The sequence below is a fragment of the Hypanus sabinus genome, chromosome 9 (genome assembly GCF_030144855.1).
Source record: "Hypanus sabinus isolate sHypSab1 chromosome 9, sHypSab1.hap1, whole genome shotgun sequence".
NCBI classification, from domain to species: domain Eukaryota; kingdom Metazoa; phylum Chordata; class Chondrichthyes; order Myliobatiformes; family Dasyatidae; genus Hypanus; species Hypanus sabinus.
In genome coordinates, this window is record NC_082714.1 from 45,972,338 (window position 1) to 46,044,426 (window position 72,089).

Sequence of the window (72,089 nt, forward strand, 5' to 3'; positions counted from 1 at the left end):
TCATAGGTCAAGCGTCTGGGTGGCAATGAATAGATTATTTTTAGCTTTCACAATGGAGGCTGGGAAGGCCACTCAGTTCTGGGAATATGGAAAACCATATTTCTTGACTCCGGGGGAAATTCTGGCCTTGTGGTAAACTTGTTATAGAATCAATACTAAAGATGTTAACTACTCCACTGCGTTAACATCCAAACAATGAAGATGAAAACAGTTCCACAACACACTGCTTGTATCACCTTTCTTTTCCACTCAAGGTTCATTTAATACTTTTAATGCAACTCTAATTCTTTTTTTGTAACACATTTTTACTTATTTCTGATATACTAATGTACGTCCTGTTTTATGGATTATAGAATGGAGTGTACAATACTGTGGAAAAAGTCTTAGGCACGTACATATATCTAGGTTGTCTAAGACTCTTACACAGTAACTTTATGTATTGCACTGTACTGCTGTCACTAAAACAAATTTCATGACATCTGTGATTGATGATGAACCTGATTCTGATCTGGGTCTCCATTGTGGACTGAGAGTGGGAAGGGGGGCAGGGAGACGGGAATCATGGTTGGGAAAAGGAAGGGAGCGGGAAGAACAAGAGAGACATTCAGTAATGATAAATAAACCAATTGTTTGGAACCAAATGAGCTTGCCTGGTATCTCGGAGTGGGATGGATCTACGCCCTTGCCACCCATTGCCCTGACATTCCTTCTGTCCCACACCCCTTCCGCAGCACTCCACCCTCACTATTCCTACATCCTTTGCTCTTACCAGATTTACAAACTCACTCCCAACTCCATGTTGATAAACACAGCACTGTGCAAAGTTCTTAGGCGCCCTACCTATATATATGCGCCTAAGACTTTTTCATTGTACTGTACATTCTATTCTACTGATATATTAATCTATATTCTAATGTATATGAGAATTCTGTTCTATTTTGATTTCAATTTTCTTCTCAGAATGCTGAGGACTGATGGCAAACTGACATAGAGCAGCTGAAATTTCATTATCCACAGAAATAAAATCATTTACCATTAAATCCAATTTGAAAGTTTTGTTTTAATTATGTTGGATAGTTGGGGGTAGCCACTTGTAAAAGACAAGTGTTTGCTCTGGGAATGTGATGTAGCTTCTCTCTTTGAGTCACTGTAGTCTTTACGTTAGTAGACACCTCCATTGTGGGAGTTCTCAGAATTGGGTCAAAAAGGAATGAAAAAGTGAAGTTGGTAAGTTGTGCAATTGAAATTTGGAGTGATCCCTTGAAGCTGGCATATTTTACCCTAGAAAATTGTTTTAAAACATTTACTTACAGGCCTTCAATATTTCCCTTTAGATATGAGCACTCTAAACAAAGTTCCAATTAGGTTGGCCACTCATGGCATATGCTCCGCTCATTAACAGTCCGAAAGTGTATCAGTGTTTCATGGGCACCAATGAATTCAGATTTGGAATTGCGAGAGTTCCGCCTTCTTTTCAGTGGAAGCTCGAACTACCCATTTAATATATAAAAGTCAAAGCCAGGACTGGAGCGCCATCTGATGGCAACACGGGTTAATGCACACCAGGTCCTTGGTGCTGAAATCATTTACTACATTTTGTCGGTTGTAATAATTCACAGTGAAGATAAAAAAATGTTGATACTTATTAATAGGCTAATAATTCAGAATATGATAATTTTAATATATCAGATGTTTCTTTGAAGCTATTATTTTGATATTCACTTATGATAACACATGACTGTTCAGGTTCTGTTTCCATCCATCACCCTCAACTCCACCTTTCAGTCTCCCAGTACTCCTCTTCACCTGGCTCCATCTGCCCATCATCCTTCACTCTACCTAGATCCATCTATAAATCCCTATCTCACTCTTTCTCCTCTCCCCTTTATTCTCATCATCTCTCGAAGCTCAGTCCTGATGAAAAGTCGCAATTGGAAACGCTGGCCATTTCCTCCCCTCCACAGATGCTGCTCAACCTTCCGAGTTCCTCCCACAGTAAGTCCTTCACTCCAGAAACCAGAAGCTCTCATCTGACCATTCAGTTTCTCACTTCCTACTGTATCTCCTCAGATTTTATTCCACCTGTGTTAACATTTAGCTAATTTTGAGAAAGTAAGTCTTTCCAATCTGAAATTGAAATTTTGCTTAATAAAATTTCTATCTATAGGCTGTATTTGTTCAACTGACCAAAAAAAAAACCTGGATTTATTTATCATATTTAATTTTTTTCTCCAGAGTGGGAAATAAACCTCCCTGGTGAGAAATAACACTTCACCATGAAGTAATATTTGCAGTGGCCTATTGCCTTTCATGATCTCAAGGTATCCTTAAAGCAGGTTGGAATTGGTGACAACCTTTTGAAACAACCAAATTTGCACATTCAGACCCATTAGGCAGTAATTAGACAGACCAGATTATGGGCAGTATGGTTTATGATGTCACAAGCTACTACGCAACTCTGTTTACAAGTACTGCTAAATTGTGGACGCAGAGATTGTATCTCCTGATGTGTTAATACAACACTGTTTATTTGGCTATTGAGGAAATTATTTAAGAATATCTGAAATAAATTGTTCATGTTTTGATTGCAGGTGTCTAGTGGCTTCTCATGTTGCTGTTAGATGATTTATTTATGAAGCAGATCACAATTTTTAATCAGGTGCTATCAACATGCCTTTACTTGAAACCATTGAGAATGTTACCAACAAGCTGGTGTACAGTGCTTAAAAGTTTCATCATAGGATTAATGTAAGGAACCTATTCCACTTCCACAGCTGATAGTTGACTCTACCTGCATGGAGGTCACTAGTCACCAAATCAAACAAACAATAGCTTTTAAAATTCATCCAATGGTACATTCTGACTAGATTGAAACTTGAATTTGTTTCAATCAATGCTACCAGGCATAAGGATTTTTCCTTTCCTTTTTACTCTTTCATTACTGAAATTCATTAAATACTGAAATTACACACTCAGTGGCTACTTTATGAGGTATACCTGTGCATTAATACAAATGTCTAATTCCGCCACTCATCTGTCAGCAATTCAACGCATAAAAGCATACAGACAAGGTCAAGAAGTTCAATTGTTGTTCAGACCAAACATCGGATGAGGAAGAGATGTTATCGAAGTGACTTTGACCGTGGAACAATTGTTGGTGCTGGATGGGGTGGTTTGAGTATGTCAGGAACAGCTGACCTCCAGGAATTTCCACACAACAGTCTCTCGATTTTACAGAGAATGATGCGAAAAGGTGGGATGGGGGTTGCTAAAGATGGTGCCTAAGCTTTTTGAGACCTGGGCAACTTTGAGTGGACTGCGAAACAGTTTAAATCTCCTACTGTTGCGTCTGTTTATTCCGTTTGAAGGTGGCTGGGGTCCTGTCGGAGTCCGTGATCTACAGCTATGCCAACCCGATTCCTCACCGATGTCGTTAACTGAAGCTTCGCAGGAGATTGGAACACCGAGACAGGGCTGTCAGAGCCCCCTGCAATCAAGTGGTTGCTGTCTCTCTCTCTCGATGGTGAGGGAGAGAGTTTGCTGCTGACTCTCGGGTCAGGGGAGTTCAAAGTCAGCGGTGCTGCAGGCTGCAACATTAAAACAGCGAGCTTTGGCAGAAGCGATCTCTCTCACTCTCTCTCTCTCCCCCTCTTTAGTGAAAGCCTGTGGGATATCAAGGTATTAGGATGACAGTATTTTTTGATGGTTTCTAGGGGCTTGGGGGGTGGTGGGGGAGGCCTGATGTCTTTTGCTGGATCAAGTGGGAGGAGGAGGAAGGTTTGCTGCTCATTGTGTGTGCAAGGGGGAGTGGTGCTTTGGGATTCTAAGGTATCTCTGTCATTGATTCCTTGGGTTTTATTTTCCTTCTGTTTTATGGATGTCTGAAGAGTAAGGATTTCAGATTGTATACCGTATACATTCTCAGACATTAAATTGAACCATTGAGCCAGTGAAAACCAAAAACTACCCAGTGAGCAGCAGGAAAAAGGGCCTTGTTAATGAGAGAGGAGAATGGCCAGACTGGTACAAGCTGACAGGAGAGTGACAGTAACTCAAATAACCACAGGTTATCACAGTGGTGTGCAGAAGAGCATCTCTGAAAGTACAACATTTCAAGCTTGAAGTAGATGTGCTACAACAGCAGAAGACTGTGAACATACACTCAATGGTCTCTTTTTTAGATACAGGAGACACTTGTTATTGAGACTCCTGAGTATATATTCACTCAATACATATTATCAATACTGAAATTCAAAGCGTGAAATAATTCAAAATTTTAACCAAGTTAGTGATGACCTATTTCTAGTTTAATACCTTAACGTCTCAACACACCAGATACTGGCTTGAGGTGGGTGCGATGGGCAGGAAACTACTAGCAATCTCTTTCTGGAAAAAGGGTGCAGTGATCTTTGTTGAGGTTTGCACGTTACACCCCAGGGCCCTTGTGTTCTAAGGAATATACAGCAAGATAAGCAATAATTGCTGCTGGAGGATTGGCAATCTGGTGAAGAATGCAACACATATCAGTTGACCAAAATCTTCTGGTGCAAAAGCTGCACGCAGTCCTGTTCCGAGGCCCAGGACTGGGTGCTGACTGTACTGAAACTCAAGTCAGTCACTGCAAAGGCGCTAATGGGAAAGGCCACATTTGCTGACGATACAACCATTGTTGGTAGAATCTCAGGTGGTGACAAAAGGGTGTACAGGACTGAGGTATGCTAACTAGTGGAATGACAGCAACGACCTGGCACTCAACGCCGGTAAGAAGAAAGAGCTGACTGTGGACTTCAGGAAGGGTAAGACAAAGGAACACATACCGATCCTCATAGAGTGATCAGAAGTGGAGAGAGTTCAAGTTCCTGGGTGTCAAGATCTCTGAGGATCTAATCTGGGTCCCAACACATCGATGTAGTCATAAAGAAGGCAAGACAGCAGCTATACTTCATTAGGAGTTGGAAGTGATTTGGCATGTCAACAAATACACTCAAAAACTTCTATAGTTGTATTGTGGAGAGCATTCTGACAGGCTGCATTACTGTCTGGTATGGAGGGGCTACTACACGGGACTGAAAGAAGCTGCAGAAGGTTGTAAATCTAGTCAGCTCCATCTTGGGCACTAGCCTACAAATTACCCAGGACATCTTTAGAAGGCAGTGTCTCAGAAAGACAGCGTCCATTATTAAAGACCCCCAGCACCCAGGGCATGCCCTTTTCTCACTGTTACCATCAGGTAGGAGGTACAGAAGCCTGAAGGCACACACTCAGCAATTCAGGAACAGCTTCTTCCCCTCTGCCATCTGATTCCTAAATGGACATTGTACCTTTGGACACTACCTTACTTTTTAAATATACAGTATTTCCATTTTGTACATTTTTAACAACCTATTCAATATATGTAATTGATTTACTTGTTTATTTATTATTATGTTTTTTTATGATTATTTTTCTCTCTCTCTCTGCTAGATTATGTATTGCATTGAACTGCTGCGGCTAAGCTAACAAATTTCACATCACATGCCGGTGATAATAAACCCGATTCTGATTCTGATGCCACCACTGCACAGTCAGGTGCTGCAACTGAGCAAACACTGCCCAGACTTCTTGATCATGGGCTGAATGTGAAAGTAACATTAATGCCATTCTGTTTTAGTGCTGAAGTGGCATATCAATGTGCTGAGTTTCATGTTTTGTCAATTTTATGAATAACGTATATTTTTGGAAGCAAACAAAAACCTGTCACCCTGGTTCTGTCTCAGGCTATCCAAATAGTTGTTGGATTCCTCCATACTCTGCTGTGCTGTGCTTCATCCATTTATTTTATACACGGATCCTGTCAGTCCAACCCCTGCGCTCCTCCCATTTGTCATCATTATATTTCTACTAATGGGAGAAGAACTGGACGAATTGGATAGATGGGCCAAATGGCCTCCTCATAATTCTTACTGGTAAAATGGGGTAAGCTCCATGGACAAAGTAAATGAACAAAATATTGAACATCTAGTTGAAATAAAAACTAGAACCAAATGTTTGCATATCAGGATTTAAAATATTACCAGAATTCTATTGTCAGAATAAACAAGGTTTCAAGAATGATGCAATTCAGAGAACACACAGCAGATGGCATGGGAAACATAAAATTGTATGAACATGAAATGCTGGCAGCTCACCTCAGGTTCTGCAAGGCAAGCGATTCTGTTGAAATCCTAATATTAAATGATAAACCTATTATTGTTTCATTAACATACATCTCCTTCAAATGACAGTAATTTAGATTTAGATATCAATGTAAATTTACTATAAAAGTACATATGTCACCATAACAACCCTGAGATTCATTTTCTTGCAGGCTTACTCAATAAATCCAATAAGCATAATAGAATCGATGAAAGACCGCACCGACAGAACAGATGGCCAGAGAGCAACTGACAACAAACTGTGCAAATACACAAAGAAAGGAAAAAAATACAAATAATAAATGAGCAATAAGTATTGAGAACTTGAGATGAGGAGTCCTTGAAAGTGATCCCGTAGGTCATGGGAACATTTCAATGATGGGGCAAGTGAAGTGGAGCAATGTTATCCCATCGGGCTGAGGGGTAATAACTGTTCTTGAACTTGGTAGTGAGGCTCCTGTACCTTCTTCCTGATGGCAGCAGCGGGAAAGAAGCTTAGGCTGGGTGATGGGATTCCCTGATGATGGGTGCTGCTTTCCTGCGACAATGCTTTGTGTAGATGATGGGAGGGGATTTCTGGGGCAACTTCTGGGGTGCCAGCGAAAGAGGTGACTCCTGTGAGCAGTCTGATTGATACCATCAAATGCTTCCGTTTCAGCTCCAGCTCAGAACCACATCTGCATCTGAGGACTGTACGGTTAATAACAACGTTTTAATGCGACTAAAAAAATCTATCACCACACACAAGCGGTTGAGCGGATTGATCTGCTCACCGGTATTGGCGCACTTCCCCTTGAAGGTGGCGGAAGAGAGGATGCAGAGCTGGAATAAAGTTTTGTTTAAGAAAACGAGGCTTTTGACCCCCAAAACCAACCATCTGCCTGGCAAACGTACAGACACTGGTAAATAAAATTGAAGATCTCATAGCTAGGGTGCTCTATCAGAGAGACATTGGGACCACTTACACCTTTTCTTTACGGAATCTTGGTTAACCCTTTCCATTCCGGACGCAGTGATTCCGATAGATGGATTCACAATACACTGAGGTAGGACAGCTGACTCTTTCAAAGGCAGGGAGGAGTAAGCTTCATGATCAACTCCTCATGGTGTACAAACCTGGCGGTGCTGTCCCAGTCCTGTTCAGCGGACCTGGAACACCTCGCAATAAAGTGCCGTCCAGTTTACCTGCCACGGGAGACTTCAGCGATTATGTTGGCAGCGGTGTACAGCCCACCACAGACCAATGACAAGCAGGCTCTAGGCGAACCATGCAATCTGATCAACAGGCACAAAACATCACATCCTGAGGCCTTCTTCTTCATTTTTGGGGATTTGAACCAGGCCTGATTGAAAAAGTCTCTAAATAATTATTAACAACAAATCACTTGTAGTATCCTCGGGAGGAACCACCACATTGGATCACTGGTACACCATCATCAAGAGTGCTTACCATGCTATCCCACACCCACTCTTCGGGAAGTCTGATCACCTGGCTGTACTTCTACTCCCTGAGTATAGGCAGAGACTGAAGACTGCAGCACCAGTAGTGAGGACCGAGTGGACAAGCAAGCTAAGGAACAACTCTGAGTGAGGTCAGAGGTGACATTGGATGCTCCTGGACTCTGGCAGGGTTTGTAGGCCATTACTTCCTATAAAGCGAGAACCATCATCATGAATGACAGTGATGCTTCACTCGCAGATGAGCAAGTCGACAGGTCCTGATGGAATACCTGGTAAGGCTCTGCAAACCTGTGCCAACCAACTGGGGAGGGGAGAGAGGTTCAAAGATATTTTCAGTCTCTAATCGCTACAGTGGGAAATACTAACCTGCTTCAAAAGGGCAACAGTTATACCAGTGTGATGCACCATCAATAACTCTCAGAGACGTGAGGCAAGATATAGGCTTTTATTGGCTGGAAGGAAGAACAAGCAGCAATTGACCACCACACTACATCCTGGAGACTGAGGCTGGGGCTGTGCCTCCAATCGCCTTTATACCGGGGTCCGTGGGAGGAGCCACGGTCAGTGGGAGGAGCCACAGGAGCAGTCATCCGGGGGGGGGGCGGGGGGGCATGTCCAGACAGGTATATGTAGTTCACCACACAGTGTCCAAGGGGAGCAGGGTGAGCTGCCTTAACAACTGTCACCCAGTGGTACTCCTCTATGGTGATGAAGTACATTGAGAGGCTGGTTATGAGAATCAACTCCTGCCTCAGCAAGGATCTGGACCCACTGCAACTTGCCTATCGCCACAATAGGTCTACGGCAGATGCAATCTCGCTGGCTCTCCACTTGGCTGTGGATCAGCTGGACAATACAAACACCTATGTCAGAATGATGGTTATTGCCTACAGCTCAGTACTTAGCACCATCACTCCTACAGTCCAGATCGAAAATCTCCAGAACCTGGGCCTCCGTACTACCTTCTGCAACTGAAACCTCCACTTCCTAACCAGAAGAACACAGTCTCTGTCGACTACTACCTCAGTGACAATCAACACTGGCACACCTCGGGGATGTGTGCTTAGCCCACTGCTCAACTCTCTCTACACCATGACTGTGTGGCTAGGCACAACTCAAGTGCCACCTATAAATCTGCAGATGATGCAACCATTGCTGGCAGAATCTCAGGTGGTGACAAGGGCAAGATATACCAGCTCGTTGAGTGGTGTCGCAGTAACAACCTTTCACTCAACATCAGTAAGACCAAACAACTAACTGTGGAGTTCGGAAAGGTTAAGACGAGGGGACACACACCAATCCTCATATAGGGATCAAAAGTGAAGAGACTGAGTTACTGTGTGTTAATATCTCTGACCACCTGGTCCCAAAATATCGATGCAGCTATAAGGAAGGGAAGACAGCGGCTATATTTCATTAGGAGTTTGAAGAGATTTGGTATGTCACCTAAAACACTAGCAAATTTCTACAGATGTACCATGGAGAGCATTCTAACGGCCTGCATCTCCATCTGGTATGGGGGGTGGGGAGCTACTGTGCATGATCAAAGTAAGCTGCAGACCTTTGAAAATTAGTTAGCTCCATCATAGGCACTAGCATCTGTAGTATGCAAGTTATCTTCAAGGAATGGTGCCTCATAAAGGCAGCTTCCACCATTAAGGACCCCCTCCACCTAGTACATTACCTCTTTTCATTGATATCATCAGGAAGGAGGTACAGAAGCCCGAAGGCATACACTTAACTATTCAGGAACAGCTTCTTCCCCTCTGCCATCCGATTTATGAATGGACATCGAACCCATTAACACTACCTCACTACTTTTTATTTCTACTTTTTCACGCACTTAATCATACACACATAGACATATAAAATGGACACCTGTTTACTGTAATTCAGATTTTTCCCTCTGTTATGTATTTTTTGTACTGCTGCCATGTTAACAAGTTTCACGACATATGCCGGTGATATTAAACCTGATTCTGATTGTGATTTTAAAGTTGCTGACCCTCTCCAGCCAATGAAGACTGACTGATGCCCCTCTGGTTTCCTCCTCCTGAAGTCAATAATCAGCTCCTTGGTCTTGCTGATATTGAGTGAGGTTGGTGTTGTGGCACCACTCAGCCAGATTTTCTATCTCCCTCTTATATGCTGATTCATCACTGCCTACGATTCAGCCTGCAACAGTGGTGGTATAATTTTTATGTTTTCAAACGTTGATAATGTTCCCATGAAAGGCCAGTGTATTGCTGCTTAAAAGAGATTCAACAGGTTCAAGAAATTCAAGCTTGCTTAAAAACATTTCCAGTACACAAGTGAAAAGGAGAATTAAATAATTGTTACTCTGGATCTGATGCAGCAAAAAACAAATAAGATCAAAATAATTGATAAAAAATCACCATAAAGATAGTTTATATACATAGATTGATTGTATGTTCGTGAAGAAATGCTAGAAGTACATAAGGTGACTGACAGGAAATGGTAAAGTCGTGGTGCTGGTGGATGTGGAGGTGTTGAGCAGCCTTACTGCTTGGGGAAGGTAACTGTTCCTGAATCTGGTGGACCGGCTGTTAATGCTACATAGCTTCCTCATTGATGCGAGTGGGACAAGCTGTCCATGAGCAGAGTGAGTGGGATCCTTCATGATGTTATTGGCCCTGCTTGGGAACCTTTCCGTGCAAAACACAAGCTGTTATCTTTGATTATATCAAATAAAAATATGTTCATTCTTGTAATTTATGTCATGCAACCTTTATGTTCGCATCAAAAATATATACCAGTCTACTACAAACACAGTTGTAAATTATAGCATGTACATTAAAGATTAAAAATTAATAAATTCAATTTGTGTCAAATCTTGTCTCTTTACTCCAGGCTTTAGCTAAAGGTTGCTAACTTTTAAGTGTGTACATAGAAGTTGTTAAACGTAGGCTGTGTTGAAGTGTGCTTTATAATCACATGAAGGTCCCTCAGGTAAATCTATTGATCAATAAATACAACTTTCACCAGTTACTTTATGAAAGTTAAATAAAGATAGTTTAAAATTCACCATTTTGAAGGTTCTTCAAAATCTATCATCAAATGTTAATAAAGGTTCAAGTCTTTTTGATGCCTGAAATTTACAATTTCTTATTTGTTTAATTTTTAAACATGTTGCTGCTTGTTCTGAGTAAGAGAAAAGTATTTTTCTCCATCATGACTTTTCTCATTACTTCAAGTATTGCTATTTAACCTAACTAAATAAGTTTCATTAGTATTATTTTTCAAACACAAAACAATGTACAGATTTAGCTCAGTACAAATTTGTAGATCACATTTGGAGGTTTAAAAGGTCGGAAGTGAGTAAGCACCTCTGTGCAAGCCCTCAGCAAACTTATAAACTCAATCTGAGATCGATGTGAAGAATAGAACATGTATCCCTAGACCTTCATCTTTTTCCAGCCAATCCATCACTCCTTTCCATGCACCATCACCATCGTTTAAGGATGATCAAGACTATGTATGCAGTGAGGCAAGATTGAACTGTTCACACCTCACCTTAGAAACAGGGATACATTGGCCACATGGTAGGAGATCCCTCAGGATAAACATTCAGTCATACCCGTACAAGTGGCCTCATTCTTGATCTGGCAATCAGGAAACATCTTTTGAATATTACCATGCCATTTAATACAGTCTTCACTCATCTTGCTCTCTCTTTTTTTAGAGATACTTGGATTACGATGTTCCGACAAAGAATCTGTGACGAGCAAGATCGAATGCACTTGAAGGAAATCACATAATTAAAGGAATATCAAAAAACAAATACACTGAAAGATAGAAGTTGTTTCATTAGCTCCTAAAAATCAATAGGCCTGCGCTTTGAATTAAGCCCTTTCCCTGCGTGTCTACATCTGATGCTGTTTTACATAGTGCAGTTAAACTAACAATCACACAATTTAATGAAGAGAATACAATAAGGAAATTTGGCCCTCAGCACACCAGATTAGCCTTGAGTGATAAGTTACAGGCTGCAAACATTTCAACCCATCACTCTAAACCTGTATCAGGTGCCAAACTGAAAAGCATCCCATTACCAGTGATCCCTGAAATAAAGATTCAAAGTGTATTTATTATCAATGAATATATAAATTATATAACCCTGAGATTTGTTTGCTTAACAGGCAGTCTCAAAGCAAGAACCCGAATAAACCCAGTTAAAAAAATAAGAGCAACCCTCAGCACCTACAGAGAAAGAGAAAAAAAAAACAAATCATGCAACAATAGAAGTCAACAGCAACTACAGTGTCCCGAACCAAACTGGGTTCTTAGATCCAAATCCCCAGGGCATCTCAGAGTAGGCCCTAAGCCTCAGTATTCAGTTCATTACATTAGTAGTGCAAATCAAAGCAAAGGTGACAGACACAAAGCTCAGCAGCTGGGGACAGGCTCATAGCCTTAGAGTCATGGGGAGAGGAGCTCCCAGTCTATCTGGGCCATTGGTTAAATTGTCCAAACCTCACACCAGGAACTGGGCCCGCTGCGGCAAATCACTCCCAGCCTAGACTTCCCTGCCGGAGAAGCCAAATCAGTGTGCCTCTGGTCAGAGAGGCAACCCTCTACCATCACCCTTTGGCTTCTCCCACAAAGCCAATGTCTAATCCAGTTTACCACCTGACCAACTTCCCATACAGGACCTGATGAAATGTCTGGCTAAAGTCCATGTAGACAGCATCCACTGCCTTTCCTTCATCCACCTTCCCAGTAACTTCCTCGAAAAACTCCATAAGATTGGTTAGACGTGACTTATCATGCATGAAGCCATGCTGACTATCCTTAATCAGTCCATGTCTATCCAAATACTTCAATACCTTATGCCCCTTAGAATACCTTCCAATAACTTTCCCACAACTGATATTTTTGTATTTGCGCAGTTGTCTTCTTTTGCACATGAGTTGCTTGTCAGTCTTTGGAGCTTGAATGAATGACGTAAGAAAATGAATCTCAGAGTAGTACGTATTTGGTGCAGTATATGTGCCTTGATAATAAATTTATGTAGAAATTAACATTTTTTAACTTTGGTGTGATAGGTGATGAGCATTTTCCTATGAGTGCCATGGTGTTCTAACTAAGAGAGGAGTATTAGAACCATACAACACTACAGCACAGTACAGGCCCTTCAGCCCTCCATGTTGTGCTGACCCATATAATCCTTAAAAATAAGTACTAAACCCACACTACCCCATAAAACCTCCATTTTTCTTTCATCCATGTGCCTGTCCAAGAGGCTCTTAAATACCCCTAATGTTTTAGACTCCACCACCATACCTGGCAAGTCATTCCAGGCACTCACAACCCTCTGTGTAAAAAACTTACCCCTGATGTCTCTCCTGAACTTCCCTCCCTTAATATTGTACATATGCCCTCTGGTGTTTGCTATTGGTGCCCTGAGAAACAGATACTGACCACCCACCCAATCAATGCCTCTCAAAATCTTGCAGGCCTCTATCAAGTCTCCTCTCATTCTTCTACGCTCCAAAGAGAAAAGTCCCAGCTCTGCTAACCTTGCTTCATATGACTTGTTCTCCAAATCAGGCAACATCCTGGTAAATCTCCTCTGCACCCTCTCCATAGCATCCACATCCTTCCTATAATGAGGTGACCAGAACTGAACACAATACTCTAAGTGCGGTCTCACCAGAGATTTGTAGAGTTGCAACATGACCTCTCTACTCTTGAACTCAATTCCCCTTGTTTATGAAGCCTAGCATCCCATAGGCCTTCTTAACTACCCTATTAACATTGATTAATGTACCAGCATCAATTAATGAATTAAACTGTGCTGCATTTTTGTCTTTCTATGAATATGAATGTCATGTGCAGCATCAGGAGAATTGTTAAAAACCACATGATTGGTAGGGGAAAAATTAAAGGAAGATACTGCCAGGTGACAGTTGAGATGTTGCTTAGAGACTTATTCAATTCAAAGAAGAAAGCCAATGAGCAAGAATATTAAATCTAAGTGTAAATACTGGGGAAGTTAGATAAAATATTTAAATGAAAGAAACTAACATTTTGGATCTCACAAGTGAAGACATTGCAAAATGAGTCTTAATGGTAATACATTTACACAAGGCAATGATAAATCACTGTTGGAATTGTGCACAGTTTTGAATGCCAACTGTGGAATGGTTGCTCATTCTGATACCCAGAGTAAGAAATCATAGTTATAACAGACTTGAGACATGGATAAGAGACAAATGAGATTTAAAGGACGTTTTTAGCATGGTAGCTAGGGAAGCAAAAAGTCATCGATTCATTGGTTTCATTAAGAGAAGGAGACCAGAAATTTGGAGTTGAACTTATACCGCAGGGACCTATTAAGCACCTGGAAAATTTTAAACAAAGGAAATATTAAGTCTGTAAACATCCTTTAGAGAAAAATGGTGCACACTTTATGCAGAAGATTTTAATAGAATGTCACAACAACTACTAAAGGTGATTTTGGTCCATCTTTATCTGTTTTACTTTGATAGTTTGGCTCCTTTGGAAGGGCCCTAATGGAACTAATACCAGCTTCTCATATTCACTGGAAGAACCTTAAATATTGCCTCAATTAAGACTCAGTGTTTGAGGCCAGTGCTCTCAGCTCTATACCACCACAATCTCTGCAGAACTTTTGACTTGATCCTACTATCCACTAGAACCTTAGCACAGCCCTTTGACTGCAACATCTAAGAGAAGTTTGGTTAAGTACATAGATGGGAGAGTATGGAGGGCTATGGTCCAGGTGCAGGTCAATAGGACTAGGCAGAATAACAGTTCGGCCCTTCAGCTCACTCTATCCATGTGGACTATTATACCCATCTATTCTAATCCCACATACTCATGCTTGGCCCATAATCTTCTGTGCTTTGGCAAATTAAGTGTGTGCCCAAGATCCTTTGTAATTGTTGTGAGAATCTCCAGTTCCACTGACTTCTCAGGCAGAGCATTCCAAATTTCCCGCACTGAGTGAAAAAAAAAATTCTTCCTTATATCCTAGCTGAACCTCTTTTTGAGGACGGTGCTAGGGATTGGGTGTCTGTGAAAGGTGAGCTTTTCTGAGTGTTGAGTTAGGGACCAGCTATCTGTGGTTAAGGCTGGTGTGACAGAGATTTGAATGGGTGAAGGTTCAGAAAAATGAGTGTGAGATGGAGGGCCCGAGGGAAATCATGTAAATAAATAAACTAAAGAGGAGCTGGGTTCCCTGTGTTAGACTGGGGCCTTTTCAGGGAAGGTGCTTTAAACATCACTCGACTCACTGCCAAGAAAACCTGGTTGGAATGAGAATTCGACAGTGGATATGCTTCAGCAGAACACCTCCTAATTTCTCCATGAGAGAAGACATTATATGCGTTTGCAATACAGAAAGCCATGGACTTGCACAAGGAAGACCTGTTAGTAAACACCTGGACAGCATTTAAAATAATGATACATTGAAAACTGTTGCAATCACATTCAGTTTTGGGAACCATCAGTTTTCATGTGCACAGCACCTGAATTTGTAAACAATGAACTGCAAACTTTCCAATTCTTCCGATACAGATTGTTGAGAGATTTTATCTGGAAAGGCATAAACATGATTTTTCAACATCCTTACCCAGCTTTACAGTTTGCTATTTGTATAGCAATGCGCAGTATGATCTAACAGAGCTTGCAACTTCATCCTAATATGATTTGACAGAATATATGGCTATCCAGGAGACTTACAGAGTTAAGCATATCAAGATTGCATCCAAACTAATTATGTTGCCATATTGTGTGGTCATCACTGATCTTTCTGAAGAGGAATTTGTACAGAAGGGCCAAAACAGATGAATTCCACTCTCCTTAGAGCAAGTTAAAATGATTTCCAGGCAAACATATTTGCATTACAAAGACATTGTCACAAAATATTAAGATCATCCTCAGTACCCACCAAAACAGATGGAATTTCTCAAAGTATTCTTGAAGAGTGATAGTCATCTCATTGCAACGAGAAATATTACCCCTGCTCTTTTTCAGTCAAGTGCTTTGCAATAGAAACAGTGTAACTATTTCTTGAAAGTTTTAACCTAAATTTTGAAAGAAAAATCTCTAGTTTCATTAAAGAAATACTTCAAGGAATACCTTTGCCTGCCGTCCACCAGCTAAGAGATTGCCTGCAGTTTGAGTCACAATGTGATTGGAATTGGCGAGGATGCAGACAAGATTCACCAAGGTGTTGCCCAGATTGGAGCGTTTCAGTTACAAGGAGAGACAGGACAGGCTAGGTTTGTGTTTCCTGGAGTGGAGGAGGATGAGGTGACTTGATGGAGGTATACTAAATTATAAGGGGGATTGATAAGGTGGATGTAGATGCTCTCCCATGCAACGAGAGAGCACGGCTTGAACGTGAAAGGCAGGAGTTATAGAAGGGATATGGGTTGGGGGTGGTGTGAAATAATTTCATTCAAAGAGTGATTGGAATCTGAGAAGTGTTGCACAAGGAGGGGTGAACATAGAACATAGAACAGTACAGTACAGTACAGGATCAGGTCCAACGATGTGCTAAACTAAATAAATGAGTACAGAAGTGTCCAACTAAACACATCCCTTTCGCCTACACAACTTTCCATTTCTTACACAGTGAAGTGCCTATCTAAGAGTCTCTTGAACACCCCCATTGTATTTGCCCCCATCGCCACCACAACTTGCCCCACACTTCTCCCTTGAACCTATCTGCACTCACTTTAAATGCACATCTACTGTATTAGACGTTTCTACCCTGGGGAAAAATATACTTTCCGTTTACTCAATCGGTGCCTCTCATAATCTTATAAGCCTCTATCAGTTTTTCCCTCTGCCTCCACCGCTCCAGAGAAAATATCCCAAACTTGTCCAACCTCTCCTTATAGCATATGCCCTCTAATCCAGGCAATATCCTGTAAACCTCTTCCGCACCTTCTCCAAAGCCTCCACATCCTTCCAAAATGAGATGACAAGAACTAAATGAAACATTCCAAATGCGACCAAACTAGATTTTATAAAGCTGCAGTGTAACTTCCTAACTCTTGAATACAGCTCATTGGCTAATAAAGGCAAGCATGGCTTATGCCTTCTCAACCACCTCATCAACCTGTGTAGCCACTCTCAGGGAGCTATGGATACAGACCCCAAAATATCTGTATATCTCAACATTATCTGTATATCTCAACAGGTCTTGCCATTAACAGTGCACTCATTTTTTACATTTGATCTCCCAAGGTGCAAAGCTTCACATTTGGCTAGGTTAAACTCCCTCTGCCATTTCTCTGCCCACATCTGCAAATGATCTATATCCCACTGCTTCCTTTGATGGTTTTCTATGCTATCCACAACATTACTGATCTTTGTGTTATCTGCAAACTTACCAAGTCACCCATCAATGGTCTCACCCAGGTCATTTATATAAATCACCAATGGCTGATGTCCCAGTACAGATCCCTGCGGAACACCTATGTCAGAGACCTCTACCCAAAATAAGTACCATCGAATGCTACCCTCTGTCTTTCATGGACAGAACAATTCTGAACCAAAATGACCATTACATTGTGGTTCCCATGAATCTTATTCTTCTGGATGAGCCTCCTATGAGGACCAATCAGGGTAGATCTTACACTGTGAATGGTAGGATACCGAGGATTGTGCTAGAACAAAGGGATCTGGGAATACAAGTCCATTATTTGTTGAAAGTGATGTCACAGGTAGATGGGGGTCATAAAGAAAACTTTTGGCACATTGGCCTTCATAAATCAAAGCATTGAGTGCAGGAGATGGATGTTATGTTGAAGTTGTATAAGATGTTGGCGAGGCCTGATTTGGAGTACTGTGTGCAGTTTTGGTCATCTACCTACAGGAAAAATATAAACGTTGAAAGAGTACAGAAAAAATTATAAGGATGTTGGTGGGTCTGGAGGAAATATTGAATAGGTTAGGACCATATTCCTTGGAACATAGAAGATGAAGAGGAGATTTGATAGAGGCATACAAAGTTTTGAGGAGCATAGACAGGGTAAATGCAAATAGACTTTTTCCACTGAAGTTGGGTGGGACTACAACCAGAGCTCATGAGTTAAGGGTGAAAGTGAAAAATTTAAGAGAAACAGGAGGGGAAACTTCAGTTTCACTCAGTGAGTCGTGAGAGTGTGGAATGAGCTACCAATGCAAGTGGTGCATGCGAGCTCAGTTTCAATGTTAAAGTGAAGCTTGGATAGGTACATGGTACAAGGTCTATGGTCCTTGTGCATGTTAATGGGGTTTAAATGATTTTGGTAAGGACTAGATGGGCCAAAGATCCTAATTTTGTGCTGTACTTTTCTATGACTCTATGATTCTATGTCCACCCCTCAGCCAGCTCTTTGTATAGCCACAATGTGCTCTAAGTTCATTACCCTTATTCATAATATTCCTAACTGTAAATTGCATGCACTTCAATCTGTCTGTCCCATTGTGTTTATTATTTTGCTTCTGTCTGTTCTTACTAATCATGATATCTACTTTCCTCTCCATGTGCCCATTGCCACAATAGGTCTACAGTGGATACAATCTCGCTGGCTCTCCATTTGGCTTTGGTCTACAACTGGATCCTTGACTTCCTCACTGGTAAATCAGAATACATACAGAACAGAAATCACATCGTCTCCTCACTTTCAATAAACACTGGTGCACCTCAGGGATACAAGCTGAGCCCAGTGCTCTACTCTCTCTACACCGACAAATGTGTGCTTGGGTACAACTCAAACAGCATCCATACATTTGCTGATGCTTGCGGAATTTCAGATGATGATGAGGAGGAGACATACAGGAGCAAGATAGATCAGCTGGTTCAGTGGTATCGTAGCAACAACCTGGCACTCAACATCAGTAAGCCCAAAGAATTGACTGTGAAATTCAGGAAGGAGAAGTCAGGGGAACACACACTAGTCCTCCTCGAGTGATCGAAAATGGAAAGAGTGAGCAGTTTCAAGTTCCTGGGTGTCAACATCTCTGTTGAAACTGATTCAGATCACTCCACTTTCTATGGTACTCTGGTCAAGAGGGCAGGGGAGGAGAAGAGAAAGGGTGAGAGGACCACCAGAATGGGAAAAACAAAAAAATGAAGGGGGTGCCACAGAGGGGAGTGGTTAGAAAAATCAATATTCTTACCATTCAGGTTAGAGACTACCCAGATGGAATATGAGGTGTTGCTCCTCCAACCTGCATTGGCCTTATCATGGCAGCAGAGGCGGCCATGGACAGACATGTTGGTATGGGAATGCACCTGACTTTAAAATGAACCTCCAAGTGTGTCTGAACATCTGCGTCCAGAGTTGTAGACAATCATAGTATTCTGCTGATATCAAAGCATGTAGCAGAACATCCCAATTGCTTTACAGATCGGTAAGGTCAAGTCAGCAGCAAAAGTCAGCTACAATCTCAAGGAGGCCATTTAGATCATTGTACCACTGCCAGTCCACCTAAAGAGTATGCAATTACTGTCACATTCCCGTTTCTTCCATGTGGTCTGGCATACAGACTAGAATCAATTTATTCATTCATTTTATTCTGACAGAGCCTACATTTATTGCCCATTGAAGAAGTGTGGTAGTAGGAGACCTTCTTGATTCGTTACAGTAGTTCTCATGAAGGCATTCCTACTGCGCCATTAGGTAAGGAATTCCAAGAGTGAGACTCCACAATGAGCAAGGGACAGCAAGTATTTCCGTCAGGATGGTGCACAACTGGAGGAGAACCTGGGGGCAGTGGTGTTCCCATTTACGCATTACCCTTGTCTTTCTAATTTATTTATTTCTTTAGACTTAGAGCATGGAATAGACCCTTTGAGCCCTTCGAGCTGAACCATCTAACAACTTGCAACAACCCCAACTTAACCCCAACCTAATCATGGGACAATTTACTATGACCAATTAACTTACTTGGTACATCTTCAGAATGTGGGAGGAAATTGGAGGGCCCGGAGAAAACCCACACGTACTCTGAATTCCAACTCTCCGAGTCTTGGCAGTAGAGTTTGCAGGGTCAGGCATTGCCATAAGTGTAACATCTGTTTACATGTATTAAACAACATGGAACTTTGAGTTGACTACAGAAGCAAACATTAAGACAGAGATAATGTGGGGAAGCAAAACAGAGTAACGTGCATCTATACCTCCACAAGCTTTAATTCAGACTCCCCTCTCCTCATGGCTGTAATGAATTAAAGATCTAAATAAATGTTTTTTCGCTTTAAATACAAATCTTGTTCAATTTTATTGCAAAAAGATTGCCTCAGATAGTTAAAATAGTATTAATATCTTCATTGCAAGTTTATAACCATTTAAAGCATCCTTTACTGCTGATTTATTTTGATGTTATGCACCTGAAGGGAATATAGGCCAAATTTTTATGACGCATTTATCAATTTGGAAAATTAACGATTTATCAAAGCAGTATGTTGAGACAGATTATGTTTAAAAATCTTTGTCTGATTTGTCAGAAATCTATCCAAAGTGAAGTTTGTACGGTTAGCTTGTTGCTTTCATGAACTTCATAAAAAGTGCATGTGTAACTCAGGTCTTGACACTTCCTTTTTGTTGTGGAGCTATGAGGAACTCCATGAATGGCCTTTGAAGTATTTGCTGCTTAACCTTGTATAACCCTACCTTTTTTTTGGAGTAAAACTAGCCTCATATTATGCCAGAGGCATTTTAAATTTTAAATTTTTTTTCCCTTCTGCGCAAGAAGTGCTCTTTGGGATCTTTTGAGTCTCCCGTGACCTGCTTTTCCACCCAGTCATTATATTCTCAAGAGATGCTTCTGCCAACCAGACTTACCTCAGGGCAGAAGCCATGTCCTTGGGAATCCGGCAGTGTTTGGGTCCTTGGCTAATTCTTACTGATGCCATTCTCACCAGTTTTCAGAAACTGGATGTACTTTAAGGCAGTAAATTGTTTATTTTATGATGCCACAATAAACCAGCCACCTTGTAAGCATTCCAGACACCAAGCCAACTGCAAGGTAAAGGCAACCCGTTTGAGTCACTTCCAACTAGTTTGCGAACTCTCAAAGTTCTGGCCTCTGTAAAGAGAGGATTAAGAAGAGACAAGAGAGAGACTTTTAAACTTGTGAACGTTTCGGATAAAAGGGCAGTGACTGAGATGAGGGTAAAGGGCATAAATAGAGGATATGTTGAAAAGATCAAATGAAGAATTCAGCAGGAATTGCTTTAAAAGAGTACAGTAAGAATAAGGAACTTGCTGTCACAAAATGGATAACACAGCCTGCATTGAAGCGGATCAGGGACAGCCTCATGTTGATGGAAGGTAAAAAGGGAACAGAGGCATATGAAGGAAAAATGGAAAGTAGGAAAGGCGCAGGTTTGAATGGAGGGTAGGTAATAGCCCAGGCCACTTGCTTCTTTGCTCTGTGATATAGTGCACCTAACAATTTGTAAAGTATCTTGAGAGAAACTATCTGTAACTATGATCAAGAATGAAAGCGATGATACACTGAAAACCTAACAGCTGTTGGATGCTGCTTTCAGGGATAAAAAGAGGTCAGTTATAATCATGCAGATAGAGATTACTTAAACAAAATTGTGCCCAGAGTAATGCATTTCAATTACATGTATTTTGTAATTTGTAAATATAATTTATTAGCTTACAAAGGAATAATTCTGAAAATCTTGATATTGAACAGTATCCAAATGTATGATAAAATTAGCTTTAAATTCTGACCTGCTCTTTAATATATATTGTTACTGTCTAAGGAGAAAAAGATGTTAGTCTTTTGCCTTGTCTGTATTCCCTTCAACATGCTGTATATCAAAGGCACTTTTTTAATTTGTTGTTTACTGTGTTAAGTAAAAAGTGACTAAAATGTCAAAGGAGAAAACACATATTGCTTCTGTAACTCCTGATTCAGATTGACTCTAATGGCCGCTTGTGGTGAATATTTTACAGCTCCCGTAGGCTAGATGGAGCATATTGTAAATTTTACGCCAGAACACTTTGCCTAAAGAAATATGAATGTACAATCATGATGGGTGAAAGTTTGAGCCTGACTGGGTAACTTTAAATAATCTAAAGGGATGATTGGAGCTTGTTAGTTATTTTTGACAAGGAAATAGCCATACCAACCATATGGCTCAAAAATGTATTTTCAAATCTACTGAGCTTTAGCAATATTAAATTCCAGTTCCTTCATCCCCTTGGGTTTTTTCCCTACTCTCTGAAGGGCATGAGTCACACACATCAGGTTAGAGTTTCTCAGGAGTAAGCCATACTTTTACAGTGGTCATAAAGGGACATTAAGAACTGGATGAAGCCATTCAGCCCATCATTCTGGGTTATGGTACTTCTGGACTTTAACCCTACGTACCTTTCGAATGAAGCTCTTGAACTACCAAAAAATATCTGACACTATCTGTCTTCATTCTGCCTCAGTTATTTTGCAGCTTTACAAAACTCTGGTTCAGCCTCTGGAATGGTGCATTCAGTTTTGGTCATCCCTTTATAGAGAGGATGTGGAGATTTGGAGAGGGTTCAGAAGACGTTTACTAGGATGCTGCCTGTGTTAGATTGCATGTGAGTTTGGACAAAATAGGGTTCTTTTCTCTGTATTGATGGAGACTTGATAGGATTTATAAAAATATTATAAATCAGTGATAAGTAGACAGCAAGTATCTTTTCCCTGGGGTCAAAATGGAAAATAAAAAACGGTGTGCATTTCAGGTGGGGGGGGGGAGTTTGAAGGAGATGAGCAGGGCATTTTTTAAATACGGTGAGTGGTAGGTGCCAGAGTGCTGTTGGAAATGGATACAATAGAGGCCTTTAAGAGGCCCTTACACAGGCATATGAATATGCAGAGAATGTACGATACGGACCATGTACAGGCAGAAGGGATTAAATAGCATTGACTTAATTAGCTGAGCACAACATAGTGTGACAAAAGACCTGTTCCTTTGCTGGACCGTTCTGTATTATACATCCCATTTCACAGTGAACACAGCAGATTATTGTATGAAGAGAGAATTCCAGAGTTTTATTGCTGTTCAGTCTGGAGAAGTGTTTCCTATCATCCAGTGTGTAAACAGAATTGTCATTACCATTGGTTGCAGTTTCCTAGAGACCCCCATTGTTTCTATATATCATTCCTTGGAGGGAAGTTATGGACTCCTAATTTCAATGTCTGTAAGTGTGCTACAAGCCTTCTTACTGTGCTTCCGGGATCACCTCTGATGGGCTGAAAGGCCTTATCCTGTTTATAATGTACCTTGCTGACCACTATAAAAGTACAGCTTGTTCTTGACGTGACTTACAAAAAAGAAAATCTGCAGATGCTAGAAATCCAAGTAACACACTCAAATCGCTGGAGGCCAGCGTCTATGGAAAAGAGTACGGTGGATGCTTCAGGGTGAGGTGTCTCCTGTACTCTTTTCCGTAGATGCTGCCTGGCCTGCTGAGTTCCTCCAGCATTTTGTAAGATGTGACTTACTCCCTTTAGAAAGAAGTAAACAAAACTTATTGTTGCCCTTCATAAGGTTAACTAACTTTATAGGAATATATGATACCAGACTGAATGAATCTGAAATCCATAGCTTTTGATAGACTTTAGCAGTAAGAGCTGTTATGACGGAATCACCTGAACATGCTTCTCTCCTCAGAAGAACGCAGAAAATGTGCCTCGGACCAAAATATTGACCGTTTATTCACTTCCATAGATGCTGCCTGACCTGCTGAGTTCCTCCAGCATTCTGTGTGTGTTCCTTTGGATTTCCAGCATCTGAAGACTTTCTCGTGATTATAATATACTTACATGCTTCTCTTCTCTCTCCACAGATCCTGACTGACCTGCTGACTTTTTCAAGAACTTTATGTTATTATCTCATATTTCCAGTTTGAGACTGGAAGAAGTAGTTTTTCAGATTGGCTATCACCAGTGAGGTTAGCATCGTCGCCCATCACCACTTGCCACTGAGGAGGTGCTGTGAACCATCTTCTTGAACCACTGCTTTCCTTAAAGTGCCGATATGGAGGGCATTCCAGGTTCCAGATAGACCCAGCAACAGTGACATATTTCCAGATCTATAAATTTGCTGATGATACAACCGTTGTTGGTATGAAGACAAGAGATTGTACAGGAGTGAGATATGCCAACTAGTGGAGTGGTGTCGCAGCAACAACCTGGCACTCAATGTCAGTAAATCGAAAGAGCTGATTGTGGACTTCAGGAAGGGTAAGACGAGGGAACACATACCAATCCTCAAAGGGGGATCAGAAATGGAGAGAGTGAGCAGTTTCAAGTTCCTGAGTGGCAAGATCTCTGTTTGTATCATATCAATGCAGCTATAAAGAAGGCAAGACAGCAACTATACTTCATTAGGAGTTTGAAGAGACACTCAACAAAGACACTCAAAAACTTCTATAGATGTACTGTGGAGAGCATTCTGACAGACTGCATCACTGTCTGGTATGGAGGGGTGGGGTTACTGCACAGGACCGAAAGAAGCTGCAGAGGGTCGTAAATTTAGTCAGCTCCATCTTGGGTACTAGCCTACAAAGCGCCCAGGACATCTTCAAGGAGCGGTGTCTCAGAAAGACAGCATCCATTATTAGGGATCCCCAGAACCCAGGGCATGTCCTTTTCACACTGTTACCATCAGGTAGGAGGTACAGAATAAACTCAGCAATTCAGGAACAGCTACTTCCCCTCTGCCATCCGATTCCTAAATGGACATTAAACCCGTGAATACTAACTCACTTCTTTAACATTCTGTTTCTGTTTTTGCACGCTCTTTTGACTATTCAACATACGTATACTGTAACTGATTGATTTATGATTTTTTTCCCTCTTCTTCTATACTGCATTGAACTGCTGCTGCTAAGTTAACAAATCTCACATCACATGGCAGTGATAATAAACCCGATTCTGATTCTGACATATGATTTGATAGGGAGCCTGTAAGCAGTAGTGTTCCTGCTTTTAACCTTATTGATGGTAAACCCTACGCACTTGCAAGGTGCCGTTGGGAAAGTACAGGTAAGTAACTGTTATAAATGGCACCCTTCAGCCACCTTGCACCAGTGTTGAAAGGAACATTCATACAATTGATCTGTTATTATTTTCTATGCATCACATGTCTGGAGGAGCTGAACCTTTCTCCTAAGGTCAGGGAAAGCTAGATTAGATACAAGTGTTCAAAAGTGGATGCTTTTGATAAAATAAATGAGGGAAAACTGTTTCCAGTAGAAGAAAGATCAGTTCACAGAGATCCTAGAATTTAGGCGATTGGTGAAATGAGCAGAAGCAAAATGTGGAAACATTTATGTTAAGTGGTGAGCTATGGTCTGGAATAAAATGTTAGTAAAGTTGTTGGAATGGATTCAATATTAACATTCAAAAGAGAAGTGGATAAATAGTTCAAGGGAATAAGGCACAGAGCTACAGAGGAAAGGAGGAGCAATGCACTAAGTAGGTAATTCTTCTTAAGTGCTCACGGAGGCTTAACGGTCCGAAAGGTCTCTTTTTTTTTTGCAGAACGACAAGGAGTTGAAATGGTCATATGTCAACTAAAAAACAAAGCATCCGTGCAAATGGCACTCCTGCTGTGGCTCTAAAAGTCAGCAGTGAGGAGCTTCAGTCATTAATCCACAACCACTTGCTTAACTCTGCCAAGTGGAGAACATACAAGGGGGTCCCAAAACTATAAACACAAGAGATTCTGCAGGTGCTGGAATCCTTGAGTGACGGGCACAAAAATGCTGGAGGATCTCAGCAAGTCAGGCAGCATCTATGGAGGAGAATAAACAACCGACATTTTAGGTCCAGATCCTTCACCATTACCGGAAAGCCAGAATAAGAAGGCTGGGGTGAGGGGAATGAGTACAAGCTGGCTGGTGATAGGTGATACCTGGTGAGGAAGAAGGAGGGAAGGTAGGGGAGAGGGATGAAGAAGCTGGGAAGGGATAGGAGGAAGAAGTAAAGGACTGAAGAAGAAGGACTCCAATTTTCTGTTCCCCATTCTGGTTACCCACTCATACCTTCTCTTGCCCATCACCTCCCCCTGGTTCCCCTACTCCTTCCTTTCCATCCATGGCCCCCTCTCCACTCCTTTTAAATTCCTATTGGATCATCACCTCAAAGACTTCACCTGAGCTCTCCAAAAATCTATCCTAGATTAATTTACCATCTCTAACCTTTTCCTCGATCACACAAAACTCACCAGTGATTTTTCACCCAATTCCCCCTCAATGATTCCTCACCTTTACCTGCTTATTATAACATCATGAGTACCATTCCCTTTCTAGGTATCCTGGTGCATTTATTTAATCGAGTTTATTCATCTGAAAGAAAAGGAACTTGAATTTTCAAAGTATCTTACCTAACTCAGGATATTGCGGTGCGATCTTTGATGAAAAATTTAATCAAAATGTTACAGGACACCAGCTGTGGAAGATACCAGGATTTTGATGCACAAGCTCCCCAGGGTACAGATAACTGTTGCAACCCTGTTAAGGGTTCAGGACAGTCCTGCTAATTGATATCATGTTTCAAGCACCAAGAATTGAGTACTTAAGGAACACCTGAATTGTGGTTTGGTGCTCAATTGTAAGCCCACAAGTAATATTGCCGAGCATTTGTTGTGTGCTCAGATGCAGTCTGACACCGTGTCTCGAACCTTGCTCTGAATACCCCAGAATTTGGGTCCAAACCATCCTCATTAAGAACTCTTGTCACAGTATGATTGAGCCAACATGGAACCAGTGGGGTATCAGAGGCTTTCATCCGCTGTGGCCAGGCACAGTGAGAAAATTTCCAGGTAGCCGTGTGCCAACCATTGCAGGGAAGAAGCCAAAGTCACTCAGTTGAGGCTGTCGGTCACTTTGTGAAGCCAGTCCATCTCCCAACACCCAAGAGATTTATTGGCAACCGAAGTTCTTACCACAACTTCTTTGTCCGATGCTCATTAGTGTTTGAACTCCAGCCTTCCCAGTTCCCTTCGGAGCGCGACAAGGTCTCCTTCATGATCTCTGTTCTGACTGGTAGAGCCCTGCCCTGGGTCGCCACGCAATGGGAACGTAGGTCAGAGATTTGCTCGGATCAGAGGATTTCACAGCCGCCATGAGGAAGGTGTTTCATTACACCGCTGGAGCTAGCCAAGCCTCGGACTGAATGATGAAGATTCAGTGGGAGGACAGTCAGCAGCTAGCTAAATGATCGAATTCTGGATCTTGGCCCAGGAGGGTGGTTCGAACGGGGAGGCCTTGTGCACATTAAATCACCATGGACTCCAAGCTGAACTGAAGGATGGCCTTGCCTTGGGAGATCCAGCAGAGAACTTAGAGATTCTGACTGACCAGTCCATCAGTCTTGATAATCGTCCAGCAGAGCAAAAGTGGGACCATGACATGAGGTCAAAGAGGGCTGGTCCCTATGTGTCGCAGTTCCGCTCCCAACCTCAGACCATGACCAGCCCGTCACCTGCCGAAAATCCAGTCAAACGCATGCAGGTCGGTGGCACTGGACTATCCAGCAATGAGGGATCCCAGCGTTGGAGTCGAGGCCACTGCTATCACTGCTTTTCTGCGGGCTGAAGCTGTGGCCACCTGGACAACAGCTAAGACCGTTCAATGTCGAAAGGACTATCATGGTGGCAGCCACTACACCCAAACACAGATTCTGGTTTTGTGCTGAAGGCGGAACTCACCTGGGGTAAGAATTTGAGACAGGTAGAGGCTTTTGTGGACTGAGAGACAGTGGGTAATTTTCTGGATTTAAGAACCACCTATCAGTTCGACCTACCGCTGTGAGAGTCGAGCCATCCCATGCCTGCAACTGTCCTAGACACAGCCGCCCGCTCGGCTCCAGGCAGATCCAGCACCAGACTGTTGTGTTGCAGATGAGGATAGGGGATCATGTGGAAGACATTAGTTTCTACATTATTGACTCTCCACTCATAATCCTCAGGTCCCCTTAGTTGTCTCAGCCAAACCTAAACGTGGAGTGGAGGGAGGGGAGAGTCATTGCTTGGTCCAGTCATTGTAAGAGAGTTTGTTTGCTGGTGTTCTGACACGCAGATTCCCCCACAACCAACAACCAATAAGGAGGCAGCCATCAGTGCGAGGGAACCTACGACCTTCTGGAGACCTGGTCCTGTCCTCGAGCGGAGAAGCCAGCTCCAGCCAATGGGACTGTGTGAGGCCCGACACTGTCTAGTTCAGGAATGTTCTAAGGAGATGCCCGAGCAGTTTGGGAAACTTGCCGCTATGATTAAGGAATCCAGCTGCCAGGTCTCAAGGAAGGGAGAAACTCGTGTACACCGATCCTTGAAGTCTGTTCATGGGGGGGTAAGGACCCTCTGTAATGCCTCGCTGCTTTTACCTGAGGGTATAGACAGGGCTTCAGACTCTGGTTTGGTGAACATAGGAAGAGGACTCACAGGTCTGTCAAATCACCCCATCACCTAGGAAACCTCAGGAGTTGTCCTCGAAGGGAGATCCGGAGGAGGTACAGAATCCCAGACTGGTCGAAATCCCTTCTGTTTACAAGGACTTGGAAGAGGTCTTCAGCAGGGGCAAGGTCTCAACTCTTCCACCACACTGACCCTACAGCTGTGCCATGGACCTGCTGCCCCATGGGGTCGTTTGGTCAGGCCTAGAGAGAAGCACAATGGAGGAGTATATAAAGGAAGCTCTTGTGATGGCCTTCAGTCAGCTTTCCACCTCACCTGCCGGTGCAGGCTTCTTCTTTGTACAAAAGAAAGATGGGAGCCTATGGCCTTGCATTGATTATAGGGGATTAAACCACGTAACAGCCAAGAATCGCTATGCCCTTCCACTCATGAATATGGATTTCGAGATGCTCCAAGGAGCAAGGGTATTCACAAATCTAGACCTACAAAGTGCAGATAATTCGGTCTGTTTTTGGGCAGGCAATGAGTGGAAGAATGCATTCAGTAAACTATCTAGTTACGCCCTCAGCCTTGCAAAAGCTCCAACTGTTTTCCAAGCCTTCATAAACAATATGCAATGCGATACTTTCTGTAAGCATGCCTTTATCTACTTGGATGATACCCTAATCTTCTCAAAGTCCATGCAGGAGAACATCAGCCACATCAGGGACATTTTAAAGAAGCTTCTAGACCGTGGACTTTACGTCAAGTTGGAGAAGTCAGAGTTTCACATGATAACAGTGTCATTTTTGGGTTTCATCATCTCCGATGGTGACCTCAAGAATGACCTTACCAAGATTGAGGCAGTCAGATTGAGGCCACCACCACTTAGTATCTAACAAGTCCAATGATTCATGGGGTTTACTCGCTTCTACCAGAAGTTCATCAGGAACTTCATCTCATTGGCATCTCTGCTGACGGCGCCAACTAAGAAATCCAAAGGCCCTTTCGTCTGGATGACTGAAGCAGAGGCTGTTTTTGCAGAGGTTAAACAGTAGTTCACAACAGCTCCCAACTTGGCTTCTCCTAACCTGGACTTTCCCTTCATCATGGAAGTGGATGCCTCAGACATCGGAGTGGGTGCTGTCTCTTCCCAAGGTCCTCCTTCGAATGGAAAAGTGCACCCGTGTGCATTCCTCTCCAGGCAGCTATCCCCAGCAGAGCAGAACTATGACATTGGGAATCAGGAGCTTCTAGTGGTTAAGTCAGCCTTGGAGGAATGGCATCACTGGCCAGAGAGGCCAAGAACCCTTTTTATTGCTTTGAGCGACCACAAGAACCTGGCTTATATTCAGGAGACAAAAGAATTCCAGGCAGGCCAGGTGGGATTTGTTCTTTAACTGCTTTGAATTCATCCTGGCCCACCGGCCGCGGTCAAAACCCCAGAAGCCAGCTGCCCTGTGTCATCAGTTTGAACCAGAGTGAGTAGCAGCCTATGACCATTTTGCCCCAGACCAACGTGGTAGTGTCAGTTCGTTGAGGTATTGACACTTCTGTTCACAAGACCCAAGCACAAGGGGAGATTCCTAGGAATAATCCTCTGGGTAGGCTGTTCATTGCAAGTTCTGTCCAGTCCCAGGTACTCCAATGGAGACTTTCGTATAGAATGACCGCACACCTAGGGGTTGCCATGACACTTGAGTTTATCAAGAGGAGCAATTGGTGACTCAGAATGACAAAAGAGGTTTGGCAGTGTGTGCAGGCATGCGAGGTGTCTGCCCCGAACAAGGAACAGTGTAGTTGATCTCAAGGGCTTCTCCACTGCCTACCTGTTCCAGAAAGACTTTGGGCCCACACCTCCATGGACTTTGTCATGGGTCTCCCTCCATCCAAGGGGAAGTTGGTCATCTTGGTAGTTGTTCGGTTTTCAAATGCCTGCTAGTTCTTTGCCCTGGGGAAGCTACCGAATTCGGCAGAGTCAGCTGAGATTGTCCAGGACCAGGTTCTCAGGATCCACTGATACGAGTTGCACATTGTCTCGGATTGTGGTTTACAATTCGCATCACACTTCTGGAGGCCGTTCTGCAACTAATAGAGGAACAGCAAGCCTTTCTTCTGGATTTCACCTGGCCAGACGGAATGGACCAACCAGGACTTAGAATGTACCCTAGGATACCTGACCTCGGAAAGACAGGACCTGTTTTATGACCATTTGATGTGGGCAGAGGTCACCCACAAAAACCTTACAGCGTTTGGCACATGGGATGTCACCATCTGAGTGCTGGCTTGGCTATCCTCTGCCTCTCTTTCTGGAACAAGATGCAAAGGTTGGAGTCCCTGTGGCCGAAGATCTCATCCAATGCTCCAAACAAAGGTGGATTAGGGCAAGAGAGATTTTTCTGGACTCTACCAAGGAAGTGGAGACCAAGGCAAACACAAAGGTAAGTCAGGGACCTGATTTACAGCCTGCGCAACAGGTCTGGCTCTCCATTCATGATTTGTCTTTCCAAGTGGAATCTAGATAGTTGACGCCCAAGTTCATTGGACCCTTTGAAATCCTGAGGAAAGTAAACCCAGCGGTTTACACCTTGAAGCTTTCTCGGAACCTAAAGATCAATCCTACCTTCCACATTTCTGAATTAAAACCTGTCTGCACCAGCTCCTTAGACCCACCACCTCTCAGTTCACTGAGGTCTTTGCAGTGAAAAGACTTTTTGGATTCACGTACTCATACTCGTGGACAGGGAAGGACTTGGACCCAAGGAGAGGTGCTGGTGACCTGAAAGAGACATCTTGGATCTAGCCCTCATCCACGCTTACTATCACCGACTTTCCCCGCAGCCAGAGCCATCAGGAGTTGGCCATTGAAGAGGGAGGTCCTGTTAAGAGATGCCCCCAACTGCACCAGCTTCCAGAATTTAGACACTCAAACTCCCTGGAGTACAGATAGCTGGTATGGCCCCTTTAGGAGTTCAGGATGGTCTCGCTAATTGGTAACCATGTTTCAAGTGCCAAGAATTGAGTATTTGGTTCAGTGCTCAATCATAAGCTTACTAGTGATATCATCTAGTGTTTGTTTTGTGCTCAGATCCACTTTGATACTGTCTCAAGCCTTGCTTTGGATACCCCAGCATCTGGGTCCAAACCTTGCTCATCGACTCTCGTCACCCAAAGTGAGATCTCAGACAACAGTTAGTGATCAGATCTGCTAGTATAATGATGCAGACCGTGAAATATATATTAGCTAGGACACCTGAGAGAACTTCCCTGTCCCTCTTTCAATTGGACTTTGGTATCTTTAGTATTGGCAAAACATTTTATCCAACATGACAGAACCCAGGAATGCAAAGTTTCTCATTTCCTTCTTAAGTTTCAACTTATCTTTTGTGCTCAAGTCTATGATGTGGGACTACAGACATAGTGGTTTTGAACAAGAAAGTTTCCACTGAGTGAAGGAGAAAGCTTGAGATAGCAACAGGGCTAATGTCCTGCTTTACCTTCTCTTGACTGAACAGAGTTGCCCTGTATTGCAGCCTTGTGATCTCTACTCAGTCACCAAGAGGATCTTATCTCTGACACTGATGAATTACATACACTTTTTCACTCGGGTAATCCATTCTAATTTTATGTTTAATTTTCACATTGAAGATCACAGTAAAAGATCTGAAAAGAAACTGAGCAAACACGAGGAGATCTGCAGATGCTGTAAATTCAAACAACACACACAAAATGCTGGTAGAAATCAGCAGGCTAGGCAGCATCTATAGGGAGAAGCGCTGTTGATGTTTCGGGCCGAGACAAAGGGTCTCCTGACAAAGGGTCTCGGCCCGAAACATTGACAGCGCTTCTCCCTATAGATACTGCCTGGCCTGCTGTGTTCCACCAGCATTTTGTGTGTGTTGTTGAAATGAAACTGAAGTGGAATTGCAAGATTTATCATTGGATTGTGGAGTAGATGGGTATTTTTCCCAAATCTTAATAGACTTTTCCTCCAGAAATCTCCCCAAAGTAAACCATTAGATATTAAATAAAACTTACATTAAATATCACTCCATATCTTTTGGTTGATTGAAAAAAATTCTAAATATAAAAGCTCGGCGATCTGTCCACTTCAGTGGATCTCTGGTTAGGTACCTGTTTTTGTTAGTCTGCGGAGAGTATTCAAAATTATGTTAGATACCTGAATGTTCAATTTGTATTTTTAGTAAAAAAAACTGTAGCTTGCCCAAGGCATTTTTCATAGATTTGTTGTGATTTGGTTCGTGCTTATTGTAGATACAAATGAGATATGAGAGAGAATAGAATGCGGACTGAGGCTGTAATCTTTAAGTCAATTTCTGGGAAGGTTTCTTGTATCCAATGATCTAGAGCAGCAAAGAAATCTTGATTTGCTGGTCAGTGACCAAAACGATTTGGAGCTTAGATCTCAGCTTTTTACAAGATATATATAAAGCATATTATCTTTGCCTGGAAATAAAGTAAATCCACATTGGTAGATAATACAAAATTAGACGTTGAAATTCTGAAGAGGGTTGGAGAAATATTAGATAAATAGACTTGAGCCCAAGTGTATTGAAAAAATGGAAGCCACTTAGCTATCAGGATCAGGATGGGATAAAATGCATATAATGGAAAGAGGCTTAGCGTATAACAATAGGGGACTACTTCTACAGTTGTACATAATGCTAAAGACACCTTATTTTTGATTGTCAAACTAACACTTGTAGGATGTAACCATCAACTAGTATTGTGACACTATAACCAACATGTTGCAGAGGGGATCTTTATGCAATGCAAAATTCCTTCCTGTATGCTTAGTTGTGGGCTCCTTACCTTAGCACAGAAAACATCTCGGATGAAACCTGAAATGAAGAGTCCAAGTTATAATCCAAGTAGATAGGCTTGTGCCCTTAAATAAAATCATGGAATGATCTGAAAAAATAGGATATGTAATAGACTGAATCAAGATGGACTCTGGTAACAGAATTTATCACATGTGATAAATCTAATGTTTGTGTATTTCATTTCCCCTGCTCATAGCTCCACCAGTCTATTCACCAGTATCAGTTCTCCTCTTCCAGTGTGTTAAATGAATTGGCACTGTTTACATGAATCACTTTACATTATTCTTTCCCAGACTCAAGATACAAGTTGGCATCAGACAAGCTTCCAAGTCTAACTTCGTTCTCAGGGCATCAAGCTTCAAGTTGGAAAGAGAGAAAATGGAGATGGAAGTTCAGGGGTACAGGGAGCAGTAGGTTGTTACTTGGGCTGGAGAGAACAGGCACTGAGAAAAGAAATATTGCAATTAAAAATATGTAGGAACAGCTGAAAGCCATGAGAAGTAACTAAGCAGGTCTGGCTGATTACCAGAAGAACAGCATACCTACAAAAACTACATCCAGAAGAAAGATTAGATCATTTTGGATTTAGCAGAGTGTGGACAAAATATATGAGCTATTCCCCTTAATTAATTCTCTGACTACCGCATAATTAATTTTCAGGGACTGGCACCCTCCTGCTACTCCAAAGATGCTTTCTGAACTTTTTACTTTCTGTTTTTCTTCTCTCTGATGTCAACATTATAAATATATTCAGTCTTTTCCTTCTTTCCTTTGAAAGGCAACCCTGCAGATCTCCAATATGCAACTCATTCACCCAGTCCCTAAAGAGAAAGCTAAAAAAAGGTCTGTATAATTCTCACCTCCTGCAATACTTTTATTCAAACTTAAAATAAATGGGAATTAAACTGGAAGTGGTGTAGAAGCTGAGGAAGGGTAGTTGAGAGCTTAAGGTCTAGTCACTTGAAGGCTTGGAAGGCAATGGTGCAGAGATTAAAACCAAGAGGTGTGCAAGAAGTCAAAACTGAGGGAGATGAAGGATTCCAGAAGCTCCTAGGTCAAAGAAATTCTCAGAGATAAGGAGAGGCATGATTATAGAAAAAAGATCAACAATTTTAAAATTAAAAACTGAGATGTAGATAAAAAGCCTCAATTGTTAGTAAAAATGATAGCAGCACTAAATACTTTACATTGTAAAACTGCAAATGGATCCTGATTATCAATTGAACCTAACTATCCAACCACACCTTTTATATTGTCGAATTTACAGATACATCACTAAGTACTGCAGATCAAGGTTTTGAAAACCTAAACTGTGTGCATAACTCCTGTTAAAAAAATTAATTCACTGGTGTCTGCATAGGGAGTCATGGAAAATGTTGTATGAATTACTCTGTCAAATGCACAAGCTATCACATTTAGTTGATAACCTTTAGATCCCGCTAACAATTTTACTCATATGGAATAACCTTACATAAACTACTCCCACATGGACAAATTGATCTGGTGCATGGAATAATCACACGCATGTGAGACACTTAACAGGCTTCAAAGGAGATCCCAGCCTTTAACTACCTAGAACATTTTTCATGCTAAATAGTCCCTATGGTCATCTTTAATTTTAACCAGAGCCTTACGCAGTGCTAGTTAATGGAATCCACAACATGCAATTAGTCCTGATACATTGTGAAAAGAGCCACAACTTCAATCAATACCAAACTTTTACTCTTGCTGAAGCAGATAAATATTTCAATGTTAAGATAAGTTACAAGTAACTTAGTCACTTGAAGGTTCAGTTTGATCCAATGACAATAGTTCCGTCTCCAAGCCAGCAATTTACAGGGTTCAAATCCTAAACCAGGTAGTGGAGAGCAGAATCTAAACCAACATTTGAATACATTTCTAATGGAATATTATTTAGGAAATGGTTTTTCTTTATGGAGAAGTGTTTTTGTTTTTATTTGTTTCCTCGATATTTTATAAAGAATCCTGTTACTGTTTGAGGATGAGCGGTGGGGTTATTTTAATCTTCTCAATTATCTTCAAATGATATTCTAAAGCTGACCATGTTGTAAGTCGTGAGGCCTTTTATAGAAATCATTGTGCAGTTAGGTTTTAATACTAGGGACAATAACTGAGCAGAGCCATAGCAAATCATAAACACAGGATATTCTGCAGAGGCTGGAAATTCACAGTAACACTTACAAAATGCTGGTGGGATGCAACGATTCAGGTAGCACCTATAGAGAGGAATAAAGAGCTGATATTTCAGGCTGAGACCCTTCATCAGGAATGGAAAGGAAGGGAGAAAAAGCTGGAAAAATGTGTGGGGGGGGCATAAGGGAGGAGAGGAAGAAGTACAAACTATAAAGCGATAGGTGAAACCAGGTGAGGGGAAGGTAGGTGGGTGGAGGAGGGGGCATGGGGTATGAAGTGAGAAGCTGTGAGTTGATACGTGGAAAAGGGAAAGGATTGAAGAAGGAGGAATCTGATAGGCGAGGAGTGTGGAGGAGTGAGGAGTGGGAGCCGTAGCAAAGGACTTTGATTAGTATTGGGACAAATAGTACAAATCCAGAATCAAAGTGATTTAATGACATAGAAATAAACTAAGCCAAAAGTGAGATGGAGGACAATTTTAAGTGGGTGAATTCAAGAACAAATCAGTGGCAGAATGAGAAATGAAGAGCAGTGAAGAATTAGATTGAGAGAGAGAGAGAGAGAGAGAGAGAGAGAGAGAGAGAGAGAGAGAGAGGGAGAGATAGTTGGAACAGTGATAGAGAAGATAAAACTGCTTGCTGATTGTCAATCATGAAGTAGAATGATACCTAATTCATTAACTATTACATTTACCAGCAGACATCTTAACAGAGAATGACTAGAGAAGGATCAGAAAATCACATTAAAGGTGATGGCTTTTTCCAGAAAAACAAGTTTTCTAAAAAAACCAGTTAACAATCTATAATGAATCGTAATTCATGGTTACTGTGTTTTTCTCCCCATGTATCTTGCATCCATAATAAAGTCAATAAGCCAATTTTTCAGTTATATCTGACACATTGAATGATGATAAATATCTTAATTCTTATCTCTGTATGCAAGTTTGGATTTAATTTTTTTTTTAAATCAAAAGCGGTGAAACAAATTGGTTTAAGTGCGCTATATAAATGTCAGCACATTACTTTATCATCATTTTCTTTAGAAGGGATACTTCAACATGGATCACTAGGATGCTATCATACTTATTAAGAGATCATCTTGAAATTCAGATTCAGGTTAGCATTATTTGTCATATGTACATTGAAACATTGAAATATACAGTGAAATGCATCATTTTTGTATCAAATCAAATCAGCGAGGATCAGCTAGACTGCCACGTTTCTGGCACCCACATAGAATACCCCGAATCTACTAATCCTAATCACACATCTTCGGAATGTGAGAGGAAAACCTCACGGTCTCAGGGAGAATGTACATAATCCTTACAGACATCAGCGGTGATTTTTGGCATTGTAAAACGATTGCACTAGCTGCTATGCTAAGCCACCCACTTCAGAAAAGTTTTTAAAAAATTCAAAGAAGCAGCTGGTCTCAGACCTAGCATATTCTCAATCTACTAGATGGAAAGATTTTCCCCAAAAGGATCTAAGCAATGAATTCCAGTTCATTCAGATTCTTAGTTCACATTAACATTTTTGCTTATCTAATCATTTTAAATCGCAGCAAGAGGCGGAGAGGGAAGAGGTAAAAGAAGCTTGGAGAGAAGCTGTTTTTTTAACTGATCACAGCAAAGGGGCTAGACTGCACAGGCACGTGATGTAGCGTCCCGAAGGTATAAAAAGAAAGACCACTATATACAGTGGCCATCGTCGGAGTGGACTGAGGCAGAGTAGGTCAGCTTTGGCTCAATCCGGCTTCAGCGAGAACAGGCAGAGGCGAGGTTGAACGGGGCACGACTGCGCAAGCGCGTGAAAGTCAGCCCGTGAGGCAGCAGGAGAATTTAAATAGCAAGCAGAGGCTGAGTACGATCTTCACTCCAGGTGAGGTAAGGCCGGGTAAGCTCCTTTAATTAATCTAATTAGCTTAGGAGTAGGTAGTGGAGGCAGCAGTTAGGGCAGTTGAGTGCTCCGTTTGCAGTATGTGGAAAGTCAGGGCGAGCACAGCTGTCCCTGATGACTACACCTGCGAAAGGTGCATCCAGCTGCAGCTCCTGACAAATTGTGTTAGGGAACTGGAGCTGGAGCTGGATGAACTTCGGATCATTTGGGAGGCAGAGGCAGAAATACAGGAGTTTCAGGGAGATAGTCACCCCTAGGAGTCAGGAGACAGGTCGTTGGGTGACTGTCAGGAGAGGGAAGGGGAATAAACAGGAAGAGCAGAGCACCCCTGTGGCCGTTCCCATCAACAACAAGTATATCGTTTTGGATACTGTTGGTGGGGCGACCTACCAGGGACAAGTTGCTGTGGTTGCGTCTCTGGCACCGAGACTGGACCCTCAGCTCAGAAGGGAAGGAGGGAAAAGAGCAGAGCAGTAGTGATAGGGGATTTGATAGTTAGGGGGACAGATAGGAGGTTCTGTGGAAGAGATCAAGAATCCCGGATGTCCTGTTGCCTCCCTGGTGCCAGAGTCCGCAATATCTCAGATCAAGTTCTCAGAAATCTCAAGAGGGAGGGTGAGCAGCCAGACATCGTGATCCATGTAGGGACCAATGACGTGGGTAGGAAGAGTGAGGAGGTCCTGAAAGGTGAGTTTAGGGAGCTAGGTGCCAAGTTAAAGGACAGGACCTCCAGGATAGCAATCTCAAGATTGCTATCAGTGCCACGTGCAGGTGGGTTTAGAAATAGTAAGATAATTGACGCACCATCAATAACTCACTCTGAGACATAAAGGCGAGATATCGGCTTTTATTGACTGGAAGAAGGAACAAGCAGTGAGTGACCACCATACTACATCCTGGAGAATGAGAGCAGCCGGCCATCTTGCATGCCCGGATGTGCGCGGCCATCTTTGTCGGCGTCAACATGCCCCGCCCCCGACCCGCCGGTGTTTACCGGGCACCAAGACGGCTCAACTCTGGCCACCGTAACCCTCGACCAAAGCGCCCCACACCAGCTTACAAGGTCGATGATGGACATCCTGGTGGAGGGGCACAGGACCAACTGTCTGTTTGACACGGGCAGCACTGAGAGTTTTATTGACCCGGACACAGTGCAACGCTGCGGACTTGTGACATGGCTGGTAAGCCAGAGGGTCGCCTTAGCTTCTGGGTCGCATTCCACAGACATCCGGGCGGGTTGTGTAGCGACATTGGTGGTGCAGGGCACAGAGTATAGGAACTTTGCACTACTGGTCATGCCTCAATTGTGCACACCTGTGCTATTGGGGCTGGACTTCCAGAGCCACCTCGAAAGTGTGTCTATGGCATATGGCGGGCCCCTCCCACCACTCACTGTCAGGAATCCTCAGTTTGGTGGGACTGAGCCATATACCCTGCTACTGACCACACACACACACCGAACCACACATCCCACCCAGCACCATGCCGACAGCTGCGCTACCGACACCACTTGCAGCCTCTCCACCCTCAAGATCCCTCCCTCACCGCTGTTCACCAACCTGACCCCCGACTGTAAACCAGTGGCAACTAAAAGCAGGAGGTACAGCGCAGGGGACAGGGCTTTCATTCAGTCAGAGGTGCAGCGGCTGCTCAGGGAGGGGATCATCGAGCCAAGCACAAGTCCTTGGAGGGACCAGGTGGTTGTTGCTCAGACTGGGCAGAAAAATAGGATGGTCGAGGACTATAGTCAAACCATCAATAGGTTCACACAGCTTGACGCGTACCCCCTACCCCGCATCGCGGATATGGTCAACCAGATAGCTCAGTACAAGGTGTACTCGACAATAGATCTGAAATCCGCTTATCACCAGCTCCCCATCCGCCCAGAAGACTGCCCCTACACTGCCTTCGAGGCGGGCGGCAGGCTCTATCACTTCCTGTGCGTCCCCTTCGGTGTCACGAATGGTGTCTCTGTCTTCCAGATGGAAATGGACCGGATAGTGGACCAGTGCCAACTGAAGGCCACATTTCCCCATCTGGATAACATCAGCATCTGCGGTTTTGACTGGTCGGATCACGACGCCAACCTCCAACAATTTTTCCAATTGGCCGAAGCCCTGAACCTTACTTATAACAGGGACAAGTGTGTGTTTGGAACCACCCGCCTTGCTATACTTGGGTATGTCGTGGAAAACAGGGTCATTGGCCCTGATCCCGACCGTATGCACCCCCTGTTAGAACTCCCTCTTCCCACCACTCTCAAAGCCCTCAGACGGTGCCTGGGTTTTTTTTCCTATTACGCCCAATGGGTCCCCCATTACACAGACAAGGCCCACCCCCTGGTCAAGTCTACCACTTTTCCCCTCTCTGCTGAGGCCCGCGTGGCCTTCAGCTGCATTAAAGGGGACATTGCCAAAGCTACGATGCATGCGGTGGACGAGACCATTCCTTCCAAGTGGAGTGTGATGCCTCTGATTTTGCTCTGGCTGCTACCCTCAATCAGGAAGGCAGGCCAGTAGTATTCTTTTCTCGTACCCTCCAAGACTCTGAAATTCGGCACTCCGCGGTGGAGAAAGAAGCCCAGGCCATAGTGGAAGCTATTAGGCACTGGAGGTGCTATCTCACCGGCAAAAGGTTCACCTTGCTGACCGACCAGCGCTCGGTTGCATTCATGTTCAGCAACTAACAGCGGGGCAAAATCAAAACTTGTAATATTTTGCGGTGGAGAATAGAACTCTCCACCTACAACTATGATATCCTGTACTGGCCTGGCAGACTCAATGAGCCCCCTGATGCCCTATCCCGGGGAACGTGTGCCAGTGCACAGCTCGACCAGCTATACGCCCTTCATGCACATCTTTGCCATCCGGGGGTCACCCAATTTTACGATTTCATGAAAGCCCGGAACCTGCCTTACTCCCTGGAGGACATCAGGACGATGACCAGGGACTGCCAAATCTGCACTGAGTGCAAACCGCACTTCTATTGTCCTGAAACGGCACAACTTGTCAAGGCCACCCGCCCTTTTGAGCAACTGAGTGTTGACTTTAAGGGCCCCCTTCCCTCCATCGACCACAATGTCTATTTTCTCAATATTATCGATGTGTACTCGCGGTTCCCCTTTGCCATTCCCTGCCCCGACACCACTACATATACCTGTCTGGACACGCCCCCGCTGACTGCTCCTGTGGCTCCTCCCACAGGCCCCTGTATAAAGGCGATCAAGGCCTGAGCCCGGCCTCTCAGTTTCCAGGATGTAGTATGGTGGTCACTCACTGCTTGTTCCTTCTTCCAGTCAATAGAAGCCGATATCTCGCCTTTACGTCTCAAAGTGAGTTATTGATGGTGCATCAATTTTATTGACTGGAAATTTTAAAACATGGAAACCGTTTTACGTCCGGAAAGATTGGATTTGGACCCCCAAGACCCTGAAGCAGCTCTTGCCTTTGAACTCTGGCTTGCATGCTTCTAATCATACTTGGAGGAGGTTCGTGCAACTGATCCCGCTGTTATGCACAGAATTCTCCTCTTGAGAGTCGCCCTAAAAGTTTATTCATTTATCAGGGATCTGTCGACCTACGAAGGGGCACTGGACGCCCTCAAAAGACAGTACCTGCGGCCGGTGAACACCGTCTATGCAAGACATCGCTTAGCTACCCGACGACAGCGGCCTGCAGAGTCGAGCGCCGAGTTTCTCCGAGCCCTACAGACACTCGTCCGAACTTGTGACTGCAAAACGCTCACGGAGGAACAGCATGCGGAGCTGCTAATACCAGACGCCTTTGTGACGGGACTGAGGTCAGTGTACTCGCGCCAGTGTTTGCTGGAAAATGCCGATCTTACCTTACGCTCAGCGATCGAGACGGCCGACACACTGGAAGCTGCTCTCAGTCTCCAGGATGTAGTATGGTGGTCACTCACTGCTTGTTCCTTCTTCCAGTCAATAAAATTGATGCACCATCAATAACTCACTCTGAGACGTAAGGCGAGATATTGGCTTTTATTGACTGGAAGAAGGAACCAGCAGTGAGTGACCACCATACTACATCCTGGAGACAGAGAGGCCAGGCTCAGGCCTCAATCGCCTTTATACAGGGGTCTGTGGGAGGAGACACAAGAACAGTCAGCAGGGGGGCGTGTCCAGACAGGTATATGTAGTTCACCACAATAATGCAGATCAACACGTGGCTGAAGACATGATGCAGGACGGAGGGCTTCAGATTTATAGATAATTGGGCTGTTTTCCAGGGCAGGTGGGACCTGTTCCAGCGGGACAGTTTACATCTGAACTGGAAGGGGAACAAATATTCTTGCAGGTAGGTTCGCTAGTGAGGGTCCAGTGGATTTAAACTAGATATGGGGGGGGAGGGGACCCAGAGTGTAGGAACAGATGTATGGGAGAAGGAAGAAAAAGAAGACAGTAAAGTTCTTTGTACTGTTAGAGATAAACAGAGAGGAAGAGATGGAGAATTTCTTAAATGCATTTCTTCTAATGCCAGGAGCATTGTAAGAAAGGTGGATGAGCTTAGAGCATGGATTGATACCTGGAAATATGATGTTGTAGCTATTAGTGAAACATGGTTGCAGGAGGGATGTGATTGACAACTAAATAGTCCTGGATTTCCTTGCTTCAGGTGTGATAGAATCGGAGGGAAAAAAGGAGGAGGAGGTGTTGCGTTGCTTGTCAGAGAAAATATTAAAGCGGTGCTCTGGCAGGATAGATTAGCGGGCTCGTCTAGGGAGGCTATTTGAGTGGAATTGAGGAAAGGGAAAGGTGTAATAACACTTATAGGGGTGTATTAAAGACCACCTAATGGGGAGCGAGAATTGGAGGAGCAAATTTGCAAGAAGATAGCAGATATTTGTAGTAAGCACAGGGCTGTGATTGTGGGAGATTTTAATTTTCCACACATAGACTGGGAAGCCCATACTGTAAAAGGGATGGATGGTTTGGAGTTTGTAAAATGTGTGCAGGATATTTTTTTGCAGCAGTACATAGAGGTACAACTAGAGAAGGGGCAGTGTTGGATTTTCTGTTAGGGAATGAAATAGGTCAGGTGATGGAGGTATGTGTTGGGGAGCACTTCGGGTCCAGTGATCACAATGCCATTAGCTTCAATCTTATTATGGAGAAGGATAGGACTCAACCCAGGGTTGACATTTTTGATTGGCGAAAGGCTAACTTTGAGGAGATGCAAAAGGATTTAGAAGGAGTGGATTGGGACAATTTGTTTTTTGGGAAGGATGTAATAGAGAAATGGCGGTCATTTAAAGGTGAAATTTTGAGAGTACAGAATCTTTATGTTCCTGTTAGGTTGAAAGTAAAGGTTAAAAGTTTGAGAGAGCCATGGTTTTCAAGGGATATTGGAAACTTGGTTAGGAAAAAGAGAGATATCTACAATAAATATAGGCAGCATGGAGCAAATGAGGTGCTCGAGGAATATTAAGAATGTAAGAGGAATCTCACGAGAGAAATTAGAAAAACTAAAAGAAGTTACAAGGTTGCTTTGACAAGTAAGGTGAAAATAAATCCAAAGGGTTTCTACAGTTATATTAATAGCAAAAGGACAGTGAGGGATAAAATTGATCCCTTAGAGAATCAGAGTGGAGAGCTATGTGTGGAGCCGAAAGAGATGGGGGAGATTTTGAATAATTTCTTTTCTTCGGTATTCACTAAGAAGGATATTGAATTGTGTAAGGTAAGGGAAACAAGTAGGGAAGTTATAGAAACTATGACGATTAAAGAGGAGGAAGTACTGGCTCTTTTAAGGAATATAAAAGTGGATAAATCTCCAGGTCCTGACAGAATATTCCCTAGGACCTTGAAGGAGGTTAGTGTAGAAATAGCAGGGGCTCTGACAGAAATATTTCAAATGTCATTAGAAACGGGGATGGTGCCAGAGGATTGGCATATTGCTCATGTGGTTCCATTGTTTAAAAAAAGGTTCTAAGAGTAAACCTAGCATTTATAGGCCTGTCAGTTTGACGTCAGTGGTGGGTAAATTAATGAAAAGTATTCTTGGAGATGGTATATATAATTATCTGGATAGACAGGGTCTGATTAGGAACAGTCAACATGGATTTGTGCATGGAAGGTCATGTTTGACAAATCTTATTGAATTTTTTGAAGAGGTTACGAGGAAAGTTGACAAGTGGATGTTGTCTATATGGACTTCAGTAAGGCCTTTGACAAGGTTCCGCACAGAAGGTTAGTTAGGAAGGTTCAATCATTAGGTATTAATATTGAAGTAGTAAAATGCATTCAACAGTGACTGGATGGGAGATGCCAGAGAGTAGGGGTGGACAACTGTTTGTCAGGTTGGAGGCCGGTGACTAGTGGTGTGCCTCAGGGATCTGTATTGGGTCCAATGTTGTTTGTCATATACATTAATGATCTGGATGATGGGGTGGTAAATTAGATTAGTAAGTATGCAGATGATACTAAGGTAGGTGGCATTGTGGATAATGAAGTAGGTTTTCATAGTTTGCAGGGAGATTTAGGCCATTTAGAAGAATGGGCTGAATGATGGCAGATGGAGTTTAATGCTGATAAGTGTGAGGTGCTACATTTTGGTAGGAATAATCCAAATAGGACATACATGGTAAATGTTAGGGCATAGAAGAATGCAGTAGAATAGAGTGATCTAGGAATAATGGTGCATAGTTCCCTGAAGGTGGAATCTCATGTAGATAGGGTGGTGAAGAAAGCTTTTGGTATGTTGGCCTTTATAAATCAGAGCATTGAGTATAATAGTTGGGATGTAATGTTAAAATTGTACAAGGCATTGGTGAGGCCAAATTTGGAGTATTGTGTACAGTTCTGGTCACTGAATTATAGGAAAGATGTCAACGAAATAGAGAGAGTACAGAGAAGGTTTACTAGAATGTTACCTGGGTTTCAGCACCTAAGATACAGGGAAAGATTGAACAAGTTAGGTCTTTATTCTTTGGAGTGTAGAAGGTTGAGGGGGGACTTGATAGAGGTAGTTAAAATTATGAGGGGGATAGATAGAGTTGACATGGATAGGCTTTTTCCATTGAGAGTAGGGGAAATTCAAACAAGAGGACATGAGTTGAAAGTTAGGGGGCAAAAGTTTAAGGGTAACACGAGGGGGAATTTATTTACTCAAAGAGTGGTAGCTGTGTGGAACGAGCTTCCAGTAGAAATGGTAGAGGCAGGTTTGGTATTGACATTTAAAGTAAAATTGGATAGGTATATGGACAGGAAAGGTATGGAGGGTTATGGGCTGAGTGCAGGTCAGTGGGACTAGGTGAGAGTAAGCGTTCGACATGGACTAGAAGGGCCGAGATGGCCTGTTTCCATGCTGCAGTTGTTATATGGTTATATATGGTTATAATAAGACTGTGTAAACGGCACAACCTGGGCAGTGGTATTGCAGTGAACAATGTGATCTCATCATCCAGGGCCTTTCAGGATATCTCAAAGCACTTTGGAGACAATGAAATATTTTTTAAGTGCGACCCTATTGTAAAACAGAAAATATGTCAACCAAAGTGCACTCAGCAAATATTAATGTGAAAAAGAGCGGATTTTGTTTGAGAATCTTGACTGTTGGATCAGCATTGTCGGAGCACATCAGTAATTCCCACACTCCACTGAGTTTTGTGATATTTATCTCTCTACCTCACCTGTATGGAAGTTGCCTCTCGCACGTGGGACACTAATTTTCCTGTAACGGCAACAGAGGCAAGGAAAGGGGGGACAGGAATCCACAGCACAGATGCAACTGTTTAAGGAGAGGAACTGGTGAACCCATCATCGAGTTCATGGTGCCCAGAGTAGCACCATGGAGTCTGCAACTTAACATTCCATGTATGGAATTAGCATCTCCTTAAGGTCTACCTATTTTCTGGGTCCCAGATGATATCAGGCCATGACCTCCAACTGGGATCTATACGATGTGGGGCCAAAATCATACCAACAACAGCCCAAAGCATATCTGATCTCAGGCCTGGGTAAAGGGAGTGACCCAGGTTAGTCATGAGGAACCCGCTGATGTACCAAAAGACAGGCAGAGTTTGAAAGGAAGGTATGAGCTAGATCAAGAACAAGGCTGGATCAAGGCAGAAGTGATTAAATAAGAGATGGGGACCTGGAACTGGCCTGATCACCGCAGATGAAATTGAACCTGGTTTCCAGTTACACACTGAAGACCAGCCACAGCCTGAGTGCTAGGAACCATTGGGGCAATCGTAATTCATCTGGGCCTGAGCACTAGGAAGCTGGCCACGCTGGCACTAACTGAAGCTTCAAAAATCTTCAAGAGAGTTGTAACAGACGCCATGGGCCACAAGACATTTTGAATTACCATCCCTGCTTTAATGTCCCTTCAAGATTTTACTTTAACTTGTTAGGGAAAGACAAATTTACATGAACTTGAAGGACTCCCGGACAAAGCTGAAGTCCTGAAGGATAATGACCTTTAAAGACAGAAAAAGTGCCCAGCTTCCTGAAGCAAAAAAAGCTTGAGAATATTTAACCTTTGAGCATAAAGTATGAATAGCTAGCTTTTCAAAACAAGACATTTTTTAAATCAAATGCCCTTGAGTATTGCCTTTAATGGTCAGTTTTGGAATGTGACATTAGCAGGTATTTTCCCCCTCACCCTCAGCAAATATCAAAAACTTTTAAGAAATATTTAATAGCATTTCATACTTTATCCCTGATTATGAGAAACAGTTGGGATCCAGGAGACTGTTCTATTCCTAGTATCTGCTGTCCTGCGGTGGGATTTGTGTGGGTCCTGCACTAAAAATGATCCACCCACAAATCCTTCCCAGAGTAAGTTCCACCTACAGATTCAGCCCAAAAGAAGCTGAAATCAGAATCTGCCCTTTAAATTTGGAACACAAGGCTGACAACCAAGCCTGCAACAGTCTAACATTCCCTCAATTACTTACTGAATTAGCAATCTGGATTTTTGTGTCACTTGGCTGAGAACCTATTGTTTCAGAGACAAGTACACCAACGGAATACTGGGATAAAATATGGAAGCAAGCAATCCAATCCAATTTTAAGCTCTGGAATGATGACATAACATACAGGTCAAGATCTTCAATATTGGAAAAGTGTGCCATTTAGCCACAACATTTAAGCTAATATATAAAAAAAAGAGTTGCCCAGAATTACAAGTTAAAATTCTAGTATACATAATTTTAGGAATCAAAATCCTTTCTAACTCATATTTATTGTGCATACTTAGTTTGGCTTAAGTGTATGCATTTGTGATTGAATTATAAAATTGTCAGGTATAGCCTAACTACTGCCAGAACTGATGAACGATCTGAGAAATACTGTATGCATTGTGAAATTCAAGGGAAAGGTACTGATGCGTGAAAAGGACTAAATGTAGATAAAGGAAATGAATGTTGGAGAGAAATAGAATGTTGGACACAGCAAAGCTTTATAGCCAATGGGAGAAGGAAGGGTGTTGGGGCAATTAAGGAGGGGAATGTATAGGTTATGGCTATTTTTTTTAACAGTAATCGCATTATTATTCCAGCAAATATCAAAAACTTTTAAGAAATTTTTAACCCTGCATATGAAGAAATGGAGGAAGGGAGTCCCAACAGATTGGGCATATGAATCAGAAGCTGGAATAGCTACTTGGCTCCAAGCTATTGGCTCAAAGCATTGATTCACAAACATGATAGTTGGGAGAGGAGATGGTAGATCAGCCAGATGGGTGACAATACTCTCTGCAGATAAGAAATGTCTTGTATTTCTTTGTAGTGCCTGATAACATAAATAGATCTTTCAAACTGAAAAGAAGTTTTTAAAAAGAATTGTAATGCTGTTTCCATTGTAGTCAATCGTTCCTCAGGTAAAATTACAATTTAAAAAAGTTAATACTAGAAATCTAACTTAAAGCATACACTGAAAATATTGAATACGGTACATCAGTTTGGACGAATGTGAGTGAACCGTTGCTCCAGCTGGTTTGGGTCCCTGGATGGTTAAAAGGGAAGAAATGAAAGAACAGGTGTTACACTTACTGTGGTTGTATTGCAAAATTGTAAGGTGGGGAGAGTTCAGTTCAGATGGAAGTGCAGACCAGAGAGTCACGAAATAAGTGATCCCTTTGAAATGCAGAAAGGTGGCAGAAGGAGAAGATGCATCCGTTATTAGAATCTTGTTAAACGAGGCAGAAACTCTAAACAAAGACTGAACATGAAAGCTTGTGGGGATAGAAAGTAAGAACCAGGGAAACCACAGCTTACTCTGTCCAACAGAGCATCGCAAGGTCACTTGTTTCGTCATCAAAACAATTACCCCAGAGGTGGAGGAATGGGATGGTATCCTTACGGGACTCATAAGGGTAAGTATATAAGGATAAGTATAGTTCAGGTAGCTATGAGAGTCTGTGATCTTGTAATTGACATTTATGATTGTCCCATGAGATGGAGACAAAGTGACCCAGATGGAAAAGGGAATAGTCAATGCTGGACCATGCAAAGGTGACTGCAAAGTAGAAACTGGCAGCTCACTTTCAGTCAACATGATGAAGTTTTGATGGTTTACTTTGTATTTTCCTAAACTGTTTTCCTTAGGAACAAGTCTCAAGGTGAGTAGATGTATGCCTGGGCGGTGGTCATCCTATGCTTCACAAAAATAGTTCTTCACACTCTGTCAAATAAAATAAACTACACAATGTCAAATTGTAAAACAAATTTTTCTCTACAAATGTTATAACGACTGCCTAAATGGGGATTAGATAGGACTTTCATTAGTTATAACAAAACCCAACATAAATTAAACATCAAAGCCCAATATGAAACCAAAGACAACTCTGGAGGAGTTAGGAAGAGCTGAACAACACATTTACAACACAAAAGGTCTGCACGGATTTTGTTCTACATTGAAGTTACAACATCCACCATTAGCCAAAATCCGTTACCCACTTGTTTCACTGTGCTGAGAGATTCTATTGGCTTGAAGAGAATACAGAGAGTGTGAGTCATTTAAAGCTGAACAAAATGATCTTCATAATCTGTATCAGAGAACAATCTGGGTTATTTTATAGAAGCATATAATTTTGTCTGGGTTTGCAGTTCACAGATACCAGTCCATTTTGAGGGGCTGATGAGTATTTCTGAAAACTGGATAACATGTGTTATCAATAGGGAGCTTGGAATGTTTTATATTAATATAATTCTTCAGGCTTTTCTAACAAAGACAAAACAATGTATAAATGGGTGCTAGATTCATCTGACAGAGACATAACATTATGTGGGTGACTCACAGTTCTACAGGAAAATACTTAGTGAATATGCTTATCTCATTATTTAAATCCATTCGTCCTCAGTCAAGTTGAAAATAGATTCTCAATAGAATGCCCTTATACTAAGTTAAAGATTATTCTCAAAAATTATTTTTTCTTTTCTGTCTGTAGATACCAGGTAAGTATATCAATTCAGTGCCTGTATGTTACTTGTTAATCAGTTTGGCTCTCATTTGCTAAACAATTCAATTACAAACCTTGCATTCATTTCAGTACCCAATGTTTCTGGGCTGGTAGTTGTCTTCGATTTACTGAAGAGTAAACAAGTTCCATCAGAACAGTGGAAGCTGGGAGTGACAGCCATATCCCAAACAGAACATTTCATTGTACATTCAAATCATGTCCTGCAATTGTCAGACTACTCTCACAGAAAACCAAACAGTTTCTAAGTAGTCTCATCCTGCACCAGTCTCACTCAGAGCATCCAAGGTGGATTCCCAAGAAGTCTGTTGACCTGTTGAAACATAACACTGCACCCTGGTCAACAAACTACCTGAGGATTGATGGATTGATTCTTTGCCAGAACATTTGCAGAATCCTGGTGAACAGATGTTTCCAACTGGAACTAAATGCTTAATAAGGTTGATGATGCTCACAGAAGATCAGCTTGTAACAACCCAATGTTTTTCCATTGATGCCAATTTTTCTATCAGCCCCAAGATACAGAGTTATATCTAGGTGTCGCTGAGGTGCAAAGGGATTTGGGAGGCCTTATGCAGGATTCCCTAATTTTCAGACTGAGTCTTTGGTGAGGAAGGCAAATGCGATGTTAGCATTCTTTTCAAGAGGCCAAGAATATAAAAACAAGGCTGTAATGTTGAGATTTTATAAAGCACTGCTGAGGCCTCACTTGGAATATTGTGAGCAGTTTTGGGCCCCGTACCTTAGAAAGGATGTGCTGAAACTGGAAAGGCTTCAAAGGCGGTTTACTAAAATGATTCCAGGATTGATTGGTTTGTCATATGAAGAGCGTTTGATGGCTCTGGGCCTGTAGTCACTAGAATTCAGAACAATGAGGGGTGACCTCCTCAAAACCTATTGAATGGTGAAAGGCCTTGAAGAACGGACGTGGAGAGGATGTTTTCTTTGATGGGAGAGTTAAAGACCAGAGGACACAGCCTCAGAAAAGAGGGATGTCCCTTTAGAACAAAGATGAGGGGAAATTTCTTAAGTGGTGGATCTGTGGATTTCTTTGCCACGTGCAGCTGTGGAGGCCAAGTCTTTATGCATACTTATGTTAGAGTTTGATAGATTCTTGATTGCTCAGGGCATGAAGGGATATAGGGAGAAGGCAGGTGGTTGAGGCTCATAGGAAAATTGGATCAGCCATGATGAAATGGCAGAGCAGACTTGATGGGCCAAATGTCCTAATTCTGCTCCTATATCTTATGGTCTTATGGACATTCCTAAAGGTTTGAACACCAGAAATATTTGGTGTAATTAGCATTACCACTAGGTTGCACAGTTGGTTACAAAGAGCATGTAAGAAGTACCAGAGCCAAGGTCCACATACGAAATATAATGTTGCAAAAACTCAATAATCCCAAATGCTCAGGGCATCCTTCCTCTTCCCTGCCTGCTTTAAGAGAACACTTAAGCTGCATTATACGAAGTAACATTTTAGTATCAGAATAGGCTATCCAAGTCCATCCACTTCCAAACCAATAGGACAAGGAGTTCTCCATCATCATGAGTGATAGATGGTCACAATGATCTGCATATACAAGAGCCACCTGCATTCCTCGCCTCCCATCAAGAAATGGCTTAATGTCCTCTTACATTGACCACACCATTGAAATCAGGCAGAACCAACTCCAAACAGGAATTACTCTACTGATTAGAGAGGCAAAAGCACATCATGGAATGTGGAATCAAATTTAAATTGGGTAAACTCCCCCATCTCTGATCGTTCTTACTAGTCTGCCTTCTAGCAAGAAGTTCTGATTGCTACATCTTGCTACCACAATTTTTGATGTAAATTTCCATTGCTTGCACTAGAGCCCTCACTGGAGGAGAGTGTCAACAGCTTTAAATTCCTGGGTGTTACTATTTCAGAGGACTTGTTCTATGCCCACCACGAAAGTGCAATTGCAAAGAAAGCACGACAGTGCCTGGACTTTCTTAGGAGTTTGCGAAGATTCCGCAGGACGTCTAAAACTTTGGCTAACTTCTATAAGTGTGTAGTAGAAAGTATATCGATTAGCTGCATCACAGACTGGTATAGAACCGTTAATGCCTATGAATGGAAAATCCTACAAGAAGTAGTGGATTCAGCATTGTACATTAGGGATAAAGCTCTCCCAACCATTGAACTCATCTACATGTAAAGCTGTTGTAGGAAAGCAGCATCCATCTTCAGAGATCCCCAACTTCCAGCTCATGCTCTCTTCTCGCTGCTGCCATCGCGTAAAAGGTATAACAGCACCAGGACTCACACCACTAGTTTCAAGAACAGTTACTACCCCTCAACCATCAGGCTCTTGAATAAAAGGAAATGACTACACTCAACTTTATTTGCCCCATCATTGAAATGTTCCCACAACCAATGAGTTCATTTTCAAGGACTCTTCATCTCAGTATCTCATGTTCTCGTTATTTATTTATATTTGCATTTGCACAGTTTGTTGTCTTCTGCACTCTGGCTGATCTTCATTGATCCTGTTATAGTTACTATTCTATAGATTTGCTAAGTATGCCCGCAAGAAAATGAATCTCAGGGTTGTATATGATGATGTATATGTACTTTGATAATAAAATTTACCTTGAACTTTGACAGTGCATCCTCACCTCTCATGAAGAAACAGCTTAATGTCTTCACATGCCATTAACCACGCCATTGAGATCTGGCTGCAAGAATAGGAGAACCAAAGTGACAAAAGTACTGATTAAAGTAGGCAAAGCACAACATGTAATGGGGAATCAAATTTAAACTGGGTAAACTCCTCCACCTCTAATCTTTCTTTCTTGTCTGCCTTCTAGCAAGAAGTTCTGCTTCCTATTGTATCTGCCCTGGGACATCTTACTACCATAAGTTTCATGTAAGTTTTCATTACATACACTGTAATTTGCAAGTTGCTATTATTATTAGTCGTATTCATGACTTTTGCTCTTTAAAAGAAGCTTTGCACATAGTAGTGACACGAGAAATTCATATTTCAATTTGCCTTGACTTGAGATGGAAAACCACAAATGAATTATTAATTCAAAGCATTTCATTACGAATTGGGTTCAAAATTCCCATCATAAAATAAACTATTTAGAAATGAAGTGCTGATGACATTTTGAAGTTTGAAGAATTGGTCTGAAGACCAGGAGGGGTTGCAAACAATTAGTATTATTTGCAGTGCTGGCTTGACTTTCCTTCACAGGGACATTCGTAACTAGAGACCGCCAACATATAAGAATTTTGTTCATATGATGTAACTGACACATTCTGCCAAAATTCATGCCAACCTTGCCACTGGCAAAATTTTGTCCGAATATGTTGAAAATCTGATCGGCATGTAAATGTAAAATCCTTTGTGAAATCAACTTAAACAACTGGGGCCTAAGGAAAGCACAAAACTTCTTTTATGTATGAAAATGAAGATCTGAAGCCTTCACATTATCCCTTCAGGCATTAGGTATTACATTTTAAGAAAAAGTAATTGTGGAAGTTTTTCAATTTTTAATGTGAGTCATCTGTTCAAAGATCCATTTTATACAGAGAAGGTCTCAGGAAAGAGAAAAGTTATTAATCACCTTCAACTGCATTGGGGCTCTAAATCCCTCTCAGAATGAGAGTCGCAGTAGGAAACTCATTCCAAGTCTTTGGGATGGTCAACTGACTTGCTCGTAAGTTTGAGCAGATCAGCTCAAAGGAAAGCAGAAATAATAAGACTAAAAATTATGTTAATAGAAGTATGGATTTAACTACCTGGCTGAAAGGATGTGGCTAGCCGCACTCACAGGTACTATCCAACCATTGATGGTCCCAAAATAATCAAACAAAACTAATTGGAAACTCAATTTCAATTCTTTTGATTCAGAATAATTCTGTAGCGTTGACCAAGAAGGATGAGGATTCTGAGAATAATTTCACTGACACTGAGAGAAAATTATATCCAATACTGTTGAACTATGATAGCATTGTGAAGTTTAACTAGTGAAATAGGATGCCATATGCAATTTAAAACAAAATATGACAAAAAATAATTGGCCATTCATTTTTGTTCTACCATTCAATAAAAGCATCCAATACTTCTAATTTAGTGCCACTTACCTGCAATGAACCCAGATCCCTGATGCTCTTAATATCTAAACATCTATTAGAATCTAGAACAGAACAGCACAGGAACAGACCCTCCAGCGACATTGCCTGAACTAAACTAAATCTCTTCTGCTTGTACATAATCTATATCCCTCAATTTCTTGCCTATTCGTACAGTATGTCTAGCTAACAGCCTCTTCAATGTAACCACTGTATCTGCTTTCACCACTGTCCCTGGCAGTGTATTCTGGGCACCTAACTTTCTCTGTGTCAAAAACTTGCCCCACACGTCTCCTTTAAACTTTCCTCTGCTCCCCTCAAATACATCTCCTCAATTCCTACCCTGGAAGAAAAAGATTCTGACTGTCTGCTCTTACTATGCCTCTCATAGTTTTATAAACCTGTTGTGTGAATATGCTGATCAATTGAGAAGGTATATGAGTGAGAGAGATGAATGGTTGCAACAACACCTTGCACGAAAGGCTCAGTTCACTGGATACAGTATCTCAAACATGATTTTAACAACAGTACACAATTTTCTGCAGTTATGTGGAAATTCACTCATTTTATATTATCACCTAGATGTTGAGCCTTGTCTTGGCAAATTAAAAAATGACGGAGATTGGATTGGTTGGAGAAAGCAAGTGTCTTCACTGCATCTCCTCACCGGGTCTTACTTCCTTTCGAGCTTTTCTCCATGTCACTTAAAACAGTTGAATGGATACCAATGCCCTGTCCATCCTGCTGATAAAATTGAAAGCAATTAAACCTATCAGCAAAGTTAGCTGCAGGCTGGTTTTAGGCTCAGTTGGAAGCTGACACAACGCATAAAATTCTCCTCTCTTAACCCGCGGCCATGGCTCAGCTCAAGTATTGATCCTTCCTGCTGATAGGAATTGTCAATAAATGTAAGCGAAATGGGCCAGTTAATGTTACTGTATAATCAGGCCATCAATAGCGCTTTACAAACGGCTGCTTCCATCATTGCTGACGGCTGCACATCTATCACTTGAGTGAATAAAATAAATCCAGTGTTTTTTTTCCTATTTAAATTTTCTCCCCTGTTTAGATTCCACTGACATGGAATCAAACCTATTCTGGAACAGATCAAGTCTGGATTTAATTACAAAACAACCTTCAGTTATTGATGTTGAGGTAATATGGATGAAGCTGTATGACACAATCAGAAATGTGATTCAGATATAACACTTTGTTCAAAATCATGGCTTTCACGGTAAAAGTTAACAACAAACTCAACCACTATTACATTGCAATGAGCTTTTGTGGAGTGACAAATGATTTTGCCGTCATGGAGCCCAATTGCTTGTCTGCAATCTCCTACTTCAAAGTCAGTTTTAGAGAGAGCTGACAATGGGGCAGGTGTATTATAAAAAGATATAGATCTTCCTGACAACGTGAGTAACAGCAAGCACATAAAGAGGATTGGTTAGGGAATCAAGATGAAGAGTTTCTCCATTAAACTTAGAGTCAGACTTACTTAGTTATTTCCATAATTTCTAATCATGGAAACCAACTCTGGAGCATCCAAGCACACAGCTATATTGTACAGGCACACTGTTAGAGTGGCAAAAGTGCAGAAAAAAGTGACTTGCTTCTGCCATAATAAAACACTTTGTGGTATCTGCTGCCCAAAACCATAATGGGTATTGTATACTATCGTCCAGCATTGCTAGGATATAAACTACAAGCTGCTGTGCGATGTACTTCCATTTTAGTTCACGTTGCACGCTAGAATAAACAGACATGCTACAGGCCACAAAGGAGACAGGAAGTGCTGGAAAATTGACTTATGCTTGTTCCCCAAGTAACTCAAGTTGGATATCCATCCTTTGCATCATCTTGGTTATCTCCAAGTTCGTCTGTTGGAGACAAAAGTTTTTTTTTCAAGTCTCTTACTTATTGATGCACCATCAATAACTCTCGGAGACATGAGGTGAGATATAGGCTTTTATTGGCTGGAAGAAAGAACAAGCATCAATTGACCTCCACACAACATCCTGGAGACTGAGGCCAGGGCTCAGTCTCCAATCGCCTTTATACCGGGGTCCGTGGGAGGATCCACGGTCAGTGGGAGGAGCCACAGGAGCAGACAGCCGGGGGGGGGGGGGGGCGTGTCCAGACAGGTATATGTAGTTCACCACACTTATAAGGACCTCTCTCTTGACCTCTCTCTTGACAAGGAAACAAAATGAATAAAATCACAATGTTAAAAAACGTTAGATTGTTTCCAGCAACAATATATCATTTTCCCTATATTTTTATGTTAACACACCAGAACAAAATCTCACATATTCCAATCGCTGATGTTAATTATTATTATGAAGTCATCTGCTATGATCAGCAACTCTGTCATCAAGGTCTTACTACAACTCTAAACGTCTTGCAAAAAGAGAGAACAGTGCAAGTAACGAATGCTCAGTTTTCAACTAATATGATGCCCAGTGACAAATTGTTTTTGGCAAATCTCACAGCTGATTAGTCATATTGCTTGAAAAATCATTGCTATCATTGCATAAGTATCATGAGATGAGACATCTTTGAGGCAAAAGGTAATAAATGTAACCACTGGACCACAATAATATTCGACAGACTGCCATCCTACCAATTCTGAATTGGTTATCTTGCTATGAGGCTGTTATTTTCATTTAATTATATTTGTATAAAATAGATCCACAAAACATAAGTCATGAATCCTAAGTATGGAATGAATGAATCTCCAACCTATTCAAAGCCAGGGAGAATTCTAAATCATTTCAACAGGAGGTGTGAAACATTCATCAGTTGCAATGGTTCTTGTACCCATTTGCAATTCTTGATAAGTGAAGTAACCCACTGTCATCCAGCTTTGATATGCCAGATATTCCACTACTCAGTATTCAATTCTGGTTACAGAAATTGTGCAAAGTTTGACTTTAAATGATTGACAGTGCAAATCAAATAACGTCAGCCAAAAATAAATTATTAGTTTTAGACTAGTGGACAGGTAGGACTTTGTAAGAAGTTCAATGTTATGGTAAGATCTTGAAGACAGAGTTGCTGATGATAACAATAGATAACAACTTTCATATAATAATTCATGTCAGCAAATGGAATATTTGAGATTTTGTTCTGGTGCATTAACATAAAAATGTAGGGGAAAGGATATGTTGTTGGAAACAATCCATTTCTTTCTCAATAAAACAAACTGCCAGTTCCACTCCACCACCATCTGACAGAACTGTTCCTCACCCTCATAAGTTTTCCTTTCAGCTCCTCCCATTTTCTCCAGACAGGGGGCAGCCATGGGCACCTGTATGAGCCCCAGCCTGCCTGTCTGCCTTTTCATTGGCTACATAGAACAGTCCCTATCCCAAGCCTTCCCTGGTAATGCTCCCCAAGTCTACCTCCACTGTATTGATGACTGCATTGGTGCTGCTTCATGCATCCACATTGAGCTCATCAATTTCATCAACTTTGCCTCTAAATTCCACCCTGCCCTTAAACTCACTTGATCCACTTCTGGTCCCTCCCCTTTCTTGATCTCTGTCTCCCTATTTCTGGAGGCAAACTGTCAACCGACATCTTTTGTAAATCTACCAACTCCTACAGTTATCTTGACTTTACCTCGTCCCGCCCTGTCTTCTGTAAAAATGCTATTCCCTTTTCTTAGTTCCATAGTCTCCACTGCATCTGTTCTCAGGATGTGGCCTTCCTTTCCAGGATATCAGAGGTATCCTCCTTCTTCAAAGAACAGAATTTCCCTTCCTCTAACATTATTGTTGTCCTCAATTGCATCAACTCCATTTCCCGAACATCTATGCTCACCTGATCTTCCTGCTGCCTTAACAGCAACAGAGTTCCTCTTGTCCTTACCTACCACCCTACAAGCCTCCACATCCAATACATCATTCTCCACAACTTCCACCATATCCAAAGAGATCCTATCACCAAACATTTCTTTACCTCCGCCCCCTACTCCCTCCCCACTTTCTGCAGGGATTGCTCCCTCTATGATTCCCTTGCCAATTCATTCCTCCCAGCACTAATTCCTCCATGCAGCCAAAATGCTACACCTGCCCATTCACCTCCTCCCTCACCTCCATTCAGTGCCCCAAAAAGTCCTTCCAGGTGATGTAACACTTCACCTGCAAATCTACTGGGGTCATCTACTGTGTCTGATGCTCCAAATGCAGCCTCCTCTACATTGGTGAGATACATCGTAACTTGGGGAACCACTTCGTCGAGCACCTCTGCTCCATCCACCAAACATTTTAATTACCATTCCCATTCCTGATCTGACATGTCGGTCCACGGTCACCTCTTGTGTGACGATGAGGCCACCCTTAGAGTGGAGGAGCAACAACTTATCCATCTGGGTAGCCTCCAATCTGAAGGCATGACTATCAATTTCTTCTTCCAGTTAAAAAAATCCCCTCCTCCTCACTCTTCTTCTATTCCCCACTCTTACCCCTCTTTCCCCTTCTTACCTGTTGATCGCCTCCCCCTTTCTCCTATGGTCCACTCTCCTCTCCTATCAGATTCTATCCTCTCCAGCCCTTTAGCTTTTTTGCCCACTTGGCTTCACCTATCACCTTCCAGCTAACCTCCTTCCCCTCTACCCATCTTTTTATTCTAGCATCTTCCCCATTCCCTTCTAGTCCTGATGAAGGGTCTCAGCTTGAAACATTGACTGTTTATTCACTTCCATGGATTCTGCCTGACTCCAGTATTTTGTCTGTGTATTGCTTTGGATTTCCAGCATCTGCAGAATGTCTCATGTTTACTATTTTCTAATATTGTAGTTTTACTCATTTTTGTTTCCTTGTTAAGAGAGGGGATCTTTTAAGAAAGAGACTTGAAAAAACTTTTATCTCCAACAGATAATCTAGGAGAAAATCAAACTTGCATAAAGAATGGGTATACAATCTGAGTTACTTTAGAAGGTAGGCCTGAGATGACCTGAAGAAGTGCAATGAGGAAAATGTAGGGAAGAAGTTCAGTTTAGAATAAAACCCAGAGATGATCAAAACTGATGATATTTGCATGACTTGGGCAAGATATTCTCAACAACAGAGGTCAACATGTATGGTAACATGTTACACAAGCAGCATGGAAAATCGACAGTAAGAACAACCCATTATTCTGCATACATTTTCAAGCAAACCTTTTGACTGAGGGAGTAAGCACAAGTCCTAATTATTACAAATGCTGCCCCCCCCCGAAAGAAAGAATTTCAGAGGGAAATTTGGATTATTGTACATTGACTGTTGTATTGTGGATGCACTATTGGATAAACTGTGCTATCACAGGAAAGAATGCTGAATGTACACAATATAAAGCCTTTTCCAGTACAGAGAGGCAATATTCTACATTCCTTACGTAGAACATCAAAAAGAATGTAGAATATAAAACAGTACAACACACAAACAGTCTCTTCAGCCAACTATGATGCCAATCCAAATTAATCCAACTGCCTGCAAGTGTTCTCCATCCCTCCATTCTCTGTGGGTTCATGAGCCTGTCTAATGCCTCTAAAACATTGCCTCTGTATCTGAACTCCACCACTTTCCAGGCACATTCCAATCTCTCCGAGCAAACCTGGCTTGTAAATCTTTCTTTAAACTCCCACCCTTGCCTTAAAACTATGCTGTCTAGAATTTGACATTTCCATCATGGGAATATACTCTGACTCTCTACCCTATCTATGCCTGTCATGATTTTGCACATTTCTATCAGGTCACCTCCACCCCCACCCCAACACCACCAGCCTCCAACAATTTAGAGAAAACTATCCAAGTTTGTCCAATCTCTCCTTACTGTCAATGTCCTCCAATCCAGATGAGCTCCTTCTTCACCCTCTCCATATCCTGCACATCCTTCCTATAATGCTGTGGCCAGAATTGCACACAATACACCAAATGTGGTGTAACTAAAGATCTATACAGCTGCAACCTGACTTCACAAATTTATATTCAACATTTTGTATGGTGTAAACCTTCTTTACCACCCAACTACTGGTGCCACTTTCAGGGAGCTCTGGACCTGCAACCCAAGATTCCATTGTACATCAGCACTCCTTCGGGTCCTGTTATTTAACATATTCCTCTTGCAACACTTCACACTTGTCCTGATTCAATTTCATCTGCAATTTCTCTGCCCAAATTTCCTTCAAATCTTCATCATGTGGAATCTTTTGACAAGCTTTTTCACTATCCACGACTCTGTTAACTTGTGTTGCCTGCAAACTTAATGATCAGCCTTCCTACATTTTTGTCAAAATCATTTCATGTCATAAACAACAATGTCCCAGCAGTAATCGCTGTTGAACACCTCTGGTCAATCTAAAGCCACCACCACCCTCAGTTTTCTATGAACAATCCAATGTTTAATCTAATCTCTTTAGTTTCCATAGATCCCATGTCCTTCAGTAATCTGGAGTAACCTACACATGAGGCACTTTGATGGAAGTTTTCCAGATAGACAACAACCACTACCTAACCTCATTAATCATCTTCATCACCTCTTCAAAAAACTCAGTCAATTTATTAAAATGTACTCTATCCTCTGCACAAAGCCATGCTGACTATAATAAGTCTATGCTTTTCAAGGTACAAATAAATCTGATCCTACCCTCAAGATTCTATTCCAATAATTTCCATACCACTGAGGTAAGACTCACAGCCTATAATCTATAGGGAGAAGCGCTGTTAACGTTTCGGGCTGAGACCCTTCGTCAGCATTTTGTGTGTGTTGTTGTTTGAATTTCCAGCATCTGCAGATTTCCTCGTGTTTGCAGCCTATAATCTCCTGGTTTGTCTCTGTTCCTTTCTGAAGTGAAGGAACAGTTTTGGCTATTTCCCAGTTTTGTGGGACCTTGTTTGTGACTAAAGAGCATTTCTATCAATGACACAGCAATCCCCTTGTGTCTCTCAAACAGACAAATTAAGAATCAAATAAAAACTTTCAAATCAATTAAAACTTTCAAACTGCAGGTAAAAAGGTGGCATTAAGAGGCTTTTAGATAGGCACATGAATATGTATGAAATTGTGGGATACAGGAGAGCAGGCATAAGAGATTTAGCCTAATTAGGCATTATGTTCAGCACTGATATCATGTGATGAGGCCTTTTAATAAGCTGTGCTGTATTCGGCTATGGTCTATGTTTTTCTGGCAGCTGATAACTTCCACTGGTTTCATTAGGAACATTGCCCCATTGGAGTCCATAGGTAGTCTAGCATTGCAGTGCATAGTCAGGGGCACTGCCGGCAGTGGGCAGAAGATGCCACCACCAGATGCACACCACTCATCATCATTCAAACTGACTGCAGCTGTACCAGACTAAGAACCCCAAAAACTGTATCAACGAACAAATATTCCCCACAGAGACACACGAAACTGCAGATGCTGGAATCTGGAGCAACAAACATTCAACTGGAGGAACTCAGTAAGTTAAGAAGCAAATGTCGGCAGAAAATAATTACTGGAATGAGATTTCAACAGTTCTTATTCCCCTCACTAACGCTGCTAGACCTGCTGAGATCCTCCATGTAACGTCAACCATATTTGGTTTCAGTCCCTTCCCCAGCTTTGTATCTGACCATAAAGTTCAACAAACTGTTCAAAAGCAAATTTAACGATTTGGATTTTCACTCCCTAGAGAACAAATTGAACTGAAACATAAAGTTTCACAACATGAGGGACAACCATGCTTCTGAAGGTGGGATAAAAACATTTGGTCCAGCTTTTGCCAGCAGTTCCATATGGCAACTGTTGATATGACTTGCAGAGGTCCTGGAAATGAATCACACAGGCAATTTCTCAGCTGTGCTCAGTGGCTGATCTTCCCATAGTGCTTAGGAGTAGACAAGGCTCCCAGTGTCCACCATCGGGGTGCTTAATCATCTCAACATTGATTTAGAGGACCCGAGAAAGAAAGGCCAAAATTCAGTAGGTTACTTTATTTTAATTGTTCATGTAAAATCACAGCTTTTAAAGTTTATTTTCAAGAATCTCAGAATCACTGCTAAACACAGTATTGATAATCCAACCATAATTCCTCTTCAACTAAATCATTTTAAAGTCAATAGCTTTGATAGGTCTTGAGGCCAAAGATGAATGGTAGATTCCTCCTCCCTCTGCTCCCAAAAGCATGCTTTTTTCATTCATATTATTAATAATTAGTTTATTTTTCAAAATTCCAGATTCAACTTCAATTCAGCCACCTGCCACAATGGGATTAGAACAATGTCCTCTGGATTGTCAGTTCAGGGCCTCTGCACTATTAGTTTCATAATCTAATGCAATGCCATCACCATACCCAAGTCAGGCTCTGCTGACTGATAAAGACTTCCAGGGAGTATGACAGGCAGGATTTAGTCTGGCCTCCACACATCACTTCATGATGATGCCCACAGCCCTGTCACTGCACATTACGTTCCTTAGTTCCAGAACAGTACAAGACAAGGAGATAGGCTTTCCACAGACGAATTGGAGAGAATGGAAAAACTGTCCTTCACGTCTGATGATGACAAGAGACCTGTACAGTAGAGTTTTTAAAGTGGAACAGCCTGAGAAGTCTGAGTCCAGTGGTATGAACAAGCATCACAAACTGGGGTTTGCAGTGGATGACCATGACATCTTCCAATCTTTCCACAGAGAGGGACCATCGCTTTGTGCTCCACGGAGTGTGGCAGTCCTGCCTCCTGGGCCACTGGATCTCACTGTTGATCTCATCTGCCCAGTCTGCTGGAGCTGACTTCACATGCTCGGATAGACATGTTCCTGTCTCACTGGGGTATGAGGCCACCGACTACCCTCACGTGGTTTAGCTGCCTGTCGAAGCGGTATACTGTCACATGCAAACAGCTACTTGGAGCCACAGGTGAGAGCTGAGTGATCAGCATTGACCAGCATCCAATCCAGACATCTGAACTTTGGAGAGGAGGGTCCACCAATCAGGTCCACTGCCCAGGGATAAAAGGCAGCAGCGGGTTGCAGCAGTGAGAGAGAGCTTTGGCCAGCAGCCAATCAGGACCTCGGAAGTTTGGAGAGGATGGGTCTTCAACAGAGTTCACTGCCTGAAGTGAAAATGAGCTTTGACCTGTGACCAGTTGGTGTTTCTGACTGATTAGCATGTGCAAATTAAAGGAAGGCAGGTGCAAGCACAGCGACCACCGTCGCAACAGCTGAAATCCGAGTGGGCATTGGGTGGTGATCTTGAGGCTTTAGCCCTTTGAGGCTTCTCTCAGAGAAAGCAAAGGAAAGAAAAGCTCAAGTATTTTCCTTCTCTTCTTTGTATCTGCTCAGCTAGGACAGTAGAGATGCCAGGCAGGATGGTGAAATGCTCCTCTTGCGGGATGTGAGAACTGTGAGAGCAGTTGTAGCTCTAGCTTCTAACAAACCATGTTGAGGAGTTGGAACTGGAACTGGATGAACTTCAGATCATTCGGGAGGCTGAGGGGGCGACAGATAGAACATATCGCGAGGTATTTACACCCTAGGTGCAGGACACTGGAAAATGGGTGGCAAACAGGAAGGGCAAAGGGTTTAAGGAGCCAGTGCAGAGTACTTCTCAGGCCATTCTCCTGAACAACAGGTATATCACTGTTGGGGGTGGAAATTCATAGTGGTTGGGTCTCTGGCACTGCGTCTCCCTCTGTGACTCAGAAAGGACTGGTAGGGGGAGAAGAGGCACGCTGTGGTGATAGGGGATTCATTAGTTAGGGGAACAGACAGGAGGTTCTGTAGGTGAGATTCTCAGATGGTATGTTGTCTCCCAAGTGTCAGGGTCCGGGGATATCTCGGATCGAGTTCTGAGCATTCTTAAGTGACAAGGTGGCCACCCAGAAGTTGTGGTCCATGTCGGTACCAATGATGAGTGATGAGGTTCTACGTAGGGCACTTTGGGGGATACGTGCTAAGTTAAAGGGCAGGACCTCCAAGGCTGTGATACCCACGCCACATGCTAGTGATGCTAGAACTGGGAAATTTATACATTTTTAATCTTTCCCTCTCCCAGTGTAAAGTGCCCTCCTGCTTCAAAACTTCCACCATTGCCCCTATACCTAAAAAGACCAAGTTGACATGTCTGAACAACTGACGTCCTGTCATGCTCACCTCAATAATAAGCAAATGCTTTGAGAGGCTGGTCAAGGATTACATCTGCAGCTTGCTACCACCCAAACTGGACCCCCTACAATTCGCCTACCAGCACAGCCAATTGACATACAACACAGTAGACACAGCTCTACACACAGTCCTTACACATCTTCAGAAGAGGGATGCTTGTGTGAGAATGCTGTCCTTGGACTACAGTTCAGTATTCTATACTATAATTCCCTCCAGGCTTGACAAGAAGCTCAGAGACCTCAGGCTTCACCCTGCCTTGTCTATCTGGATCCTGGAGTTCCTGTCGGATCACCGACAGGTGGTAAGAGTGGGCTCCCTCATCTCTGCCCCTCTGACCCTCAATACAGGTGCCCCTCAGGGCTGTGTACTAAGCCCCCTTCTTTACTCCCTGTATACCCATAAATGTGTTGCCACCCACAGCTCCAATTTGCTAATTAAATTTGCTGACGATACCACACTGATTGGCCTAATCTCAAATAATAATGAGACAGCCTACAGAGGGGAAGTCATCACCCTGACCCAGTGGTGTCAAGAAAACAACCTCTCCCTCAACATCACAAAAACAAAGGAGCTGGTTGTGGACTACCGGAGGAATGGAGACAGGGTAACCCCTATAGACATCAATTGATCTGGGGTTGAGAGAGTGAACAGCTTTAAGTTCCCCAGCATAAACATCACCGAGGACCTCACGTGGCCTGTACACACCAGCTGTGTGGTGAAAAAGGCACAACAGCGACTCTTTCACCTCAGACGGTTGAGGAAGTTGGGTATGGGCCCCCAAATCCTAAGAACTTTCTACAGGGGCACAATTGAGAGCATCCTGACTGGCTGCATCACTGTCTGGAATGGGAACTGTAACTCCCTCAATCGCAGGATTCTGCAGAGAGTGGTGCGCACAGCCCAGCACATCTGTAGATGTGAACTTCCCACTATTCAGGACATTTACAAAGACGGGTGTGTAAAAAGGGCCCGAAGGATCATTGGGGACCCGAGTCACCCCAACCACAAACTGTTCCAGTTGCTACCATCTGGGAAACGGTACCACAGCATAAAAGCCAGGACCAACAGGCTCCGGGACGTCTTCCACCAGGCCATCAGACTGATTAATTCATGCTGATGTACTGTATTTCTATGTTATATTGTCTATCCTGTTGTACATAATATTTATTACAAATTACTATAATTGCACATTAAATATTTGAATGGAGACGCGACGTAAAGATTTTTACTCTTCAGGATATGCGGGATATAAGTAATAAAGTCAATTCAATAATATTAAAGAGGATACCAAAAGCTTTTTTCAGATACATAAAGTGTAAAAGAAGAGGCAAGAGTGGATATCAGACCACTGGGAAACAATCCTGGAGAGGTAGTAATGGGGGACAACACAATGGCGGATGAACCGAATAAGGATTTTGCATTAGTCTTCACTGTGGAAAACACTAGCAGTCTGCTATAAGTTCCAGCTGTCGGGGGGCATGGAGTGTGTGAAGTTACCATGACGAGAGAGAAGGTTCTTGAGAAACTGGAAGTTCTGAATGTAGAAAAATCACCTGGACCAAAGGTGGCTAAAGAGATTGTGGAGTAATAATCTTTCAAGAATCTCTAGATTATGGGAAGGTTCAGGAAGACTGGAAAATTGGAAATATCTCACCACTCTTCAAGATGGTAGAAAGGCAGAAGAAAGGAAACTATAGGCCAGTTAGTCTGACCTCAGTGGTAGGGAAGATGTTGGAGTGGATTATTAAAGGTGAGGTCTCAGGGTACTTGGAGACACATGATAAAATAGGCTGTGTAGTCAACATAGTTTCCTCAAGAAAAAAATCTTGCCTGACAAAAATGTTAGAATTCTTTGAAGAAATAAAAAGCAGGATAGATTAAGGAGAATTGGTTGATTTTACGTACTTGGATTTGATAAGGTGCCACACACGAGGCTGCTTACCAAGCTACAAGCCTATGGTATTACAGAAAAGATTCTAGCATGGATAAAGCAGTTCCTAGCATGGAAAAAAGGCCGGCTGCTGGTGACGAGTGGTGTTCCACAGGGGTCTGTGTTGGGACTGATTGTTTTTATATATGTCAATGATTTGGATGATGGAATTGATGGTTTTGTTGCAAAGTTTGCAGACGATATGAAGATAGGTGGAGGGATGGGTAGTTTTGAGGAAGTAGAAAGGCTTAGACAGATTAGGAAAATGGACAAAGAAATGTCAGATGGAATACAGTGTGGGGAAGTGAATGGTCCTGCACTTTGGTAGAAGAAATGAAAGGGATGACTATTTTCTAAATGGAGAGAAGTTACAAAATAACTGAGGTGCAAGGGAATTTGGGAGTCCTTATGCAGGATTCTCTAAAGGTTAAATTGCAGGTTGAGTCTGTGATGAGGAAAGGAAATGCAATGCTAGCATTCATTTCAAGAGGACTAGAATATAAAAGCAAGGATGTATTGTTGAGACTTTATAAAGCACTGGTGTGTCCTCACTTGGAGTATTGTGAGCAGTTTTGGGCTCCTTATCTTAAAAAGGATGTGCTGAGACTGGAGAGAGTTCAAAGGAGGTTCACAAAAATGACTCCAAGTTTGAATGGCTTGTCATATGAAAAATGTTTGATGGCTCTGGGCCTGGATTCACGAGAATTCAGAAGAATGAGGGGTGACCTCATTGAAACCTATCGAATGGTGAAAGCATGTGATAGAGTGGATATGGGAGCAGATGTTTCCTTTGGTGGAGGAGTCTAAAACCAGAGGACACAGCCTCAGAAGAGTGGAGCATCCTTTTGGAACAGAGATGAGAAGCAATTTTTTTAGCTGGAGAGTGGTGAATCTGTGGAATTCTTTGTCACAGGCAGCTGTTGAGGCTGTCTATATGTGTATTTAAAGTAGAGTTTGATAGATTCTTGATTGGTCTTGGCATGAAGGAATTTGGGGAAAAGGCAGGAGATCGGGGGTGAGAGGAAAATGGAATTAGCCATATTGAAATGGCAGAGAAGACTCAATGGGCCAAATAGCTTAATTCTGCGCCTATGTGTTATGGTCTTGTGGAGTGCCCAGTGGAGGACCAAAGAAGAATGAGCTGCCCTTCAATGGATGCAACCACCCCTTTTACCAGAGGTGCTACCCCTTCCTGGACACCCCATTCACCTACACGAGAATTATTCCAGGAATGAAAAGGTTACCATATATGAGAATGATGCCAGGAATGAAAGTGTTACTGTATGAGGAGCATCTGACAGCTCTTGGACTGCATTTCCTGGAGTTCAGGAGAATGAGGGGGGATCTCACTGAAACATTCTGAATGTTAAAGGGCCTGAACAGATTAGATATGGCTAAGTTATTTCCCATGATAGGGGAGTCTAGGACAAGAGGACACAACTTCAGGATTGAAGGATACCCATTTAGAACAGGGATGGGGAGAAATTACTTTCGTCGGAGGGTGGTAAATCTATGTAATTTGGTGCCACGAGCAGCTGTGGAGGCCAAGTCATTGGGTGCATTTAAGGCAGAGATAGATAGGTTCTTGATTAGCCAGGGCATCAAAGGATATGTGGAGAAGGCGGGGGAGTGGGGATGACTGGAAGATTTGGATCAGCCAATGATTGAATGGCGGAGCAGACTAGATGGACAGAATGGCCTGCTCCTGCTCCTATATCTCATGGTCTTATGTACATTTGATGAATATGAAGGCCCCAGTATATCACACATGAATTCCATCCTTAAGATTACCACTGTTGATTGACTTCCCATTGTAGAATCTGCCATTTCCAGTTACAATGTTGACCACATTGTGCTAAGTATACCCAAGCTCATTTTGGGCCTAAAAAGAGGCAGCTGTTCATCACATCTAATTATAATTTTAATAAGCTTACATTTGACATTGGGGTTTCTGAAGTACAGCATTTTCAATTCATAACAATTGCATTATTTAATTCAAAGACCTCAAAGTGTGCAAATTATATTTTTGATGAGCATTTAATCAATATTTCTGAATGGTATTAATGCAGCAGGGAAGATAAACAGTACTGAAAATCCACAGAGATTTTATTTCACTAATCAGATGCTCATTGACTTGGCTACGTGATGTCTGAATGCAATGGGAAGATGCTACTACAGGCTTGTAATGGTTAAAAACAAATTTTCACAGCACTTCCTCTACAATTTTCCAGTTGTAAAATATTTCTGTCAGAACTGTTTAATGTACAAATTAGCTTCTGTGATCATTCCTTCTTTTCTGAGTCACTAGCTTGACAAGGCTGTTTTGTCAGTAACAAATCTCCTGACAGGCGCATAGCAGGTCATTAACCCAAGCTAGATATAAATCTCTCTAGGCCAGTGCAACTGAATCAGTAACATTGACCAAATGCACACACTTGTTTAGTTAGCTTCCAAGCAACCTCTCTGTTGATGAATGCAAAACTATAATAGCAGATGAGTCATTCAGTTTCTCAGTTCTAATCATTAGAGCTAGTCATTCTCTTTAGTGAAAAGTATCCAACAACAAACATTCCATCTCCAGAAATTTGCCCTGAAGACTTAAGTAGTAAGGAAGGACATTCCTTAGCTATTCCAGCTATCACTCGATGTAACTCAGACTCAGATAGTAGGGTTAAGCAGCAAAGGCTCCATCTGTAATGGTATTGCGTTCCATGTCCACAAAGTCCGAAACTCAAAAGAAGATTTTAAATCATATCCAATAATGCTATCTATGGGTACTCTCCCTATAGGGAGGTTATACAGTATCCACCCACTCCTCAAGGATTAGCTTACTTCCCCATCTAGTCCCTGTGGTGTGGTTTCATTGCCAATGCTCACTGCTTGAATGGTGGGTTCTTCCTCCCTACCAAGGAAGAGGTATTTCCATCTAATGGAGTAGTTTAAACACAAGTATTTTATTGTTAATGATATACATCTAAATTATGGTCCCCATGCTATTTTCTACTAGATTATATAATCTGCACGTGATGTTTCCCAGATACCTTTGCTGGGACAAAGTAATTCACACAGATGGTCTTAAAAACCTCCTGAATACAGATTTCTCAAACATCCACAATTAATACTATGAGGGCTGATTTCCTGAACACACAAACATCCCAACTTGTAAAAGTTTTTGATGTGCTAAGTGTCATAACCCCATTGTCTTGTATTCGGCTAACAGATACATGTCACTTGGTCACTTTACTTCACAACATTGTGTCTTCAATTTCAAACTGATTGCTGCTTGCAACTTACATTAAGAACGTGAAATTGGTTCCTCTTTACTACAAAAAGCTGAACAAGGAATATTAGTTAAATTTTAACTTTATCACCAACAACTCTGGCTCTTTGCAAGAATCTTGCAGCTGTGCTAGAAAGCTGAGTTTAGCAATAAGCCTCCCAAGTGCTGGAAAGTTAATATCGATCACACGTGTGCCTCATAAACAGCAAGTAATGTGGAGAGGTTGTGGTTGAAGCCATTAGGGGAGGGTGGAGGGTTAGCTATGTTGTAAATTTTATCATCTCCAGCCAAAGCATGCCAACCCATAAAAGAACGTTTTGCTTCCAGGTTTAGCAGAGTGTCCATTACATTATGAGAAGTTTTTTGAAAGAATGTTTTAGTGTGGCTCCATTTTATATTAAGACTCAAAGGTGCTTAGAGGTTTCATGTCTTTAGGAAGAGAAGAGAGCTGACCCCTCTTATTCTAATTGATAGCAGGATGGCAAAATCAGCTACATGATCAAATGCCCTCATGCCATCATTAAATGCCACCCCCTCCACGAATTCAAAGATTCAACAATTGATTTATTATCAAAGTATGTATGTAATAAACAATTCTGAGATTCTTCTTCTTCAGATAGCCACAAAACAAAGAAAACCATGGAAGTAAGTTCAAAGAGAAACAGCAAAACCACCCCTGCACAAAAAAGTGGCTACACAGTCACCACACCCACCCACCCCCACACTAGAACAAAGCAAGAACATTGGTCGCCAAACCACAAGAACACAACAAGAGCATTGACCATCAAACTCCCCCCCCCCACCGCATGAAAAGCAAAAATAACATCAACCCCCAAAACCCCACATCTGCACAAAAGTGCATCAGGAGCATTGGCCCCCAAATCCCTTTCCCCCACACAAAAAAACAAACAAAAGCACAAAAAAAAGCATTGACCCCCCCCCAAACCTCCCCTCCCCTGCACAATAAAACAAGGAGAAAGAACGGGTAACAACACAGAATATAAAAACCATAAGACCGAAAAAGTCAATACTATTTGGTCATCCCACGTATTTGTAGGGTTCTTCTGATAATGGTTGTACCAGTGGGATAGTAGTCTCAAGCAAGGATGAGTTACACCATTATATAAAGTCATTGAATTTGAACTTAGCTGAAGTTCTGTTTTCAATAAACAACAAATGCTTAGCAAATGAATAGCAGAAACCCTCGAGAAATATCACATGCAATGATGCACTAAAATTATAATGAGAGAATTCCAAAATATATTACTTCTAGTTTTTAAATAATAATAATAATAATTAATTAATAATAATTATTAATAAAGCTATGAAAATAAATTATTAGCAGAATCTTTAAGATTTTAAATTCATACTTAGTTTTTATAAAGTCAAAGTACATTTTAAAATTGAGTATGCAAGAAATGAATATATTAGTAAATGACTCATGCATCGAGACAAATGTAAATTTAAAGGTAGTTTCTGCTCTTTGGATTTCAGTCAAGTCAGGAAAAGAGAGGAATATGTTTGGATGGAACAAGGTCTTTTCTTGTTGATGCACCATCAATAACTCTCGGAGACGTGAGGCGAGATATAGGCATTTATTAGCTGGAAGAAAGAACAAGCAGCAATTGACCACCACACTACATCCTGGAGACTGAGGCCAGGGCTGTGCCTCCAATCGCCTTTATATTGGGGTCTGTGGGAGGAGCCACTGGAGCAGTCAGCAGTCACTTGTATTAAGTGACTGAGATTCAGACCACGAAATTCAAAATAAAACTTCAGATTCTGGACTTTCGAAATTAAAACAGAAAATGCTTGAATCACTAGGAAAGAGAAACTGTTAATATTGCAGATTAGAAACACTTTATCAGGATTAGGAAAGAGAGTTAAAAAGCTAATATTAACTTTATAACAGGAATGGACAAGACAAGATGATTGTCTGTGATAAAAAAATAAGAACATAAGAGCAAACACAAGGAAATCTGCAGATGCTGGAAATTCAAACAACACACACAAAACGTTGGTGGAACACAGCAGGCCAGGCAGCATCTATAGGGAGAAGTGCTGTCGACGTTTCGGGCCGAGACCCTTCGTCAGGACTAGAACATAAGACACAGGAACAGGATTAGGGCATTTGGTCCATCAAGTCTGCTCCACTATTCAATCATGACTGATATATTATCCCTCTCAACTTCATCCTCCTTCCTTCGCTCCGTAACCTTTGATGCACTTACTAAACAAGAGCCTATCAGCTTCTGCTTTCCAATAATTTGGCAACCACAGTCGTCTGTGGCAATGAATTCCACAGACTCACCACCTTCTGGCTAAAGAAATTCCTGAGGTTCCTGACTGTAACCTCAACTCTATGTTCCTGTATATCCACAGTAAGCTAACACCCCCTTGCTTATCAAGAACCTATCCACCCCTTCCTTGAAAATATTCAAAGTCTCTGCTTCCATCACCCTTTGACAAACAAATTTGCAAAGATTCATCTCTGCTCACATGATAATACAGCTATAGCCCACTGTTCCTTCATCTTATTTTTATTACTGAAATGCATGAACGTATACAGAATGTGAAAAGAACATTCACAAAATTACAATAGGTGTTAAGTGATAATGCCTAACAGTAGAAACACTATTGCCATCAAATTACGAATGGAGGCAGAAATCTCAAGGACTAAGAAGCATAGGTCGGGCTTAGCCTTAACAGTTTTGAAATTAGACATTGTCTTCATAATAGATGCCTTTACAATATGTGCATTGTATATATTAAAAGAAAGTGAATTCTAATTACATATGAATGCACAGAAGTCTGCTGTTGATCTTTGAGACACAAATTAACTGAGGAATATATTATGTCATGCAACTCAGTGATGTTAAGAAACTAGTACTAATGTAGAGCACAGAATCTAGAGTACTTTCCAAGGCAAGGCAGTAGGCGCAGGGGCTACTACAATGCATTACCCTATTTAATCTTGGTTTACATGTTGGCATTAGGGCTGAATTCTGATCCTTCATTCATGATAAACTTTTAGTCCAAGAAAGAACAGAAGGTGAAATTTTGCTGGATTTTCCCCACTTTGTCACATCTTAACGCTGACGCAGAAGCGTTGCAAACCCTAAGAAAATAACTTCCTCCGGGTTTTCAAAGGCAGGTGACCAGGAAAAAGGTCATGTAAAATCATTCTTATAAACTTAGAAATTCATTACATGTATTATAAACTAAAATTAAACCATTAGTTTTACCTCCACAGGAAATAATTAATGAATAATTAAAATCAATTGGTAAATATTTTTGTAAACTTACTCCTTTTTTTTAAAAAAAAAGGGAAAATCTCACTGACTTTGCGAATTGAAAGTTTGGATTCCTTTAAGTAGGTCATGACTGCTCACTGCTAACCTGGCATATCAGCATCTGAGAACTGATCAAATAGATCAGGAAATTTCAGGAGCTTCTTCACTTTGCTACCAACATGAATTCACACTTCCTCAGCTCATAAGCATTTCTATTTTATCCAAAGTCAAGCAGGGAATGAGTTATTTGGTCTCTCGCTCTTAAAATGGCTTCTTATTTGCAATTCATTATATTGTGCAAATTTCACATCTGAAAACATCACTTATACAAAACTACATGTAGAAGTTCAAATACACCAGCCTATGTGATTATTTGACAACAGAACACAATTCCACTCATGCCCAGATTTGTTTTAGAAACGGTGGCAGAGCCAGGGATAATGCTTAACTTACCCCAGCAACTTCCATCTTTCGTGTGCTAATCTTTGAGCATACCACAGACAGCTCATTGCTTGACATCTTCCCTAGCATTTCTCCACTAATTTTAGTCCTGTTGCCAACTTCATGCTGTGCACCCATCTGCAACATCCATCTGACATTAACTGCATTGTGCCTTGCTTACATCCTCAACAGGGGAACATCATTAGGACTGGGTGGCATAACTTACAGTAAAATTGCAGTTTAAGAAACCCAGTCTCTTTTTTAACAACAAATGCCATTCCGCACTGTGATTCATTTCAACAATGGCACTACATGGGAGAGAAGGAGGTTCATTATTTTCCTATGTTGCTTTACAGGCCTAGTTGAGGAAGATGGGAAAATGTGATCTATCAACAAGGAATCAGAAGGATTGCCAGTCAAACTCTCTGAAGACTGTGATCTTGGGAAGATCAGTCATCAATGCCAGGTGTTAAGCCCCAAGGAGCTGGATACAGTATTGTACAACGTTCTTTGACCTCAAGGTGAATCATTGCATTTGCAAGTGT